The sequence below is a fragment of the Chelmon rostratus genome, chromosome 3 (assembly GCF_017976325.1).
Source record: "Chelmon rostratus isolate fCheRos1 chromosome 3, fCheRos1.pri, whole genome shotgun sequence".
NCBI lineage: Eukaryota > Metazoa > Chordata > Actinopteri > Chaetodontiformes > Chaetodontidae > Chelmon > Chelmon rostratus.
This window is the reverse complement of record NC_055660.1, coordinates 14,963,160-15,035,248: the sequence shown is the minus strand read 5'-3', so window position 1 is coordinate 15,035,248 and position 72,089 is coordinate 14,963,160. Positions and strand designations below refer to the sequence as shown.

The 72,089-nt window shown below is 44.4% G+C and overlaps 1 protein-coding gene across 1 annotated transcript; it reads left to right on the top strand.

Annotated features, from left to right (window-relative positions):
* Nucleotides 1–35,449: 35,449 nt before the first annotated feature.
* Nucleotides 35,450–71,684, top strand: pcdh7a (protocadherin 7a). The gene is made up of 5 exons (XM_041933814.1): nucleotides 35,450–36,873; nucleotides 38,559–39,735; nucleotides 44,665–45,447; nucleotides 69,268–69,469; nucleotides 71,065–71,684. The coding sequence occupies exons 1-5, from the start codon at nucleotides 35,450–35,452 to the stop codon at nucleotides 71,601–71,603; spliced, it is 4,125 nt and encodes a 1,374-aa protein (XP_041789748.1). The 3' UTR covers nucleotides 71,604–71,684.
* The last annotated feature ends 405 nt before the right edge of the window (nucleotides 71,685–72,089 follow it).

Sequence of the window (72,089 nt, the reverse complement as noted above, 5' to 3'; positions counted from 1 at the left end):
TAAGACTCCACTTTGACAGATCCAGACAAAACCCAAGACCGGCCCCACCAAAAATACACCAGTCTTTGGAAAGTCTTATTGGAGCAGCTCCCAGACTACACTACTGTGCCAGGAAGTTATTGATGGTGCGGTGGTAAAGATTCATAAGTTAGTGTAGGCAGAGTTTCCTCAGCCTCCTTATGAAGGAGAGTCCCCACCCTGCACGCCTCTTTTCTAACCGGCCCTGGAAGCGATGCTGGCCTCGGCATCACCAGAGCTCAATACAGCAGCGTGGAGCTCATTTTTCATCTGGACGTGTTAAAATTTCAAGGGTTAATTTCAGTAACATGCAGCTCTTTGAAATCAGGCCACAACATAGCATGCAACGAGCTTTGCTTAATCTGAGATGCACTATCTCAAAGACATGACATCCAATCCCTGCTGCAATCTGGCCGTTATGTTTACAACACATTATGAAACGGGAAAATCATTAAGCCCTGGAAGGTAGTTGCTACAGTGGGGAAGAAATGTGAGCATTGTTTTCTGCCAATAAACAATACCTGAGCCAGTGTTAAGCTATTTGAGCTGAGGGGTGTGGAATCAAGATGAGCACATACTGCAGTGTGAAACTTACCCAAACAGATCTATTATAAGCCGTATTGATCCGTACCCAAAGACGGACACCTCAGAGCAGTATGGTGTGTTTCAGCAATGCAGTCTGAAAATGGAATTCCCCATGAGAAGTTAAATGTAGCTACGCCAGCAAAATGTTTCCACCAGCTTATTTGCTACTGATGGCAAAACCTCTCTTTCTACTGTGTGATACTGTGCTGTGCAGTTAAGGTAGAATAAAACAGTGATTCCCCTGTCGCATCTCCTCTTCCGCTGTGTCCATTTAATGAAACAAGTGAACCAAGGTCATGTTATCTTCCACAGCAAAAGCGTGAATGAATGGTTGCAGTAGAAGGTAGAATTAGTACACAAATACAACATAGTTTCAACCCGGGAGCAGCCACAATACAAGCATGCACTAATAGATTTGAACTGGTACCACACGATCAAAAGCAGGTGAAACCACCGTTAGGAGTTCTCAGGGTTTATCATTAGCACATACTGAGAGAGGGAAGAATAGCAGGCATTCGTGTAATCCCACCCAAGTGTTTTAGAGCAGATTCGGAGATTCAAACCAATATCTTACAGCCTTGGTATTTCAACACAGCCAATAATGTGGAAAGCCTCCAATTTGACGTGTGATGATAGGCCATTGCTTAATGCCCTGACATTTAAAGGAGGGAAAACGAAACTATAAAATGATACCTGTGCACTTGATAGATATTAAAGAAAAACATTCTAAAAGCCAAAGGCCAAAAGCACACCCATCAGAATCGCTCAGATCCACACAAACCTCACTCGGATCTATCTGAATTTGCTTTAGACTGCTTGTCCCTAGTTTTCGACATCATTACATTGTTTCAAACAGCAACACTATAAATGGGACCAAGTTCTTTTTTTTTTAAGTTGTGTTTGCTGTCAACAGCTGGCAGCAAGCAACTTGGCCCCAAGCTGTTTCCTACCAACTCAATTCCAATAAAACTCTGAAGCCAAATGCAGTTTTTGACTGATTAACACTGCACAGGATACCTTTAACTGGCTGGACTACCATAATAACCTCAGTTTCCACTGCAACTTCAATATGGAAAACATAGTTTTCTTCAAAATGTATTTTATCTAACAATAATGAGATAACAATTTCATTCGTATGACATAATCTTGGCATAGTTGTGTCATTATTACACTATGCTATGTCACTAGCACGAGAGCCGGGCGTTACATTCGCAAGAAACCTGTTTTTCACCTTTTTCACGTCACCAGATTTGATTATGCAAACACGCAGTTAATTGCTGGCTTGTTGTCCAAGTCAAGCGCATTTCCTCCCCGCATGCCCTCTTTTTTCTGAGCTCTCTACAGTGAAGACAGAGTTCCTCGCAAGCTGCAAGCTGTTCCGTCTTTTCTCTGCATCTCCCCCAAGGCTGCCAGCTGTTGTTCCCTAATCCAGGCTGCCTTTTTTACAGTAAGACCAGAGAAAGGTAAAATTCATTTGATAATGCCTCCGAATGGCTTGTTACCTCGTGCCTTTTAAGTAGGGGTGATCGAGGAAGTGCAAAGACAACCCTTACAACCCATATTTACGTTTATTCTTAGGTGACACCTGTACACGGCCATAGTAATTATGACGGAAGCAAAGTGAAGTGACGTGACACAGTATAAAAAGCAAGAAAGTCCCCACCTGAGTGAAAGTGGGGTGGATGGAAGGGTCAAACAAACGCAGTTTCTCCCAGGAGATGGAACACATGTCAGCACTGACTTATTTTAATGTACTTAAGCTACGTCACATACTGCAGTTGCTTAGGTATGACAGGGTGTTGTACTTGTATTTAGCGTTCACATCGTCCTGTGGACGATGTTTTGGGTCTCATCCAGAGGCCAGGTTTCACAGGGGATGATTCCCTGCACGCTGTGACCACTGGTCTTACAACTTTTTCTGCTTTCCAAACGGCAAACATGTCTCCAGTAGCCGTGGCTGGCGTCCGATTGCCACACAATGTGATGTGAAATGCCACCTGCAGCGGTTGCCGGTGACACCTGTGGAGCTGCGTGAATGCCATCATCTTGGGCTTTGTCTGCTTCTTTTTTCCCCCTTTTTTTTTTAACCCATTCAATTTCTCCAATGCTTTTTCAAACCTCTCTGGCTCTGGTGCACAAAGATATGAGCCAAACAATTCCATACTGAACAATGGCAAATATTCCACTACCACTTACGCTGCTGCCAGCCATTGCAACTCTGCAAATAGCACTGTCAGCACAGCAACTTTCAATCTTTTTTTTTTTTTTTTTAACAAATTGTGACTTTATTTTCACTCTCCTGCCATCAGCATCAGACGGAATTTGGTATTTGAAACCTGCAAAATCTTTGTCTCCGCTATTCCTCACCTACATGTGTACTTCTAAATCAGGACAGAAACATGAGGCCCGTCTCTCCTTGTAACAGCTGAGTGTGACAACCTCTTCCTTTCAAAATCTTTAATAAACCACGAAGTCTGAGCCATCTGCTGTAACTCTTAGAAACCTGTTGTCATCAGTTTCTTGCTTTAAGTAAATTATTCACTCAAAGCATATTTTGTTTCATTTTATGAACCAAGAGACCTCTTTGCTGTTCTTTTGTATGCAGCTGGTGGGGCATACTTTACGTGTCTAAGGGTACTCCTTATTGATTTCACATTTGTTTGCCCTAGTGTATGCCTGTTAAAAATCCCCCTCTCTTTTTCCTTTGAAAGGATTTATTTATCTCATTTAAGCATAGGGCACTTGAGACTGCCAGTTGAGAAGGGGCTGCTTGATGTGCATGCACAGTGTGCTTGTAGATGAAGGTGAAAGACTTAGAAAGAAGTCACATGATGGTAGCCTGTTATAGTCTCTCTCTCTCTCTCTCTCTCTCCCTCACCGTGCCTCCATGTCATAGACTTGCTGAGTAGGGATTCTATAATGAGAGAACGGTGACGTTGAGAGGAAGAAAAAGAGAAAACTAAGCAGAGTGGGCTGTGGGGGCGGTGGGTTACAGAAGGGGGGATGGGTGGAGGGGGCAGGGAAGGAGAAAAGGAGGAGAAAAGGAGGAGAGAGGAGGAGCGGAGTCAGGAGATCAGGATGTAGAGAGAAAATTCTCGGTCAAGGTCTTTCCTAATGAACGAATTATCATGCAAAGGTCTCACTCTCCACGTCCTCCCCCCAGCCCTTCCTCCTTTCTTTCCTCCCTCTCTTTCATTGTCACTCATTCTCTCTGTCCCTCCTTTCTTTCCTTTCTCATCTTCCTCTCTCTTTTCTGTCTCTCTGCTTCACTGACTTGACCTTGGTTCCCACCTCACTCAAATCCCTTGCTTGTTGCCGCCCTCCCTACTTCTATAACCTTGTTTATTTTCTGCCGCATTCCTGTTTTCTTTATCTCTGTTGCTTCTCCTCCTTTCCCCTGTTTGCCCCACCCCACCCCACCCCCCTCCTCGTTTTCAGAGTTCCTCTAGGCCTTAGGCAGTAGTCTGCTGCTCTAAAACCTCTCTATCAGCACATCCCTGCTATAGTCGGGTCTGACAGTCACTTTCACTGCAGAATTGCCTGATTTACCACACGCACAAACACACACACAGACACACTCTCTCTCTTACACACACACACTCTTTTGTGTATGGTGCTAACATAGTGTAACCAGAACAGTCAGCAAGTGTGCGCGGCTGTGCGTGTGAGTATCTTCTGCATCACTAATAACAACATTAGATCTCTGTGCATGAGCGCTTAATTTTAAATGTGAACGTATGTGCAAATATGACTATGTGTGAGTGTACACGTGTGTGTGTGTGTGTGTGTGTGTTCATCTAGGGTGTGTCGGCTCCCCCACTTTCTTTCCTCCACCTCTCTTGCTCGCTCTTCATTTCTGTATTAGCCCACCAGCAATGTAAAGGTCACACGTTGCAGCGGCGTTTGACTCCGCAGTCTGTTAAATAATAACGTTGCTATTTACTGTTCTCAACCCCGGCCTGACGTCTAGCGTTGCCCCGGGGCTACATCATCTCCACAGCATCGCTTCAGTGGCGGCACTGCATCGTGTCAGTGTGCACTGGGCAGGCACATGCTCTGGTACATGTTCTGAACTTGCTCAGCCTCCCCCCCTCCCCAGTTAGAAAGGAAATGATGAGGTAGCATCTGGGGCAAGAAAAAAGGGAAATGTAAAAGAGAACAGTAGGAGAGAAGGAAGAAAGAAATTACACTGACGTAAACATGTTCATTTCTGATATCAAATTGAGGATAAACAAGTCAAAAACAAAATCTGCCTCCTGACTTTATTTTCCCTGCATAGAGAGTTTGAGTACTGTCAAGAGAATATTGACTGGCTTTGTTATAGACTGCCGCTGTCTTTTATTTATAGTTCTCCTAGTGGCCCCAACAGCAACCTCCAACCACCAGCACAGATGACAGCTGCGTCCTCTGTTTCAGTCACATCTGAAGAGTTGAATTTCAAGTTTGAGTTCATTCAAAGTTTGAGTTAGATTTCATTTACATCCACTATTTGAAAAGAAGACAAAATGATGAAAACAGCGGCTGACTAAATCAATCATTTTTGCAAATACTGCTATAAAGGTAGGTCATGTTCGGCTGACTGGCGGTTAGGTTGACTGTGTTTGTTACCATATATATGCCTTATATCTTTGCCAACGCAGCATGTCTTTGCTTGGCACTTGTTCTTGTGATTTTCTTCATGCAATCGGGGAACAAAGTCGGGCACTTTGAGCCTATTAGTTCTCTGATATTGCCTCAATACCTTACAGCTGTCAAGTTAACTGAGGAGATGGAGGAGTGGCTAATTGCCGCTCAACCATTGTGACCCACCTGTGCGGCATTGTTTGCACTTATGATTAAGCCAAGTCAGATTAAATTAGTTCTTTAATCTATTTTCATCAAGTGTTTTGGTTGTTTTATCTGTGCCCTGTGGGGTCATTATTATAAACGGATAAATGACAGTAAAATATTGATTAAATAGGTTACATTTTTTTGAGATGTGGCTTATTGGACCTCGAAGTGTACAAGGAGGAGGAGGTTTAGCACATGTATCAAGGACACACTGTCAGGACACATGTTGCAGAATATCTGATGAGTGGGTCTGCTTATCCACTGCTGACAGTTGCATATTGTGTGACATGTTTTCCAACTAGAAAAGCACAAATCCCTGCATATATTTCAGATGTATGTGACCTTTATCCATCTATATATTATCAACTCCAGAATGACCATTTGCTTCTGAATGACTTGCAGTGCAAACTTTTGATTCCTATTAAGGTTTAAAACTGCTTCACTAAATACATAAACCTGACATATAAAAAGCTTTTGTTATTCTGACAGATTTTGTTTACCTTACAGCATGTTTGCTCCCTGCATTTATTGTGAACTGCTTCTCTTTCAATGACTGACTCTTTCACAGCCACTGCAGATGTTCCGAGGCTTCATTTAATGAGCCTCAGACAGAATTTAAAAAAATAATTTAGCTGTAATTAATCACACTGTGTGAGCTCAACTCAGGCATTCTCTATGCCTATTGAAAGGACATCAGTACCCTCTAATTCTCCTTCTTAAGGTCACGGCTAAACAACCAGTCCTTTAGCCACTCCATATTGTGAAATATAAAAGTTTTTTCTTACAGACAGTGAATCGACCTTAAAAGTGTTTCTGAGATCATGGCAGTCCTGTCAGGATGGTAAGACTGCAAATAGGATTCGATCTTGGCTAAGCCTCTAAAAACAAGCGGGCTGTGCCACTCACACACGAATCCAACAATGCGTTGGCTAAGTTAGTCTTTCAGTATGTGCTACATTTCATCCACTCCGTATACTCCCTAAGGTTGCATTAAATCACTGTTTGTTCTGCCGAGTATAAATTGACGGTCTAAAATTAGACATAGATATTACGCTTTTATATCTCAACACTTAAGACACATAAAACATGGTTATTTGAAAAGCCTTCGGACATTAAATGAATGCAGTATCTAATTGAAATAGAGATTAACTGACATCAACCACAGCAAAATTACTTTTTACCTTGGTGTTCTTTTCCCGTTTGTTGCAGATGTTTGAAAAACATGGAAGTTGCTTTAAATGACACAATAAAGTTAAGTGATGAAATGAGTTACTGCAACACAGGGAGAACCACAATGTAAATACAGTGAGTGCTAAACTGTCCCAATCCAGTCCCAGCCTCTAGGCTCATCATTTGCCAGTCAAGAAGAGGTATTTTATCTTTGTTTGAATAGAGCTCTCTTGTTTCCCTCGCCTCTGCTTCCGTTCATCTCAGCCCCGGTTCAACATGTGTCGTGTCTATGTTATCTTAAGTGCCTTTTCTCCCTGGGGCTTACGAAAAGGAAGACAGAGAGAGATTGAACCTTTTCCCCTCTAGCCAGGAAGAAAAAGGGGAATATATCAAGGTAAGAGTACTGCGTGTGTGAGGCAGAGAGATCATCTGTGTCAGTGTCAGTCTATCCGCATGAGAGTGTGTCAGTATCAACACACTGTATGTGGTTGTGTGTTTGCATGCATGCATATGTACACCTACCTGTGCATGAGTGTATCTATGGGAGTGTGTGTCCGTGCCTTATGCTCCCTGGCCCAGATGGGAGGGGGCGAAAAGGGAGATTTATTCCACCTACCTATGCCCCCCTCTCTCCTTTTAATGATCATTATGAATGATTTATGCTCTGCTGCCATGTGCATGTATGTGTCTGCATGTCACAATGAGAAGATAATGTGCATGTGAGTGTGAGCTGCAGACGAACTGAGTCACCATTGGACAGACTGTGTGTGTGTGTGTGTGTGTGTGTAGGAGCGAATTACTCATGTTGTAGGGACATAAATCTGTTTACATGGTCACACTGAGGGGACTCGCCTTACTTATGGGGACAAAACCAAGTCTCCATAACATATATCGTGAAATTTAAGGATTTAGACTTTAAGTTAAGGTTAGGGTTAAGCAAGTAGTGATTACTCTCCAGGAAATGAATGTAAGTCTATCTAAGGTCCCCAGAAGTGCGGGAAACACAACTGTGTGTGTGTGTGCATGCTCTTGAATGCGCACCCGCTCACCTCTCACTGTCCTTGGCTAATTCTGCATTCATGGAAGACACTTTTTTCGGTAAATATTGTTCGGGAGCATTTGGTATGTGGGTCTCTGTGAGTGTTACTGTGAGGCCTTTGGGATTTGGTGGAGCTGTAAAAGACAGAAGGATTATTGTGTTTGTAAAGAAACAGAGAAATAAGGATCAAGAGACACACAGACAGAGCTAGTGAGAGAGAGAATAGAAATAGAAGAGAGGAAGGGGAAAAAATGCGAATTAGAGTGTATGTTTAGTTGGGTCGAGTGTGTGGCCGCTGCGTTCATGCCCGGGTGCACGCACGGGAACCAATATGTGTCCGTGCATGTACAGACTATATCTCTGTGCATTGTTTCCTTTGATCGAGCCTTTCATCCGTAACTCAGCGGCAGTTGTAATTGGTCTCTGATGGGACTGACCCACTGAGTACTGACTGAGTGAAACAGGTTTTGGATGGCTTCCTTAAATATTTCAGCTCAGCCAAACGTGAGGTCTCCCTGCTCTCGCCTCGGGCTCAGCCAACACCGCCACTTAGCCGGCGGCCGTCGCCTCATACAGAGAGCAGAAGAAAGAAAGAGAGCTTAATGAGGTAAAGAGCACGCCAGGTGTGGGTGACCGGTTAATACATGTGCATAGTCCTCACACAGACCTCTGAGAGTGTGAATGTGATGGTGACACCCATCCGCGGAAACCAGCATATGTGACGAGTTGTCATTAAACCGTTGTCGAGCGACTGGCTGCATCTGCAGGTCTCCAATTTATTTCAAATGGAGTTTCCCATTTACTACAATGAACCATTGCTTCGTTTTTGCATCTTCTGTCTGCACCTTGTTAAACGGACATTTTTTCTGCACTCCAGGAGTGGAGAATTCTGTGTTATACCAAATATTTGTCTTGCTTCAATGCCTTACCAGTACCCCCTCTCCCCCCACCGCCTCATTCCGCCTCTTTTTCTTTCTTGTGCCTCACTTTCTCTCTCTAACTTACTTCCTGTCTGGCTGTCACTCTTCCTCTTTCAGTCACTTTTCCCCCTCTGTCTACCCACTCACTCTCACATTTCTCTGTCCCCATCTTCCCCTGTGTGTGTGTGTCTGTGTGTGTGTGTGTGTGTGTGTGTGTGTGTGTCATTTTCTCTTCCTTTCTCCCTCTCTCTCCATCCTATTCTGCGCCTTCCACAGATCTGAGGCAGAGTGAAAAAGATAATTCCCTGGTTCTCTGCAGAGAGACAGCAAGTAAAAATAGAGAAGGTTACCTTTCATGTTCAATTTTAAAGGAATGTTTGAGATTTCCCCGAGATGATTAAATAGGAACGCTCCTGACAAGGTCACACACATTTACTCGTATAGACACAAGCGCGGAGAAACACACGCAGAGAGCTTGGTCAAAACACCTTCGGGATGTGCCGCTGCTTTTCAAACACAGAACTGCAAAGCGAAAACTGGAGGAAACAAGAGGAAAACATTCATGCCTGCGTGAAAAACCACAGCAGATCCAGGACAGCGTGCATGTGTTTGCGCTGCAGATGCAACTCCAGCAGGATTGATTGACTCGTTTCTTTATTGCTCTGGCATTTATCACCTTTCATATTCGCTGTGAGAACGCACACTTAAATGATTTGTATCCATGTTTGTGCGCGCGCGTGCTTGCATCTCTGTTTTGCATACGTCTGTAACATTTATTCGCACATTTGCGTGTGTGTGTGTGTGTTTACACCCTTATTAAGGTTTAACTTTTAGCTTTAAGCTGCATTGCATCCCCGGAGACCAATTATCTGACAGGGTTAAGGAAACTCTCTGGTGCCAGAGAAGGGAGATTGTGGGGTTTCTGACAGCACTCCAGCATGTTTCCTCGGGCATGCGGAGTGTGGTAGTGCGTGCCCGGTGAATGCATGCCTTACGTGCACACGTGTGTATTATTTATCATCAGAATCCCTATTAGCTTACACATTAGTGACGAACATGGCTTCCTGGTGTGTTGCTCTCATCGTGTTTACTGCCCTAAAAACTCGAACAACATCACATGAAGAACCCGCAGCGTGTGTTATGTCGTGTGTGTGTGTGTGTGTGTGTGTGTGTGCGGGTGTTGGTGTCATATACTGAAAACTGCTGTCACTCATGGTGTTAAGGTATTCTGGATGGATCCCAGCCACTTGGTAACTATAGCAGAGACTGACAGAGGTGCTTTGGGACAAAGTGGAGTTGGCGTTTTGAATGAGTTATCCTGAATTCAGACTGCGTCCGTCTCCAGAGGCATGGATGAATGGCCTGATTCTCTCTCCACCTCCCTTTTTCTCTCTGACTTTCCAGCTCTCTCTCTCCCTCTCTCCTTCTCTTTCAAACTTTCAACACCCTCCTCTCTCCCCAAATCCTTACATTGTGTCTCTTTTTTATATATCTCTCCCTTCAGTAGCCTCCCACTTTGGCTGTCCCCCTCTCCCATCTTCTCTCCTCTCCCTCAGCCTCTTTTACTCCTTCATCTCTCTTTGCCATCATGCACAAGTCTCTCCATTCTCCCATTTCCCCTCTCAACTATTTGAAAGTTGTTTTTTTTTGCCCAACAATGGGCTGCACTCAGTGAGCTCCAACCCTGTTTCCATAGTGAGAGGGGGTCCACTTGTGCTCTTCCCAACTTTCACCCGTGACAGTTTTCCTTTACACCAGGCCCCTCTGTCTTTCTTCATTCTCTGCTATTCCTGCTGCCTCCTTTCTCCCTCTCCTATAGGTGTGTTCAGACTGAGGCAAATATCTGCCTTGCGTTGTTTGCACAAATACGACCACTGGAGTGTTTCTGCAGTCCATATTTGTTCCACAAACAGCCAGGGTATGAACTGGTCGGACATTAGCTATAGAGAGCTAGCCACATGGTCTGATCACATTTGAACTGAAGACTGAAGTTATGTGTGTGTACCTGACCCTCCAGACTAAAACTCAGACCTCACCATTTCTTTCTGTTATTTCCCTCCAGGTATCTCATCTTTCCTCTTGACATTTTCTCAAGCGCCGTCATAAAACTCGGAATAAGAATAATTTTTGCTCAAAGTGAAACAGTTCAACTCTTGTGGAAATGTTTTTATCGGAGTTTGCATCAGCCGTGGTGAATAAGCATCTGTATCAGCAAAAAAGTTTTTACACTTGGCTGAGGTGAAACAATAATAATAATAAATAATGATGTGTGTGAAGCATGTGACCTAAACTCCTGAAACCTCGAAAAATGAAAAACTATCAGATCTGTGTGGAACAATAAGGAGACTGTAACGTTACTCAAATGAATACATGAAACTGGCAAAAATGCCATATCTCCATTGTATTTTGTGCATTGTTTTTGACTAGTGCTAATTTAATTACATCATCCGCTTACGCCCTCGTTTTTTTGCTGTGGTTCGCACGTAAAGAAGCTAGCAGCTCCTTCTTCTTCTTTTGCCGAGGCTTCGCTATTTTAGTGCCAGGGCTCGCCTCCCTACACACAAATGTTTCATCAAAACAAGTTCCCTCTCGACAATATTTTGCGAGGGCACCGTCGCTGCATCCTGGGTTTTGTATCACCCATGACGATTGTAATTGGGTTAAAGACCTAATAACAAAGCTGGAGCGTCTTTTTGTTTTTTTTTTTATATTCCAGAGCGATGATGAGTACAGCCAAACCTTTCTCCAGTGCTGACAGCGATGTGGAGATGGCTTTTTTCTTTTTTTGGCTATACAAGACTAAACAAAATCTTTAACAAACTCAAAATCATTAAATGAGCAAATATTTCTGTTTCAGTCACAAGTTTTTGCAGTAAAATATATAATTACCCTCCTCAACCCTGCAACAGCAGGCCAAAGCTGAATTATCCGAGAATATGGACACTCTCAATAACTTTGTTATTGTAACAGGCGCTGTCCTCTCACACTGATCTAGTTAGGATGACAAATGACAGGACTTCTTGCTTGCTCTGGGTGGAACCATGCCCATTCTGTTGATTTTTATCAAGTAAGAGAAGGTCTGGCTATGCAAGACTAAACAAACTCATGCATAATGGTAACGTAGCCATTGACTTTACATGTATATGTGGTCGTCTCTAAAATTCACATTGTCTGAACACACCTTAAAGCTGTCAGTATGCTTCGAATAAAGTTCTTTTCCAATCTTCAAATGGCATCTGAAACCTCCTCCCCTACAATTTCCAAGTTTCCAAATCTAGCGAGCACGCCCACTTCACACTGCGATTGCTGTGCTGTGAGGTGAGAAAGTGTGCGATTTGAACTTCTTTCTCACGCTTTGTTTTTCATTCTTCACACAATTACTTCCTTTGCTTTTGGTGTGAACGACCAAGTGCAACACAGTGACTACCTCTGAGGAGATTACTGCATGGAAGTGTGCGCTGTTGCTCCAATTTGAACGGTTATCTCATCTGCCCTCGCTCTGTGTGATGGCAGGTCTTTTGCCCCACCTTTGAGCGGAGCCATTCACAACAGCTACGCTAAAATTTATTAACGTGGTCGGAAGACACTTTGTACAAGCTGGTTAGTTTCAAGCACACCCCAGCCTCTCTATATTCCTCAGTGCTGCTGCTGTTTCTTCTTCCCACTCTCCTCCCTCTGTGTCAGCACTCCCTCTCCTCTCGCTTTTTTCTCACCTCTCCCTCTGCCTTCACCTAAACGACCCCCAAGAGTCCCACTTCACCCTCCCCCCTCTCTCCCCTCCATCTCCCTCGATCCTTTAAGTCTCTTCTCATCTCTCTTCACTCCTCTTCCATACTTTTTGCCCTCCTCCTGTATCTTCCTCCCTCCTTTATTCCTCTCCTCCCAAAAGTCCCATGGATAAAGACGATTCACTCTGTAGTTTTGGCCAGAGACAAGGATTAGCAAGAAATAAAAAAATAAAAAGGTCTGCCCAAGTGACTCACACGCATCTGCAGAGACACATGCACAGAAGCAGCCGGATGCAGACATACAGGAAAGCATGCATTACACATGCAAGCTGTATACAAACAAAGCCCATACGTGCACGGACATGCCTTTTCTTTAAACTCTCAGAGGAGTGGAAGGGTTCGCACGACAGGACACACACAATCGCAAACCCGTCACAAGTTCACACTTGGTCTATAATTAGAACATTGGTCAATGTAAAGCTCTGCAGCGTCAGCAGCTTGGAGAGAGAGACACACGCCGAGGCAGAGGTAGTGCAGAGAGACAGGCACAGGAGGAGGCTGTTACGAAGTTTCCATTATGTGATTCCTCTGTTTTCCATCAGTAATTCCCTCTCTGATAGTAGAAAACAGAGACGGCGAGATCACATTAGGCCGCTATCGTGTGACCTCTCTGGTTTCATTTAGACTTTGTCCCTTTACTACAAGAAGCAAAGAGGGAGCTACTGTATCTGCTACATTATTGTCTTTATGTGTCATTGAAATCACTGAAGACTCCCAAGGGCAAAGCTCTTTGTACAGCCCATTTTTATGGTGGATAAGAGTATCCAGTGGCACAATATGGTTGTTGTGTGGAGCAGATGTAATCCACCTTGATATACTTGATAGAGTATATAGTGTTTGTATGAATATATATATAAAGTGTTGCAGGGAGGAAAGCTTTATTGTCTGTTTGTGTGTACTCTTTTATCCTTGGCACTTATTATTTGCTCTAGCTGCTATTTCTCCTGATGTTCTGCAGACAAGAAACATGTTTATATATATATATATATATTATTGTGTTCAATTAATGTTGAATACTGGAGTGTTTCCAGCTAACCACCACCTATAATGCCACAGCTCTTTCCACTCATTGACTTTTTGTCCTTTCTTGTCTTTTTTCTGCAGCAAAAGTTAATGTTGCACCAGAGGAGGTTGAAGGGCCCTTCCCTTCTATTAGACAAATTGCTTTATAACTGAGCTGCTACAGCGAGAAATGGAGGAAAAGGGTTTATTCAAAAATAAATACAATTCCCTCGGGGAGAAAGACATTTGGATAAGGATGGTGGGATGTAATGAAAAAGTACCAGACTAAGCAGTATAATATTTCATGGATAAGGACAAAGGTTTTCATAGAAAAATAAACTCAGTAAAAATCATTAAATGAGCAAATATTTCTGTTTCAGTCACAAGTCTTTGCAGTAAAATATATAATTACCCTCCTCAACCTCCTGCAATAGGCAGGTCAAAGCTGAATTATCCGAGAATTAAGACATTCTCATCCCGTGATTTGTTATTGTAACAGGCACTGTCCTCTCACACTGATCTAGTTAGGATGACAAATGACAGGACTTCTTGCTCTGTCTGGGTGGAACCATGCCCATTGTGTTGATTTTTATCAAGTGAAAGGACACAACGTGACAAAGGCAAAGTGTGTGCAGGTCCAAAACAACGCTCTAGCACCAAACAACATGACACCTGATCTCCCAAAGCACCTGCTCCAAACCTATGGTGAAAGAGCTCAAACATGATCCGTCAAAACTCTGCCAAAACCAATGAGCTTCAAGCTTCACCTGCATTTACAGAGGTATGTCACACAGGTAAGACAGCACTGTACTCGTCCATGTATGTGTACTGTGTTACATGACATTTTTCTGACAAATGAAATATGGGATCACAAAATCAACCAAACTCAGGAAACTTGTAGCAATGTTTCCATCTGTCCTAACTTAGTTAAGTGAAAAATGGATGCGCCAGGGTTAAATGTTTAAGTGTCAATCTATATGTCATCTGTGACTATTTTTCTCACTTTTGACCAGGATGAGAAGCTGAAACACTGTCTCAGCATTTCAGCCAGAAACTCTGTCTGGCAGAGGCACAAGCTCTGAGTGGGTACATGATCTATAATTTATCTCTACTTATGAGCAGACGGTCTGTCAGAGTGTGTTGTGTGTTTGTGCATATGTTTTTTTTCCTGTGCATGCGCGTGTGTGTAGGTTGGTGGATGTGGGTGTTAACGGCGTGTTCAAGATTTTTTACACGTTTCTGCCTATACAAAGTCTAAAAATGACATTTTAAATCATCAGTCACACTGTGTCCTTGGAAAGACATCTTTAGCATCGTTTTTTGACATTACTTTCTCAATATGTACTCTGTTGCCAGCGGTTTTAAGGTGGTCATGGCAACGTTGTTACCATGGCTTTGGTAGATATCATAGAGACAGAGGAAGATAGACCTGAAGTGGGAAGCGTTGTGTGGCGTAGTCCTTTGGAGCAGCAGACCTGAGAATCGTGACGCATTATTGTTTAATGTTGAGAGGATTGTCCTTGGTGTTGTTTTTCTTTCAATAGGATAAAAAGCACAAAAATGTGAAGCTCTTGCAACAACGTGTGAATTAAAGTAACGACAGGCAGGTGCAAACATTTAGGCTTATAATCCTCCCAAGAACGCAGGTATTATCGTTATACTGCGAACATTTGACACCAGCTTGCCTTTTAATTTCTTCAAACAAAGAGAAACAGACATCATGAGAGACGGCTCTCAGCCTGTTATCTTACAGTGCAAGTGTTCGCGCACATTCGCATTTGTGCGTGTGTGTCTGCATCTGCATCACATTTGTAGATGAGTGTATTCACTTGGGTGTGTACATGCGCCGCTGCCTGTGTGCTGTAGACACAGAGGATGAGGGAGAGAGAGACGAAAAGACCTTTGATGTAGAAATAGTGGGACAGAAGCTGTATTGATTATCAATAGTATGCTAACATGTCCAGAGGGCCTCCAAGAACACAGAGTCTCAGTAAAATTGCCCTCTGCACGCTGAGATAAACAAGCCCACGCAGTTCTTAAAGCCTTCTATGCAAAAAATAAAAACATGTTTTAATTATTCATTTTATCACTTATTTATCATATTGATGCATCAATAAAAAAAACAGTAACACAGTAATAAAAGCAGATACAATAAGCAGCATGTAAGGTTTTGGGTTTATTTTTCATAGCTCTGATTCACTTTCTTTTTACACTTCCTTGTTATCCATGCTGTTCAGTCACCCCTTTCTATGTCTCCACCCAGGCCACGGCCCTTATGACACAAAGACGCTCGCGTGCACAGACACACACGCATGCACACACGCACGTACGCACACTGGCATGCACACACACACACACACAAAGTCCTGAACTCATGATGCATTGCCACTCGTCCCATACACACAAAATACATGTGTGCACAAACAATTCCATGCACTTGCTCAACAGCAACTATCAAACCCAACCGCTCACACGTATACAAACACACACACATACAAATGCACACACACAAACACACACACGCACTCAACACATAGGCACAATGCTATAGGGCTATTCATCTGTCTGAAGCAGTGGCTTATGAAAGGTCAGCCTTTGAGTTATGACAGAATCTCCTGGCCACAACAATCCAAGCGTGGGTGGCAGAGCAGTGACTCTGTGAGGGTGTGTGTCTTTTTGGTAATGTCCGTTTGTGTGTGGGTGGGTGTGTGTGTGTGTGTGAGGGAGAGAGAGAAAGTACGGGGGCAGACCTGTAATAAGTGTGTGGTGCTGTCGCAGGGCAGGAAAGGTGGAGAAGGAAGAAAATGAGCACCGAGCTGGAGAAGTGGGTCTACAGAAACAGTTTACCTCGGTGCGCGTGATTGAAAAGGACAGCTTAGAGAAAAGACAAATAGAGTGGAGGGCTGGAGAATTGAATATGAGACAGAGAGAAACAGCTTATGAGGGACAAAGCTGTGGCAGAGATGGAAGAGGAGAGACGAGAGAGGTCAGCAGAGTGAAAGAATGCCGGACGAGTGCCAGGATAGAGGATGGACTGGCACAAGGGGCTGGGGCTAAATGAGAGATTGGGAATTATAAAGTGTGTGTCAATACATGTATGTCAATCTATGTGAGTGTTTATGCAAATCCACACATGTAAGAGTGTATGTGTGTGTGTGCGTGCGTGTGTGTGTTTGTGTGTCTTGGCAGCAGTGGAGGGGCAGATGCTGCCTACGCTCCAGGCCTACTGCTTTACGGCCTTCTGCGGAAATGTTGCTGTGCCAACCTTAGCTCTCATCCGCAGCCAATCACACGCCTGGGCCCATGGTGGAGCAGAGTTAATGCATCCACACACAGACACACATATATACATACACCAGCAGGAGCGTGTGCACGCTCGCAGGAGCGCGTGCACGGAAATTCCATAATGAGAGACAAGGGTAATAAATGGAAAGTGTGTGTGAGTGGTGATTCTGTTCATTAAGGTGCAGGGAACGGTGTGTGCCTGTAATCAGCGGGAGGCTTTTAGAGTGTGCGCACACACACGCACACAAACAGGCACACACACACACAGACCAACCAGAAGGGCTGCCTAAGGAGACATTTAAGGATGCTCTATGACAGGCAATATAAAGCCATTCCAACCTCTGAACTTTTCGGACTTGTAGCAGCGTTGTACGAGGAGAACTGCATGTGAAATTGACCAGCTCGACATCTCTCGCACTCCAAGGCTGTTCTAAAAATCCTGTCCCCTCTCATTTGCTGGAGAGGTCGGACACAAACCTACACCACTCCCGTTCAATATGAGGCTGTCTCTTGACTGCCGCCGCTGCCTCGCTCTCCTTACAGAACTCCATTACAAATTGGACAGGGGGTGCTGTCACGCAACGGGCCATGACAGACTTTCACGTCATGTGTTTCACAAATCCCAAAGAAAGAACAATCATTAATTGTTGCATTAAATAACTATGACCACAAGAAACATAAAATATATTTTATCATCACATTTTGTTTTCACATACTTCTCAAGTAAAAGGCAAGGTTTGAAAAAAATCAAGGAAGTATTTTAAGAAACAATGGCTGAGAGGTGAAAACCAGCGAGAGTGAAGCCAGAGATTGAAAGTAATGTAAAAGGAAAAAAGGGGTGGTGGAATAGCTCAGAGGGAGGGATGGAGAGGGCATCGGATGAGAGAGGCAGGAAGATGCCGCGGAAGAAAGGAAAGCGGGGAAGCGGCGAGGAAGAAAAGATAAAGCCAGAGCAACCGAGGGACACAGAACAGAGGGATGCAGATGAAAAACTCGGGAGAAAGGAAGAAAGAGAGTGAAACAGAAGGAGAGGTTGAAGGTTGAGAGGTAGACAGACAGATCACAACCGAGCTGAGACTAGCCGACAGCTGTGAGAGCAGAATTTGATACTGCGGCACAGACACACAAACACGGAGCGTGCGCGCGAGCACATATGCAGAAGCAGACAGGCGTGTGTGTGTGTGTGTGTGTGTGTGTGTGTGTGTGTGTGTGTGTGTGTGTGTGTGTGCGCGCGCCCACAAACGCAGGCTCGTGGGGGCACATACACATGCTCACACTATCCAAAAGAGCCACATTACACATGAAATATTAATGGTGCAAAGCAATCAGCAAAAATGGAGATGGGGGAGACAGAGGGAAGAGGAGAGGGGGAGACAGAGAGGGGAGGGGGGTAAGAAAGAGAGACGGATGAAAGCAATATGTCTATATTACCAGTGTGACATGTGGATCATCAGCAAAATGATATGCATTTTGAATCATCACTTTTACCAGGAGCACGACCAAGCCACAGAAACAACTTATTTTCTTCCTCTGTGGTGTTGTATTTATACCATTGAGCAACAAAGCAAGGTCATCTCGAGTGCTAAATGCCCTAATGCAGATCCACTCTGGCAATTATATATATGTGTGTGTGTGTGTGTGTGTGTGTGTGTGTGTGCGTGTGTTTATCTGTATTTAATGCTGTGTTAGAAATGCAAAGCTTAATTCAGCTTCTCAAGCATGGGCGCCTTGTGTGAGTCTCAATAAATCATTAATGAATAATTTTCACAGGTGAGAGAGTGTGTGCGAGAAAATGCTGAAAACAAAATTGGGTGAGAACATACTGTCTTCCCTTGCTAACTGCTAATGTTTTCAAAGAAGACTGCATATGTTGGATGTGTGTGTATTAGTGTGTGTGTGTGTGTGTGTCTTTCCTTGTTGTCCTGTGAGTGCGCGCATCTGAGTGCTAATTCCAGGTGATAAAGCACAAACAGTCAGGTGTGTTTGTTCTCTTAAGCACCTTTCTGCCCCTTAAAAGCTCCAGGTAATAACACCATCCATCACCACCTTGCACGGACATGTGTGCGTGTGATGTGTGCGTGTGCACACGTTTGACAGAAAGGTCAAAAACAGGAGGAGTTTGCAGAGACACGGGAGGTATCGCATCACCGCAGGAGTTTAATCAGTAGGAAAAAATATGCCAGCGTGTATACACACACACACACACACACACACACACACACACACACACTTACGCAGACGCTGAGCAACACACACACACACAGACACAAGCGTGCAGGACATGAACATCAGCCGAGTACATGCATTAGTGCACAGCAGTAGCTCCTTACTAATGAAGAGGGGAAACATTGTAGAACGGCATGTCTAGGCAGGTGTGAGGAGAAATAAACAAATAATGAGATCAACACTGCCAAGATTACAGCACATTCATTACAGCACTTAATCTGTTCCCCTCAACCACTGACTCACTTCTTCTTCTCTTTATCAGACAAGATCATCTCTTTCTGGCATGTGACTTTCTTCTGCAGGCGCCATCTTTTTCTTCAGTTTCAAACCGTTTGCTACTGCTGTGATATTGTGAAATAATATTAAACTTATAGTTTAATCTACAAGATTCATGTACACATGCAAAATTTGTCTTTCTTTTTTTGTGACACACATTTTTTATTAACATTTAACCACTTTTCTTGCCTAAACCTACAGGCAGGACACAAACATTGGATTTTGATGTCACAGTCCTGCTCTTTGCATCCTGGCCACCATGCTGCAGCTGTTGCACAGTTCATGAATGTAGTGCATTAGTCACTCAGAGAAATGTGGCGCAAGCACAAAAGATACTTCAATTTGAAATACGTTAGTTTGAAAGTCGTGCTTCGTATCAAGGGGAAAAAACAGAAAATGCACGTCCATGTACACAAATTTTGTGACTACTTCACAAACTTTTGTGATACTGTGTTGAGCGTCATTGACTGCTGTGTCACATGTTATGCATTTGTGACAAATGATGTCCAAGTGCAAAAAAAAAATCAGTCACTCGGGCTGAGTTATGAAATGTGACACCAAAGCATCATCTCGCGACAGCCGCACTAAATACCATCTGGCTGGCTGAGAGTGGAGTAACTTTTTTTCACAAGTATTTGGCAAACCGAAATCAAAATCAAAAGCATCTTCAACCGTCTCGAGGCCAAATGTATCAACTGTTTTCAGAAGAGGAAGCAGGAATTTTTATCATTATTTACACTCTTCAACGTTTCTGCTGCTCAGTCAGTTTCTTTTCTCAAAACACTGTATAAAATTAATTTATGCTACTTGACAATCACACTTCATGACATGTCGTTTGGTCTACACCAGGGGTCGGCAACTCGCGGCTCCGGAGCCGCATGTGGCTCTTTCATCCCTCTGATGCGGCTCCCGAAAATAATTAATGAGCATTTAACTAAAAAGTATTTTATTTTGATGACAGTTTACGATCCTGCGTAAAGATGCAGGTGACGGCGCACAGCGCTGATGTGCAGACGCTCTGCGCCGAGGTTCAGGAGCAGAAATCACATTAACCACGTCTGATTAATATTTTAATTGCCTATTATTGAGCATATATTCATATTTTTTCATTGTTCAGTGAAATAGTATATTATACTATTAGTTATTATTCAGGTTGACAGCTGACTGCACGCGTCAGTAAAAGACTGACGGCACGCAGAGAGTGGACGGTATCTTTACCTTGCTGCCGGTGGAGAATTTAAGTTTGGTGTTTTTTTCATAAATGCAAGAAGGACTCCAATAGACATTGAGAATTTTACTTGAAAGTACCTTCAACCCAACGTCTTTTTGTCGGACTTCAAAATGTTATTGTTGCACGCAGAAATGTCATTTTGTTTTCTCTGCAGTCGTTCAGCTATTTCATAAATGCAGCACATTATCGTTTGTTTGTACATAGTATAAAGGCAAAAAAACATTATATGCAGCGTTATTTTATTTGACACGTCAAAGGGGTTTTGTGGCTCCCAGTGTTTACTGTGGGAAACAGGTCCAAATAGCTCTTTGAGTAGTAAAGGTTGCCGACCCCTGGTCTACACGGTGCCAGAATTTCATAGTTTAACTACAAGTTGGTTCCATGACCGGGATCATATTCGCACAGATGTCAATATACAGTATAACACTTGCAGCCAAGTGTAAACAGCTTCCTCCTGCCTCAAGAGATTGTGGCTTAACTCTGATTTCAGCTGTCGGGGTGGGCGGATCAATCAACAAAGTATTGATACTAATGACAGGAAGTCTTGTTTTGGGTATTGATCCTAGCGTCTATCGATACAAAAATAGAATAAAATGAAAGTTAGATCACATCCCGGGAACATGAGTATTTATCTTAGCGCTGCAATATATTTATATCTGTAGCAGTTGTGTGCATGTTTGCAGTGGTCACCTCGTTAGTTCACACAATTTACAATTAAAACCTGGCTTGTGTCTAAACATGTATGTGATTAAGTCACTACCAGAGAATAGTAACAAGAAACATCTCAAGTTTATCAGGCAGTAATTAAAATTAATAGTACATTCACCTCATAAATCACAACAAAACTCTCTCAGATAGCACATTAGCTGTTTTTAATAAAGAAAAATATCCATATATCGATTCTGTGACATTCCCACCATTCTGCTGCAAAGGAGATCTGCTCCAAAACATTTAGATCCTGCTGATTCTTTAATAGTCTTTTTCTTGTTACTTCTAAGCTGGTATTACTTGCAGGCCATTCTGCGGCCATCCTGAATGTTTCTGACTCAAAGACATCCTTGCATCTTGAACAATGCAAATGAAGCTCTGACAGCCGTAGAAGGGGGAGGGAACCTGTTATGACAAATAAAGGTGAAGCGTGGAAAGTAAAAATTTGTTCTGGTCCTGCCTTTTATTTGCCGACGGCCTGTAACTTTTTGACAGCTAGTGCTGTAGCAGTAAATTTCCAGTGGGGTAAGCCTGTGCTGTCTGTGCCAGCATGCTTGTTATTCTGATGATGGAGGGGAAGGAGGAAAAGCTTCCTGATCTTCATTAAGAATGACTCAGCTCCTTTTTCAGTCTGTCAGCATTTCCAAAGCTGATGACGTTCCAGGGGCGCTGCTGGGAGAGCTATTCAAGACAGGAATTGAGAGTTTAAGACTAAGGCTGCCACTGCTTGAATTAAACTGTTATTGGCAAGTGTGAGAGACATTGTATATTTTGTGTGTGTGTGTGTGTGTGTGTGTGTGTGTGTGTGTGTGTGTTACAGGGGGCGAGGAGGGACAGTACAGGCAAAGTCAGAGACTAAGAACTTGTCATAAGCGCATTATATTAATATTCTTAAACCCATTTAAAAAATAAGTCGGAGTTGAGACATAATTCAACACTTCCTTCTTATATAAATACCAATGTAAAAATGACTACTCAAAGTTGTTTTTCAAAAAAAAAGAGAATTTGTTGATGTTTCCACATCAATAAAATCACACTTGTAAGATTAAGCAAACGAAATCTGGGTGAAAATTGTAGATCAAAGACCGTACTTTGATTCTTAAATGTTTATTTTACATCGACTTTTCTCTTGACTTACCACGAGTATGAGCTGCAGGAGGAGCTTGTTTACTGTAAACTGTGATGATCAGTGGCTTCTTGCAGCAGGAAACACAGCTTTTGGATGTGTGGGACATAATATCTGGGTGGAAACTAAACGAGAATGTGGGTATTTCTTCAATTAAAAAAAAAACTGTTGAAAAAAGCATGGCAAGAAAACGTTCACTGGATTGAAGCTAGGGATTCAAAACTATGTTCCAAGGCCTTATACTACCGACTTATTCACACAGATTTTGACTGGTGGTTACTTGGAGGTTAACTATGTAATTAATAGTTCACTCATTTCTTTGCAGTTTCTTTGACTGAGCAGGTGTTTAAAACTACTGCAAATAATCAGAGAGCATAGAACTGCAGGAATATATGAAACCCTGGCATTGACTGGATTATTACAATTATGCTGACAGTTTTGCTCTGCATTATGGATGCCTTTTTTTGGCTTTCCACTGCAGCAAAGCTATCTGAATTGTGATGCATTGACAAAGCCAATGGCCACTGTGGTGGTTTAAGAGGGCTTTTTTCTATTTATTTTTTTAAAAGAGACATAAGAGCTGTAACACACTGTATATGCAGGCTTGAGTATTAAGAGCGAGAGGTTTGTTAAACCTATCTCAGTCTCTTGTCAGAAAAAAAAAGCTGAAAAAAGAATGGGAGACATCTTTATCGACAGCATAAGAGGGGGTTAGGATGGAAGCCTTGAGAGGGATTCAGAGAGATGAAGGATCACTAGGAAATAAAGCAGTAACTGACAATGGTTGCTCTGTTGACTGCTCTGTCAAGATCTGCTCTTAAGCCTTTCTTCCAGATCTGACAGGATGGAAGTAAAAATTAGTAATAGAAGAGAGAATGTGTGTGTTAGTGACAGTATGACAGAGAGCGACAGGAAAAGGAAACAAGGATAACACATGTGCAACTCTGTATGTTGTTGATCCACATTCAGCACAAGTTTGTTTTGTATGCATGTGAGATGACTAGAATTTCCACTTCCTGCATCACGACTTTGTGTGCGTGTGTGTGTGTGTGTGTGTGTGTGTGTGTGTGTGTGCGTGCGTGCGTGTGTGTGGGTGGATGGATGTGTGTGTGCGCGTCCGTGCATGCGGAGGTGAGAATGGCTGAGTGAGAGAGGAAAGTCGAGCCAACTCTCTCTATCTCACTTCTGAGATTTATCCTCTACAAGGTGACAGTCTCTCTCCCAGGTCCATTAAGCAGCATCCAGTGCACGTATGATGCAATGAATCAGCATCAGAATATATACAGCAGTGAATTAAACAATGTGGTTGATGGGATTTCTAACATGTTTCTCAAAACACAGACGTGAAATATCCCTGTTCTAAATAAAAGAGTTAATTTGGAAACTTTTTGTAGAAGGATTTGGCACTTCTAAATGCACCAAGGATCCGCTCCAGCACTGTTATGGCCCTGTATAAAGATCTGAAAAATCATTTTTCTGAAGAACTAACCAATGAAGAAGCCCAAATTTCTGTCTCACTGAACTCAAAAGCCAGAGGAAATCATTCAGCCCTTTAGGAAGAAATAAGCAATATGATAAAGTCACAGTGGTGTTTGACCTTAACAGTAAATATTTTTCTTTTTCTGTCATTGTCGCTTTCTATGAAGAGCCTGCCGACAAGAATTTCCAAAACTACTAATACTAATAGGACTGGTTTTGATCATGAAAGCGTGCATCTGTTTATAGTACAATAAACTAAAAATGCAGAAGTTACTGTGGCAATATATAAGTTTACTGCGAGCAGCACAGCTGGAATATGAAATATTTTTTACACCTTGATTTGATAGCCGACAGTATACAGATGACAGGAAATGAGAGAGGAGGGAGATTGGGAATGACAAAAGTCCAAACTCAAACCAGATAGATCACATTTCATGCTCGACACCTAAACTGGTGATTGGGCAGCACCTGAGAAACGTATTATGTAAATGCAATGGGGGGTGGACAGAGCTCGTTTGGTCCCCCCTTGGAGAACCTCTGGCCATACTAAATTATTGAACACATATATCACACTAACCTCTGTGATGGCTGGAACTGCTTCTCTCTGGCGAGGTGTCTGATGTCAGATGGTAGTGATGATGATGATGATGGTGATGCTACTCGCAGCTGGTTTTCCAGGTCTGGGTCTGTCAATCTTGAGCAGAACTGAGTCTTAGCAAGAGTCAGTTTTGAAAAGAGCTGCTCACAGTCGTAGCTCTTTGCTTTGCAGCTCAACGATTTCATGTTGTAGGTTGTCAGAAACATCAGCTGGTTCCACATTAGCAAACAAACAAAGCAATGCAGTGTGAAATGATTTCACATTTGAAAGCAGAGAGCTGAGAAGCAGGCTGGAGCTTGAGGTTCAGCTCTAAGAGGTGCTTGGTAATGTCCACCACGAAGGCCAAAGCACACAGGCTGCCACTTTGGAACAGTTCTACTTTGTCCAGCATTAGCAGCCTCGCAGTATCAACGTGAATCTCCTTCATAAATTCTCCTTCTGAATGAGGTTTCAGCTTCTTAGCTATTAGCTCGCTCACCACAAAACTTGCCTGCTAGCGAAAGCTGCGCGCTGGGCCTCCAAACTCCACCGAAGAGTGCTAACTTTGTCCAAACTCCTAGCTTATCCGGTAGAGCATGTTTTTAGCTGTAACGATGCTCGAGATTAGCCTTTTTCATCCGTGCAAGCTCATCTCCACAAACCAACCTAGACACACTGGTTTGTCATTATTTTCTCTTACAACAAGAAAATAATGGTTTGACCATTTCTCTTGGAAAGCGCGACACTCTGGATCTACCTTACGTTTTGTTGACAGGCGCCATGATGCTGTGACGGGAGGTTAACCGCTGCGTGAGTGTGGCGTTCATGGACCGCTCGGAATATGCGAAGTCTACTGTTTCATGTTATTAGGCTATCTTAATCACTCAAAAAAAAAATCAAAATAATTGCTTGTTTGTATTTCTGAATTTCCTCGCGGGCCGGATCAAACAGGCAAGAGACCAGAGGTTCCTCCTGAACAACAGTTAAACTATTATTCTGCCTGTAGAATCTGGAAGTCAGTTCTCTTTTTATGTCACTACAAATGGTTTCTGTCCTAATTATTCTACAGAGATTGCCAATTGTTTTTAATTTTTTAATGGTTTCACATAAATCCTCAGTTGATAAAGACAACGTGACAGCCAATTTCCACAGAGGTTAAAAATTCATTTTTACAGTCGTTTCCAGTTTGTTTCTATGAACAGAAACAATCTTTTATAGATATTAATACAGGCTAGGTTTCTTCAGGTTCTTCACTTACCAGTGCACCTAAGTGCAAATAACTATATATAATATTAGGCCACTTAACCATGAATCAGATACCTTACCAGCCTAGAGGTGAAGTTGACAGTGATGAGAAAACTGTGCAGATACCACAGGATAAGGTAAAGGCACTGCCTGTCCCACCTGACCTGGATATTTCCCTGTGGGGATTGGAGTGTATGTCTACTAGTGCTGAAAATAAATCCCAAAGGGAAACTTCTCATAAACATTCACAGAAACTGTAGATCTGTTCTTTGGCCCGGTGCAGATTGTTTCTGATTTGTCCACTGGGAAAAAATATATACTATAGTATCACTCAAAAAACTGTTCTCCACAAACATCAAAGGTAAAGCAATGCGCACATATGTGTTGTTACCAACTAGAAAACCACTGCACATGTCCACAGGGGTAAAACCACAGTGAAAAGATCAGAATAAAAATTGGAAAAACAGCACTGTTCTGCTCTACCAGGCTGTTTGAACAGTGCCCTAAGTTCATTTGCTATCAGCTCAGTGGTAATCTTATGCTACCCTGTGTATTTTGCTGTATTATTGACTAGGCGACCTCCTACTTACAGGAAAAAAGAGTCTAAGAGTGCGTTTGGTCACTTGTGTTGCACTTTTAACCTATTCAACCTTACAGATCTAAGTAAAAATAAACCACAACGTTTAAGGCACAACTTTACTTTACTAATTTTTAATGACAAAGTTATTTTAAATAGAAAAGAAAGTTAACAAAAAATAATTCCCCTTCCTCCCTCTTGGTGGTGACTTTAAACAGGTACCTACAAACAGGTTTACTGTAAACCCACTGAAAACGACAGCTTCAACTGCCACCTTTAAACGTCAGCAACACTAAGAAAGTCTCAAATATTCAAGTATCCAAACAACTCAAGTACTTTAAAGTAAAATAAGTATTGTAAATTCTCAAATGTTTCCAGTCACCAAATACTTCAAACATTAGTAAATATACAGGAAACCTGTATCAAAATACACTTTGCAAATTTCTCCTTGGAGATAAATAAAGTATCTATCTATCTATCTATCTATCTTTAAACACGTACCTATTCATTCAATAATAATGATGATGATAACAATAAGAGCCCTTTAAAATATCTGGCACATACTTAAGTAAACAAAACCAAAAAGCCAGCCATTCAAATATAACAGCCCTCTGTTGCAAACCTGATCATGGCTCAGTTACGTTGGACCACAAATATGATGATGTGAAGAGCCAACAGAACTGCACAACTTGCTTAACAACAGTTCGGCTGTTCCGCACTCCTTTGCCGATGTCCCAAAAGGCACTAGCTGAGTGTTCGTGCGGCAGTTTCTATTAAAACTCCAGTCTGAAAAACACTGCTGTTCAAACTCAAAATAGCAGCAAGTGCAACTCAAAACTCTTCGAAGCTTCCTATCCAGACTATTTAACTGCAACAAGGGACCTCTCTGCACACTAGCCCCTCCATGCTTTTCTCCACACTCGCACCGAGGGATGGCAACAAGCGAATACCTCTCACACACCTGTATCCCCGTCCTTTGTTGTTCCCACACCCCAGCCAATCATTAAGAAGCTCGATGTTGCCTCTTGACTGACCAATCAGAAGTACAGAGTAAACACATTCTACGTCCTAATTCATGATGCAGGACTAAAATTAGCAGGCTAGTTTTGACGTCACCACGTGTAAACCCATTTACCTTCAAACTAATTAGGCTAAGCTGCAATCAGAGTCTTCAGTAAATTATATTACACTCATTCTAAACAGTTAAAGACCATGTCAAATCACAGCATTACATGTAAATAAGTATAAACATGGAAAATAAGGAAAATATCCTTAGGGATGGTAATAAAATTTACCCAGGGGATAATAGAATCATGGTTGGAATCTTAATTTAGTAGACGGATATGCCTGCACATGCAGCATCAACAGGGGTAGAAGCCTAACAAAAGTGATGTTTGGTGAATATACTGTAGCTACATACAGTGGCACATATGGGGACATTTGCACAGGAGGGTTGAGCTTGTCAGCAGTTTGTATATAACAGCAAATGTAAAGTGGATGCAGCAGTACGAGATAAAGCTCAGTTTAAATGCTTAGGGGAAGGATAGGATCGAAAACAGGATAGAAAGGAAACAGGATAGAACCATACAGGATAGGATTTAAAAGGGCAGGACTGGAGATAGGAAACGATATGGTATGAAAGCTAAAGATGATCCCTGGGGGTAAATTTAGATATCAAAGAAGCAAAAGACAAAATGTTAAGATGTAATCAAGGATACACAAATTATGTAGAACAATATATACATGCTTAAGCATACTGGTAATGAAAGTACACCATTATTATGGCACCTATACACATTGTTTACCAGCATGCACATAATTAGACAAAATCCTAAAGACACACATTTTAATGAAGTGACAAAATGCTGCAACGGCTGGCTGTTTTTGCTTGCACAGCAATTAGGAGTATTTGTTGACGCCCCATACTTTGAATTTGTCATATCCCTGTCGGTTAGTTTCAGCTTGTGACTGCTGTTCCTCTTTGTCACTGCAGTTTGTCTGTGTTGGCATATGCTGTCACGATTTTGGAGACTCTTCCCCCGGACCTATTAAATATTTTAGCAGTTTTTTGACTGATACTCCTGCAGTTGTAGCGCAAATGATTTGGCCTCTTTAGAGCTCTGTTACAGTAGTTGTTTCATGTTGCTTTGAAAAAACATCAAACTACTGATGACTGGGCCTCATTTCTAATTGGCATTCCACCTACTACGGCCCACCTCTGCAGCAGTGTTTGCATTTGTGATTAAGTTACTCCAGAGTCCAATTTATAAATTGAATGAAGTGCTTACATTATTTTCATCATTTTGTACCTGGAGTACACATGTGTGACCAGAGATTTATAAGTTTAAAAAAGGTATAAACATTTGAACTGGAATAATGGGAACTTGCAGAAATATCATAGACCAAATGTGTGGGAAGAAAAAGGAAGGGCCACAATGGCGCTGAAGGTATGATAACTTATATCACCTTGATGGAGGGGATGGGGGTCGAACAGGATTGATCCAATCTTTGGTCCTCATCCTACTCTCTCAGACTACCTCGAGACAATCTGGACTCAGGCCTACAACAGAGCTGGCGTTCTTGACCGGCTTATTGAGCAATTTAGCTATGCCAACCTTGAAGTTGCCTCTTTAGCACATCATAAAGAAGCATGCACCGGTTATGAGTGTCCGTTGTTAAGGTATTGTACACAGTGAAGGACAAGAGCCTGCTGCCTACTCTGTATCTGTACATCTGACCTCCTTCCATATTGTATATGATAATAAATTGCTGCAGTCAAGTGGTCGGTACAAATACTGTAGATATTATGTCTGTCATTTATTCATTTTTAACAGTGGGGGATGGCTCAAATCCTAACCCAACTAAATAACAACCCTTACACTAGCCCTGTAGTAAGAACTACATAGACTGTAGTCTGTAGTCATGTCTCTCCTACAATGTTTTGTTACACAGGTGGCTTGGTCTGGTGGTGTACTTGGAGTTGCACAGATTCTGATGAGTGATCATAGAAACATTATTGGAATATTATAGGGGTACTGCAGGCAGCAGCGTGTCTCCATGAATCTTTCCGTCTTTTGCCACTACACATTGCTACTTGTCACTTTGATCATGAAAGTGATATAATAGAGAAAATAAGATACAATACAGTATAGACTTGAGTATTGATAGGATACAGTTCAGGGAATATTATAGATCCAAGACGAAACTGACAGAAGGACAGTATTGGGAGAAAAAGCTGCAATTAGAAATCTGTTTGCTTCTTCAGCACCACGGACAGCTCCATGGATTTATCAATACAGAGCACTGTTAGGCGACTGACACGTCAGAGCTGTGGCTGGGGCCATAGATTCTAACTTACACAAACCTCAGTCAGATAAAGGATCAATGAGTACGGCAGACAAGACTAACATATTCAACTAAACGACCCCTCTGCCCCGGCACTCTCTCTGCTGCTAGGGGATGAAGAGGGGAGATGACAGGTTAACAAGGAGGAGGCATTTTGGTCATTTTGCTAACAAGGAGGATGGCATCCACCCTTAAGTTGTCTAACCCAAACGACTGCCTTTATTCCAGTTCTCACATCCTGCTCCTGCAACTGCAACCCCTTTTATTTTCTTCTTTTCCTCGAGACAGACTAACCGGAGACTTTGCCCCCACCCTCTGAGCTCCATCACCACCTAACCCCAAACTAATTGTAAGCTCTTCATATCCTCTTTGGTGGCACAGCCATAACCAACACACAGATTCAGTAGTCCTGTGTGGAGCTAAACCAACAGTTCACTTTTGCAGGCTATATTTCCTTGACACAAAGCTCACAAAGTGTATTCTACACTTTGCCTTTTGTACAACAGAGTATTCACAGGCTCTCTACTTTAGCTTCAGTTGTGGTTGACAGGGGATATTGTGGAAGTTGGAGCTGCCTGTTCATGTGCTGTTGGTATGCAGACTTCCCACCATATCCCAGATGAGACCACTAAGTGTTGTGTTACTTGCAACCTCACCAAAAGAGGATTCCTTGGAGGTGCACACAGTCATTTGGGGAAAGGGAGGGAAAGAGCGCCTATCGCTGGGGTTCACCAGTGGTGATTGTCAGGGTATTGGATTTGGCTTTTCCCAGCCGCTTTTGTTCTCCACTATCAGAAAGTTCCTGATCCCATGACAGGTGGAGGCAGGCATGGTGAGTCGGGAGAGCTCAGTGTGAAGCAGTTCATGGATCAAAGGAGTGAACGCTGAGCTAAAGTCCACCACCAGGCAGGATCTCTCCATATATCCTTGGGCTTGTATCTGCTGGTCTGCGTAGGAGGAGAATTCAGTAGTGGTCTGTGATGTGATCCAGGTGAGTCAACATTAGACTGTTAAATGGGTTTATAACCGCTGAGGTCACAGTGACAGGCTTGTAGTCATTAAGGCCTTTGATGCAGAGTTTTCCGTGGATAGGACTACTACAGTTGAGAGCGATTATAATTAGAGGTTCCATCATTACTGTTCTTGCTCTAACAACCAAATGTGCCACAAGTACACTACAATTAGTGTTGTGTGACGAGGCAGCCCCTTAAATCTAAGAGCAGGAAATCATGTGCATGCCGGCGCTGAAAAGACAGAGATCAATAAACACTTGCGCTCCTTTTGTGGAAAGTGTGAAACTGAAGAAAAAGTTAAATATCAAGGAAATGGTAGATAAAGAGGCCCCAACAGTCTGTGGACTGTGAAAACTGCAGGTGAGTGAACTTTAGAAGAGCTGGTCAGGTTCAGCGGAGATGGGGGTCTGTAGCCAAGTCAGTGAGAAAATACAAGTCAGTGAAATGGATTATAAAAGCCTTTCGCTCATGCCCCCACCACACTATTTCTCAGTGTTTCCACTGTTTTCTGTCACACACCTCTAACGCTGACAGTCCTGAATTCACTTGAGAACGCCAATATTTTGAAAGATATTGTTAATAGGAATGGTATGTTTATGTTTGCTTGAAACCTCTAGCTTCAGTCATGTTGATCCAACCTGTTGGGATCAGGTTCAGTTCTCGTCCCTCCTTTTCTGGTGCTTTGTTTCCCTTCCCCTGTGTCCCCTGTCTGTCTCTCCCCTTGTCTGTGAGTGAGGGTGTGTGTGTGTGTGCTACTGCAGGGCGTGGCAGGCAGGTGTGCTCACTCTGTTTGCCCCGCCCCCTCCTGTCCTGATCTCACCTGCTGCTAATCATGCAATCAAGACCAACCTGCCGCCACAGTTTTTAAGCACCAGCACTGCATCCAGTATCAGTCCAATTGTCTGTTAATCAACGTGGTAACAACTGAGCTCCTCTAACTGTTGTTGTGTTTTTGCTCATGTTTTTGCGTCTGCTTGTCTGCTATCATGACTCCCATCTTTTTCTGTGCCTCAGGTCCATACCCTCCGTCTGCTCCAGCTGCGCCCTGCAAGTTTGTCTATCGTGAGTTATCTGGATTTGGACTCATTATCTGCCTGTTTGCTCTCGGCCCATCCACCTGCAATAGTGCTGGATCATCTGGACCTGAACCTTAACACAAATGGAATGCCCCTCAACTCACATTTTTAAGAAAAAAAAAGCATATCTATGCCTGTTCAAAAAACATTTTCATATTTGTCACCAATCCCATTAAAAACACAGAAACCAACCATGAATTCATCCTGCGAACAAGTATCACCTCTATGGCAAAAGCCTTATCTGTTTGAATCCTCTGTGCTATGTCCATTGTTGCACAAAAACTATTAAACACACATCAGTGAGTCACACTGATGCATTAAGTAACATGTTCTTCTAGTATGATGAGCATGGATAGTGTATAATAATAATGAGAAAATAGTTTGCCAAAAGTGCCTTTTTAGGATTTTTATTCAGCCTCTTTTTTTATATTGCAACTACATATTTGTTACCTGTTTTCAGATTTATAGATTTATACCGAATGCCACAGACAGGGGATGCCAGGATGGCCTTGTGCGGTGCTGGTCATGGGATTCATTGGCAATAAGATAAATATACAGCCTTATCCTTTAAGTTAAAACACAACTTGACTGACATGAATGTTGGGATTCAACCCATGAACTGGAAACTGATGGCAACATAACTTGTCTGGTTGCTGAATGACTTGCCTCAGCTGTGACAGTTATTTTCTTCCTATCTGCAGTTTGAATTGAGAGTGTGCTGAAATCTACCAGCTGGAAGTTGCTCCAGAAGAGGGCTTGTCTGAGCTGTTCTGATTTGTGTTGTGGCCATCGCTCCACTAACCCAACAAAGAGGCTATAAGTCAATGCATGGATGGATGTATAGTTCCATATGCATAACTGCATTATCTAAGGCCTATGCCTTTAAAGACCTTGCACAGAAGCACAAAATGTCTTCAGGATATATGGCAAACTTAATCATGATACTTCGCTTGAACAGCAGTAGCGGTTGCCAAATGCTATGAAATATGTATGTCAAGATTGTCTTCATTTTCTGCACAGTTATCCATGCAGACCATGTGGCGGAGCTGTGATCCTCTTTTGTGATGGCAAACAGTAGATTAGGCCTTTAGGCTGTAAGGGATGTCAACTCAGGTTATGTTTCTCCAGCCTTTAACTACAACACACACCACTGCCTGCACACACACACACAGAGACAGACACACCACTTTTCATTCAATATGCAAATTGAAACTGCAGTTCATTTGCTGATGAAAGAGGATTCATGCTCAATTATATATTAATGGGTTGGATATAACAGCATGCTCAGGCCAACAGATTTTTATGAGATGATTTTTTTTGTTCATTAGGTCAAATCTGACTCAAATTTCCTAAATCAGCTGAAGTAAAAGTGATCTGACCTGAGCCGGTGAAGCCAGGCTACGCGCAGACACACACATGCGCGCACACCTCTTCCTCTCTGAAACTTTCTTTCCCTTCCCCTCCTCTGCGAATTCGCATGCATGCTTGCAAGCGCACAGGCACCACAGGGCGAATCCCGCGATTGATTTCCAGGGGAATGGAAGCGCGCGTAGGTCGAACGACAGAGGGCGTGGGTGCGCTCGGAGCGGACGCGTGCCGATGCCTCTGGAATGCTAAGCGTAAAGGCGCATAAACACACACTCACAAGCAAGTTCCTCCTGGCGCAGCCGAGGGAGGGAGAGGGAGAGAAAAAGTCAGCGAAAGAGCGAGAGGGGGGGAGTCATGTGGAAAACAAGAAAAAGAGAGAGAAAAGATGTGTGACCTCTCCCTGCAGTTTACTCTGTCAGCCATAAGCTGTTCACTAATAGCTGGTGCAAAGCACTCTCTCTCTCTCAACATTATGTTGGGGAACTCCCTACTTTTTATATCATTTGGTCCTACAGCGGCCTGCCTGGCTTGGAAATTAGAAATGCAGGAGGGGGGGGATAACAGAGCGGCAGGATGGAAGCCCGGTAGTGTTCAATAGCAGCAGACCGCTGCTGCATTGCGCTCCTCACCGAGCAGGTCGGTCGGCCGAGAGACAACATCCTCACAGCGCCGCGTGCATGTGTGAGCTGGAGGATGCTGTCGACAGACAAACAGGAGGAAGCACGTCTGAGTATTTTAAGTACACTAGAATATATCCATAACCTTACTTGTGTGTACTCCAAGAGGAAAACACATGTATGATATATGCTGCTTTCTTTGATTTATTTATTTATTTGCTCTTTAGAATATTGGTTGCAGTGTGAGCATAGGTAATGAGTCTGCCATTAGACCATTAGACAGTGTGCAGTGTGCACCACTCTATAAATTCCTGTGAATGAATAACACAGCAATTTCCAGATACGTTAGAGAGTGTGTGACAATCTCTGTCTCTTTCAGAAAAGGATGAATGAAGCCTTCTACTCTTGCCCCGGCAAAATAGCTGCACCAGCAGAAATATGACTGGGGCTGACTTGTATTAAAGCCAGATCACTCTCTTTTCTGTGCGTCTCTCTTTGTCCTTTGTATGAATGTGTGAATAAAGATATTTTCCCACCAGGAGCTGTCAGCAGCCGGGACAGCAAGCCATTTAATCTCGCTATATGACAGGAGGAGGTGAGGTCTGTCCCTGGTAACCGACACATACACACATACACACATACGCACACGCACACGCACAGACACACACACACACACACAAGGCGACCCAACACCGCCTCTGCTGCCTCTCCCGTTACAGCTCAGCGATCGAGTTACGCGGCCGGGGAAAATGTTGCAGTAGCGAGGAGAGAGAGGGAGAGAGGGAGAGAGAGAGACTGCAGCATCGCTTGAGACCGGCAGCAGCAGCAGTCCCAAGCAGTGCAGGTGAGAGGGAAAAAAAGCCAGAGGAGGAGGAGGAGGAGGCGCATGTGGAGGAGAGAGAGCGAGAGAGAAAGAGAGAGAGAGAATGCGGGACTCTTGGAAAAAGACGCATCTACACTCGGTCCATCACCGAGACATCCATCCCGGACACGGGCTGCACAGGATTACGCTAAACTGACGATGGTGTTGGGACCTCCTTTCTAGCCACCACCAAGAGAGGCTCCAATACTCTGTTTTATGACCCATAAAATAATATTACATTACGAGAAACTCGCTCTGAAAAGCACTCTTGTCTCCTCATAACTTGCGTGAAGGAATCCGACGGCTTGGCACGTTGCTCCACTGCGGGGGAAAAAAAGAGGAAGAAAACCGCAGCTGGATGAGAAGGTAAGAAAAGATCCAGCAGCAGCATCCTAAAGACTTCTTCCAAACTGATTTTTATTCCTCTTCAGAGGATGTGAGTTCATTTTTCCTCGGCGTCCGGAGAGACGAGCAGTGTTTTTTTTTTTCTCCTCTCCCTCTCTCTCCTTTTGTGTGCTGCTGCATTGCAGTTTCTAACTGGAAAAACGCGAGAAAAGCTCGCTGTCCCACGTGTGACTGGAATAAAACAAAAAAGAACTTACAAACGGCGTAATGAACTGATAAGCGTCCTGGTGCGACAACGGGATAGCTCTCCGGCTGACGGAAAAGAAAGGAGTGAGGAAGAGTGAAGTGGATTAATCGGAGGGCTGATGAATTAGTTTTGTCTTTTTTTTTTTTTTTTTGTTCGCGGCAGGATGGATTTTCTCATATTTCTGTGGCCTGAACAGCCCAGCAAGACAGCCAAATTAAGATTGCAGAAGTTGAAAAAGCGCTGCCGAGTGTAGGAGGAGAATAAAAGGAAGGAGCCTGCGCCGGTGAAGTGAACTACAGTGAGAGCGCGGAAGCTCCTCTCCGGACCTCAGGCGGCAGTCCGCAGAGAGCGATAGGGAGAAGGTAAGAGAGGATAAATCAGACACCCACGCTGCGAGGTGCACCGGAGACCACGAAACGCCAGTAAAGAGGAGGCAAGCCGCGGCTCAGAGGCAGACAGAGCGGGAGGGAGAGAGGCGAGAGGAAGAAGGAGCCATGCAGAGGCTTGGTGCAGTGCACTCCTCCGCGGCGCAGGCTCTCAGCCTCGTGGTCTTAGTGCTGCAGCTGCTGACTCAGCTACCGGGTGCCAACTCAGCCCTCCGGTACCGGGTGGCGGAGGAGGGCCCACCTGACGTCAAGATAGGCAACGTGGCCGCCGACCTGGGCCTCACGGCAGGTACGGGCAGCGGGGACGTCACCTTCGCCCTGGAGAGCGGCTCAGAGTACTTCAAGATTGACAACGTGACAGGTGAGCTGACGACAGGCCCGCGGCGCATCGACAGAGAGAAGCTCCCGCAGTGCCAGATGATATTCGATGAAAACGAGTGCTTCTTGGACTTTGAGGTGTCGGTGATAGGGCCGCTGCAGAGCTGGGTGGACCTGTTCGAAGGCCGCGTGGTCATCACAGACATCAATGACAACACACCTTCCTTCCCCTCACCTGTGCTCCAGCTCTCAGTGGAGGAGAATCGCCCAATAGGAACCCTTTACCTGCTGCCCACAGCAACAGACAGGGATTTTGGGCGAAATGGCATTGACCGCTATGAGCTGATTCAGGACGGTGCAGCTGGGTCAAGTTCAACAAGACGCATGGCAGGAGGAAGCCCCATTGCTAGAGCGGATGGACTTGGGGACCGGAGGGGTAGAAGTGGAGATAATGGAGCAGGAGCCAGGAGCACTGTGTTTGAACTACAGGTTGCAGATATACCAGATGGTGAAAAACAACCACAGCTCATTGTGAAAGGAACACTGGATCGTGAGCTCAAAGACTCCTACGAGCTCATACTCAGGGTTCGAGATGGAGGGAACCCACCACGTTCATCCCAGGCCCTGCTTCGTGTTTCCATCACTGATGTGAATGACAACAGCCCACAGTTCGAGAGGTCCACGTATGAGGCAGAAATGGCAGAAAATGCTCCCCCAGGTACACCTGTCCTCCAGGTCAGAGCTTCTGACCGTGACATCGGAGTCAACGGGCAGGTGGAGTATGTCTTTGGGGCCGCCACTGAGTCTGTCAGGCGACTCCTGCGGTTGGACGAGGCAACTGGATGGCTGAGTGTTCTGCACAGGATTGACAGGGAAGAAGTGGCTCAGCTGAGGTTCACAGTAACGGCCAGAGACCGAGGTCAGCCACCCCGCACTGACCGCACCACTGTCGTCCTGGCAGTCCGGGATGAAAATGACAACGTCCCAGTTGTAGAGATCCGAAAGATCGGGCGCATCCCCGTTCGGGATGGAGCAGCATTGGTACCAGAGAATGTTCTGGTGGACACACCAGTAGCTCTGGTGCAGGTGTCAGACCGAGACCAGGGGGAGAATGGGGCTGTGACGTGCACAGTTGTGGGAGACGTCCCATTCACATTGAAGCCAGCTGGTGAAACAGCACTCCCACCTCTACCTGCAGACGACGCCTTTGACAGGTGAGCCAAACCAAAGGTAACCCCTCACAGTGACAGAAATCTTCACTGATGACTAAAGGAAGGAACTAACTGCTTAGTAATAAGCAGTTCCTAATAACTAGATACTGCAGTACTGAACCAGTATCTAATAATCAGCTCATTTGTGTAGGATGAGGCACTACTTTTCTCGAAGGAACATAAAACTGGCAAGTAATGGTAAGGTAATCATGAAGTAATGATACATTTTAAATGATAGCTCAGTATGATGCACCACTTTACCTGAGGGCAGACACAAACATTAACTAATATGTGCATAATAAGCTAATAATATTTGGATATGTTCCATTAAGCAACTGATACATTTACCAGGAGAAAATTAAATTAAAACTGGTTATTCATTAAGAAAATTGCCATAATTATATGACACTGGTTCATTAACATGCCAGTTGGCAGTTCTTGAGTATGTTATAGTTATCTACCATACGGCCTTTGATTCAGAGTTACATTAATTTGAGGATAATTCCAGACTCACGATTTGGTAACTTCCCAGGTATGTATATACATCTTGTGTAGTGTTATCAAATCTAAAACTTAACACCATTCACAGTCAAAGAGTCTTTGTATCTGGGGCTGGTGCTGATTCTATCCTATATGTTTTCTGATCTTTACATCCATACCTTCATGCAAGTCTCACCCACACTACAGCCTGGGGAGACACAGCTACAATTTCTATTTTCCACAGAGAATTCAGACAACGGTGGCTCAAGTGTTGTTGCATGTTGATTTAATTTAAGCTTGGTTCAAGTAGTGCCACTCATTCACTGAGGCTACAGAGTAGTTAGAATGTTCATTCAATATTCAGTAAAGTCAAGGGTTTTAGACTTTATTGTAATATTATTCTAGCGGTGCAGGCTGCAAATGTCAATGCTCTTAAGTCAATTGTAAAGATATTTCCTGAAGCTATTGAATGGGGGGAGTGAGGGACAGACAGAAAGCCAGCTTAGGATATTACTGCTACTATTTCTGACACCTGTACATTAAGGTTGGTTGTTGTATTGAATGTAGGGTTGCTTGAGACTAAAGCGTTTCTCTAAGTAACAATTACGAGAGGAATTCAGCCAGTAGATTAGTTGATTTAATGAAACAGTCACAGTTTCTGCAGTGTTGTTGTCTCTCTGCAGATGACTGCAGTCTCACAGGAAGATCTTTCAAAATCTGGTGTGTTTTAAATGTCGTACATATCAAAATATAAAAGCCGAAATGATTAGTTGATTAATCGTTCAGTCGACTGACAGAAAATTAATTGGCAGCTATTTTCACGATTGATTCGTCGTTTCAGTCAGTTTTCAAGCAATTACTCCAAACATTGTCTGGTCCTAGCTTTTCAAACGTGAGGATTTGCTGCTTTCCTTTGTTTCAGATCATTGTAATCTAGATCTTTTTGGTCTGATCTGCTGGTTGGACAACACAAGACATTTGACGATGTCACCATGGCCCTTTTAGCGTATAACAGAACATTTTCCATAAAAAGACCAGCACAAAGACGACTGACAAAATCATTTTCAGTCAACCAACACAATGGTAACTGATTAGAGGGAGCAGCATTAGTATTTCTATATACATTTTTTTTACTACTTTCGAGACGAGGCCTGTATTATTTCCATGAAGGGTAGCAACTCATGAAATTTCTTTTCTTACATTCACAGGAATAAGAAAAAATACTTCTTGCACACTTCGGCCTTGCTGGACTATGAGACCACAAAAGAGTACAGTGTGACCATCGTGGCAGTGGATTCTGGCAGCCCCAGTCTGTCCAGCAACAGCTCCCTGATGGTGCGAGTGGTAGATATCAATGACCATGCCCCAGCCTTTGCCCAGAACGTTGTGGAGGTCCACTTTGCTGAGAACAACTCGCCTGGTGAAAGGGTAGTCACTGTGGTCGCCACCGACGCTGACAGCGGCAAGAACGCAGAGATTGCGTACTCCCTGGACCTTGCTGCAAATGGGCCATTTTACATAGATGCAGATAATGGAGATATCCGTGCCACCGGGGTTCTGGACCGTGAGCAGCGAGAGAGGTATGAACTCCGGGTTATCGCCAAGGACAAGGGCACACCATCTCTGCAAGGCTCTGCGACTGTTGTCGTTCAGGTGACCGACCGCAACGACAATGCCCCAAAGTTTGTTCAGGAAATCTTTACATTCTACGTGAAAGAGAACCTGCTTGCCAACAGCCCAGTCGGCATGGTCACCGTGACTGATGCTGACGAAGGCGAGAATGCAGAACTCAGTCTGTTTGTAGAGATGGATGGAGTTGATGAGAAGAAGACGGGAGAGAAGACAGAAGGAGAAGATGGTAAGAAAGAGCAAGAAGAGGTGTTTTCCATCGAGAACAACACAGGAACTATCTTCTCTTCAGCATCGTTTGACCGTGAAAAGCTTTCTACCTACACCTTCCGTGTCAGGGCTGTGGATGGAGGGGAGCCGCGCAAAACCGCCACCGCTACTGTCTCGCTCTTTGTGACGGATGAAAACGACAACGCCCCCTCAATCACCTCTCCAGCCAATGAGTCCTACACCCTCCTTCCGCCTGCCAGCAGTGCCCGCACCATTGTCCGGACTGTAACGGCCATAGACTCAGACACCGGCCCGAATGCAGACCTCCGCTATGCACTTGTGGGGGGAAATCCCTTCAGACTGTTTGAGATTGGCCACACCAATGGAGTGATCACCCTTGCAGAACCTCTGGAGCGACGCCATAGAGGTCTGCATCGCCTGGTGGTCCGGGTCAATGATAGTGGGGCCCCCTCGCTGTGTGCCACTGCCCTGGTCCATGTCTTCATCAATGAGAGCTTGGCCAACGCCACCGTGGTGGATGCACAGGTAATCTTCATATAGAGAGATATACTGATACATATGCCTATGTATGCACTGTCCTGTTTTGTTGTGTGCCGGCCTCCATTGTTCCACAGAGTTGGCAGTGATAACCGATAATGACAGCGGCGATGTACTGCTTTGATCCATTCAAATAATGGCCACTCTGATGACACATTACAATGGAAAAGGGTGGTAATGACAACTGATTGTAGCTTTTAAAACTAAACTGGTAAGGAGACTATTTTCTTGATAGAATGAGATAAATGCACAATTCCTACCGTCTGCATGGTGTTGCAATTTCCTGCCTATTTTTGAGGAAATAATTGTGCCTATATTTGTCCCAGATGAAGAACCCAATTTATCTTTTGAGGGCTATTGGCAGTGCCAGCTTCTTTGTAGTTTGGATGTTCTTTGTCCAGCATACATTCTTATAATGACTGTGTGGTTAAAATAACTGTTATTACTGAAGTGGCTGTTCTTTTATGGTACATTGAACTCAGAGCTTAGAGCATTAGGTGTGTGTGTGTGTGTGTGTGTGTGTGAGGGAGAGACAGAGCATTAGGGGTGAGTGTGTTGAAGAGAACGATGGGCCTGTCCCAGTTTTGGCCTTGTAACACAGAGTAGGTTGAAGTATGTTCATTTGAATAGAAGTTGTACTTTAGCAGTGTCTCTCCACTATAGGCCTGAATATTGATGAGGCTTAGGAGTTTTCATTGTGTCGCGCTGCACATTCAGAGCAGAGCAGAAGCGGTCCGACTTTGAGGAAAGTAACTGAAAACCACTACAAGTTCTAAATGAATAATGTTTACAGGTGCGAAAAATATGAACTTGCGCACTAATACATCCGTGATTATTGAGGAAATCAGCATGGTGTCCTGCAGGACCTCATAGCAAGATTACAGTTTGCTTGAAAGATCCATAGTGAGGGTGAAGAGGTAATTGACTAGACTCAAAGACATTACAGAGATACCAGAAATAACCACAACAGCATGAGTTCAAATTTAGATTACACTGTGCTGGTGGAAATCTGTCTCTCCTCTGCTGTCATTGTATTAATCAAGTTAACTTCCCAATATGCCTTAAAAAACTTAAACAAAGTCATAAATGTTGGCAGGTAATAATTACTAAAACTTGCGCTCTGGTGTGGGCAAAGAAATTTGTATTGGCTAATAATTAAATCTGCTCAGTGGCCTTGCGGTTGCAGTGTTTGATCTGAGACGAAGAGCTTGTGGTTTTAACCCCCACACTTGAAACGCCCTCTCATATTTGCTCCGAGGAAAAGGTCTTCAGCTGTCAGGTCCGTGCATGCAACGTGACGTTAACAGCGTAACCCAAAACTAACTCTGAGAGGGAAACAACATTCAGGCAGACAAGAGGCACAAAGCTCCAAAAATGTGTCAAAGCACCGATTTCGCTGAGACCCCCAAACACCATCCTCAAATACTTTGAAAGGCCCCTTTTTTTTTAATCAAAACACAAACCTGTTTCAACCACCGAATGTGATCTCCGAGGGCACACCTTACAATGCAGATGTTTGCGGCATTTTGTGGTGAAATGGGAGCACTTGTGGAATGTCTATGATTTCTAAGGGAGTAATGTGTACTGCAGCTGATTTCTCCTTTTCAATCATGTTTCTATATATCTCTCTTTAAGACTGTCACATAGCAACTGCTTTGTGTGCGCCCTTTGAGTTCTCGCTATTCTTGTTCTGAACGCCACTTAAAAGCTGAATCTTTTGTTTTAGCCAGAGAAAAGCACATCCTGTATAATCATAGCCTGACTCACCTCATGCGGAGACAAGTTGGCGTCCGAAAAAATGGCACTTTTTTTTTTTTTAAGCAGAGACAAACAACAGGAGCACAGATAGAAGGTGTAGTGTTTGAGCTCCAGCCAGTAAGTAGAACACCTCATGAATGTTACACTGTCAATTAAGAGTAGAATGAAAAGTACAAATTGAACAATCAAGGGGGTGAGGATTAGAACAGAACAGTTGGTAAGCGGTGGAACAATGGTGTTGACAGGTGGAATTAACTGCAATGTGCCTAAATGACCAGGGCCATTGAATGGAACAATAGAGTATAATATGACCAAGCTGGTATGAAAAGCCGTCTTTGATTACAATATGCATAGTTTAGTTTGATTGTAGGGAGGAACTTGGCGGAGTAATTGAGTAGAAGTCATTGAAGAGAGAATACCTCCATCTCGTAATGAAGTCAAACTGTGTGGTGGATGGATGCCAGATGTAATTAGGGAAGGAAAACGGCTGCTACTGCTGCAGCACCGCGGCAGAAAATGACTCCAGTCTTTTCTATCCAACAGTACTGGGTGGACCACATGTTGTGTAATTAGCTACAATATGATGCTGCAGAGTCTGAGCTAGAGGAAGAAGGAATTAGAAGAAGTTGTGATATTTTAGACAGGGTTGTCATTTGGGAGACTTCAAGATGCTTTGCGCATCAGAAGTGCATTGTACTGTGAATCTGATTAAGGCCCTTAGTGATAGTATTTTCACATTCATAATTTGTGTTTCATCTCAGATCAAGATTTTTTTTTGTTTTATCTTTGAAATGCGGGATATTTCCACGTCTTTCTATTAATATAATGAATAGCTAACAGTTACCAAACTGCAGCTCTCTGTTCTTATGCAGAGCTGTGAATTCATTGAGTTATCGGGAGCCCTCTTAAGCTTGGGTCAATAGAGTGGTCAGGGGAGAACTCCTGGTCTTGGTCGCAGCATCGGCCTCTGCAGTGACATGCAGATAATAGAATCCTCTGAGAGTCCAACAGATAGATGGTGGTGTTAAGCCAAGCCGGGACAAAGCTCATGCAGCAGAAAGGAAGATTCCACTGGGAGCTTGAGATGCGTCAGAGGGATGCACTCGAAAACGGCAGTAGAGGTGGCTATACTGCACACACCTGCACATGGCCGCCTATACGTCGCTCACACTCAGTGGGGTGTCTCCTCTTCTCACATGCGCACACACGCTCGGCTCGACAAGCGTCTCCAGTCCCAAACGCGCACAAACCTGGCTCTCGCACGCTGTCACATAGTACATGCACATATGGCACTGCATCACTATTTTCTTTTCTTCCCTGTGTTGCACGCACAATACAGCAGACAGTGCAGGGATGCACTAAGCCAGTGAAATGCCCAGCAGAATGAGAATGGAAAGGAATACTGCAGGCAGAAGAAGAACAATGGGGCTGAGGGGAGAGCGGAGCCTGGCGGAGAGGCCCTCTGCAGTGGAAGCAGAATAATGGAAGAGAACCAACACAACTCACTCAAAAACAATGAAACTTAAAACAGAGATAGTTGATGATGAAACAGTGAAATATAATACGGTCCCGTTCTTAGCTTGGGGGTGGTGAGAAGTGTATAACAGCTCTCTATATGAGTAAGCCCGATATGCCTTGGATAATGTAATAAGCAAGCAACACAGTGCAGCTCTATGAGCAGCGCTCTCTGCAGCATTACCAATACTCCAGGTTATACTGTACTTATTTTATTTGGTTATTGTAAACCACAGGGGCTCAAATTGAACTCCTCTCTCTCACCTTCACTCTCCGTCTGTCTCCCGTTCAATCCGGCAAGCCTTATTACCCACCATTCTTAAGGCGGCAGGGATTACATGAATATATAATTTCCAGCCTTGACAGGCCAAAGGAATTGTCATATGAGCTCCGAGACGAGGTGTCAGTGCTGCAGAATGAGTTTTCTCACTAACGGACAGCTTACAGTCTGTGTGGGCTCATGTAGGTGTATGCATAGGTTTAAGTGTGTCTGTGTGTGTGTGTGTGTGTGTTTAGGTATTTTGTCATGTCTTTGCATAATGACTCTCCCAACATAGTTGCTATGTATTGATTAGAGATATTCAGATTCATGACCCTGCCCCATATTACCAGCAGGGCTCTGCAGACCAGACCTCCACAGCCTCATTGTCTCCCGTAGAGCAAGGCTCCATAACCAGTAATGGCTGTGTTTGTGCTTCAGCACAGTCCACTTTCTTCTAATGATCCTTTTATTAGTGCACAAGCTCAGAGGGTGCACATGTTTGTGTGTGTGTGTGTGTGTGTGCCCTCAGCCTTGTATATGTGTTCGCAAGTTCACAATGGAATCTTTGCAGTTTGTCTCCTCTATGTTAAACCCAAATACAAAATATTTTAGAAGTGTAATGTATATTGATCAGACTGGATTAGCATGCATTTGCCTTGCATCGAGGAAAAACTATTATGCTTAACAGAACAACACACTCAAGAATCTTAAGTAGGCAAAAAGACAACATCTCTGAAAATGACTCCATAGAGCACACTTATTTACAGTAGCCTTCTATGTGTCTGTCCATCCAATTCTCAGTGCAAAAAAAAAAATTGTGATAGCAAATCCTTAACAAATCCACGCCTACGCCATCATTTACAATAGGGACATTGTTCATTGATGAGACAGTAGATGTGTTTGTGTTCTGGGGATGTAGTCATAGCACGTCTCTTGCCTTTATTGCACATTTATTGACTGTTTCTCCTGCTCTTCCTCATCTAACTGTCCCTGACCTAAATGTCTAAAGTTTCCTTTTATTCTTTTAATCAGCTTTAAACAGCATAATCCGAGGCATTTCCTGTGCCCGTGCAGATGATGCGAGATCACAAGTGGAGAATTACAGGCACAACTTGAAATGCTGCAACTGGGAAGCAAGAGCAATTATATATTTAGCGACACTGTATGTGTCTGGGAATAATGGAGGAGCTCCCCCACTAAAATGCACAGATGAGTTTAATTAAGTTGAAGATGCTGTTTGATGTTTCTCTGTGGCTCACACCCACTGTCATCTTTTACTGTTGCTGTTTTCGACTTTTTTTCTCATTGATGGCTTCTTTCTTTTTCTTGCTTTTCCTCCTTTACTCTGCATCCTCTCTGCTCCACTCTCGCTCTCACCCCAGGTGGCCCGAAGCCTGATGGCTCCGCTGTCGCTGGACATCGCAGGGGACCCAGACAGCGAGCGTGCATTAGGGAAACAGCGCCTCAGTGTAGCTATTGGTGTCCTGGCGGGAGCCGCGGCGGTCATCCTAGTTATCCTCCTTGTAGTCACAGCTCGACAGTGCGGCGCTCAGGGAAAGAATGGCTATGAGGCCGGTAAGAAGGAGCCAGAGGAAGACTTCTTCAGTCCTCCGGGGGCTCAGCCACAGGCCGGCCGCGGCAGGGGGTCAGATCGTGGACGCAAACCTCGACGGGACAAACGTAACGGAAGTGGCGGTAGTGCAGCTGCAGGAGGTGGGAAGTCCGACAGGTCACTCTACAGCGGCATTGTCACAGTCAACGGGCTGCGCCGGCATGCAAATGATGACGATGAGGAGGATTTGAGCAGTGCGAGCGAGCGCCTGGCAGCCCGCTACTGTGTTGTTGACGGTGACCCCGGCAGCCCGCGGATGGGCGGCGGCAGGAGACACCAGTCAAGCCCAGATCTGGCCAGGCACTACAAATCCAGCTCACCTCTCCCCGCGGTGAATCTGCAGCCCCACTCCCCTCCAGCTGAGGGGAAGAAGCACCAGGCAGTCCAGGACCTGCCTCCCTCCAACACCTTTGTGGGCAGTGGGGCTTGTGTCGGGAGTGCCGGCTCCAGCAGCAGCAGCAGTGGGGGGAGTGGCAATGCAGATGCCATGTCCCTGGGATCTGACCAGTGCTCAGAGTATGGCTGCCAGACTGGGAACAAGTACAACAAACAGGTAGGAGCTCTGGGAAGGGGCTGGGATGAGATAGTCTCTGTGGATCCCCAGTTTTTGTTTGCTCTGTCCCCTCTCTATGTAAATCTTAACACTCTCAGTCAGCCCTTTTTTGACTCTGTGTCCGCTCTCTGGCTCCAGATATCCGTCTCCTCCCCCTCGTCCCCAGCTTCATCTCCTCTTATTCGCACATCTGCTGACACACCACGCCGTACACCCCGCCGCTAACGTCTAAACACCTTTTTATCTCCACAAATAGCTGTCAGTGTGTGCGCACACGCTTGTGTGTCTGTGTCAGCAAGCCTAAGCCTGTGAGCGTGAGCCTGTGTGACGGTACCCTGCTGTCAGAGTGCGTGTGTGCTCCGTGTCAAACATCGGCCCTCTGTTTAGCACGATCTAACACGGGGGACATGAGCCAACCCCCCACTGTAGCCCAACAGTATGTGAATGTGCATTTGTGTATACATACATGACTGCGTGTGTGCATGCGTGTGTGAACGCGTGTGTGTGAGACCGTGTGTATGAACCCCTGAGGAGTTCAGTTGGAGTAAAGACGGAGAGGGAGTGGGCGAATAGTTGATTCCAACAGGGTAATTGGTCATTTTGTGTTTCTGTTTTGCTTATCAGGCTGTTATCTTTTCTCCATTTAGCATATATGTTTATTCCGTAAACAATATCGGTTGCATAGATAATGGATGCACAGGCTTTGGTGTTTGCTCTGGAAGTTGCAGTTAAAAGCCGAAGCCCTGCTGACAAATAATACCGCATAGAGACGGTCACTCACCCCTCTGCCCACGCACCAACACTAACACAAACTCGCACAGGCTCCATCTATCATCGCAGACACACTGACACAGCAGGGTCTCCCCTGTCCATGGGGAGCGCTCCCAAGAGTGATGTTTGAGTGACAGCTAACCCCTCTTAAAGGGGTGGTGTCTCATTTCCTTGACAGAGAGCTCTACATTTATCCTCCCCGTGGTGAAAAAGTGCTGATGTGGTCATTAAAAGGGAAGGAGAGGAGCTTCTTAGGCTAATCAATTCATACACGGGCTCTCTGATCCCGCTCAACGTACGCTCACACACACACGCAGGGACGCGCACGCATCCGCGTACGCACACACACTCCAGAGGTTAATCCATTACGGAGTCAATCCTCTTAATCTGCCGTTCCCAGGGAAAGAAAATGCTTACTGGGAGAGTTTGGCGTTCATGCTTACGTGTACTCAAAACATGCCAGCACATATACGGGGACGAACCGACACACAAACTGACAGCGGAATGAATTATTGATCGTATGAGGTAATTAACTCCTCTGCTGCAGTGCAGTCTGCTCCCCCCACCAACCCAGACCACCCCCAAAATATCCAACAGTCAGTGGTTTCATACACAGCTCTGTGTGTGTGTGTGTGTCTGTGCAAGAGTTTGGGTGCTTGTGCATGACTGTGTTCGCGCACGTGTCAGAATTTGTTAACTCGAACAGTTTGGCGCCATGAGCAGGTTTGTGTTGGTGGGTGCCACTGTGCTTGAGGGACTGCTTATTTCATGAAGGCATATGCATTTTATATGTGAGTGCAAGTGAGAGATAGACTCAGGGAGTAAGAGGTGGTGAGTATGTGCCAAATGTAGGAACTGGGACGCTGACAGAATTTGGAATAGCATTAGATCAGGAGTGGGAGAGAATTATGGGAGGTTAGGAGGGGAGGAAGATGGAGTAAACGAGATGGGGGGGGCTTTGAATTTCAAAGCTACTTTACTGGGTCAGTGAAAACTCTAAAAACTGTTCATCTGAAGTCAGCACATCATCAGACCAACTAGGGTGCTCCAAATAGGAAAAAACGAATGCAAAAAAAAGGCAAGTAATAAAAACTGGGCGTCATGGACGAAGAGCAAGATTGCATCAAAGAGGCAACAAAATGGTAAAACAGCTCAGTCCAATGTGGGTGGATCTTTTTTAAAGAGAGAGAAAGAAGAGAGGGAAAAGGGAAGAATATCCATATCAATGGGCTTGAATAGATACAAAAATGAACAAGAGAAGGATTGAGAGGTAGAGGTTAGCTGAAAGGGAGAGAGAGGGGCAGTGTTAGAGGAAAGGCAGTGCGAGCCAGTTAAAAGAAAGGAGGAGCGGTAGAAAGGGAGAATGGGATAAGAGTGTGTTTTGTATTTTGGTTAGGGGTGGATATCATCTGAGATATTTCGGCATCAGTGCTTTTTTTATCCCTGAGTTTCAGCACAGATAACAAAATGACACAATCTTAGATATCTCACTTTGTTCCACTCCAAAAAACTTACATCTTACATCAAAAGTAAGCAAAATTGTGATTTAAAGCAGTAAATATTTGCTAAAAGCATTAGACGAGACATTTGAGACCAACTTTTGGTACTTTGGTAGTTTTTGATAATCAGTGCCACGGACACATTTGGGTTGGAACCTGAAAAGTATGGAGGTGGGATACCTGGGATGGAGAGAGTGTAAAGGAGGAGGTTGGAGAACGTTTTTTCAAGTGAGGAGAGGCAGGGAGAGTGAGTGTGTGTGTGTGTGTGTGTGTGTGTGTGAGAGAGAGAGAGAGAGAGAGAGAGAGAGAGAGAGGTCCAGTTTGGGTGGCAGCCAGAGAGTGAGAGTGGACTGCTGAGATGTGGGTCATCAGGATACCCGTTGGCATCAGGACACATTAATGATCACAGCAGTCACATGGCACTGCAGTCAATATGGGCAAAGTGGCCTCGTTCTCCCCTCTAACCACCGCCACACACACATAACACACACTCAACCACAAAACAGTTTTTCCGGTCTGTCCTCAGTCGACCACAGCAAAGTGGTTGTCTGAACTCACTGAAACATTCTGGTTTCCCTTTTCTCTGGCTTTTACTTTTCTTTTTATCGCCTTGTGTAAGTTGTCTCGATGAGCCCTTCGCGCTGTCCTTTTCTTTCGTCTTACCTCTCCTTTTGACTCTCACCCTTTGTTCCTCTCTGTCGCTCTCCCGCTTTCTTTGCCATATGCGCGGCCATAAATCTAAACACCCCGCCACTGCTACCTTTGCGTCTCCCGTGCACCACACTGACCTCTGAGAATGAATCGACTCAGCGGTTTCACTTGTGCGACTTCTTCTTTTACTGTAGTGAGCACTTTCTCTCTCTCCGGACCCAGCGTGTGTGTGCGTGTGTGTGTGTGCGTGTGTGTGCGTGTGTGTGTGTGTGTGTGTGTGTATGTGGGGAGGGGTTGGCTGGGTGAGAGTGCGGTGCCACAAAGGCTGAATCGAACCAGACACACACCTACACACAAACACACACACACACACACACACACACAACTCTAATCAATGCACCGTTTACAAGGCCAAGACTGCAGCAGAAACAGGTGGGTTGACAGGGCAGTTTTTTGTGCATCGCATAGTTTCACAGTGTTTGGCGAAGGTCAGCGCCGGGCTGTCACGACACGGGGTGCCACGCTGTTTTGACACAGCAAGGACAGGCTATAGAGACGAGTTTGTGGCAAACGGGACTCAACCAGCCGGTCCTGTCCATCTAATTGGACTGTATGGACAGGCGCTGGCAGAGAGATTAGGTCTACTGGATTATAAAATTGAAAAGCAGCTTTTCATTTCAATGAAATCCTTCCAGGATTAAATATGATGAGCGTCTGTCACAGACTCACACTCACCCCTCCATGCGCTCAGACACGCCACACGAGCACATCCACACGTACACTTCCAGTGATAACATGCAGCATGCATTCAGGTCATAGGGGTGATGGCACTGTCAACCAGAAACAAACAGAAACACACACACACACTCTCCCCTCCCTCTTTCTCTCAGGTACACACACTGTAACCGACCCGTGACCCCTGTCATGATGATACCAACGCTCTGATGTATTTATTAAAGCCACCGCGAGTTCGTGCCGCGCAGCCGGCCATATGCTCACGGGGTGAGGAGGTGGTGAGGTGAGGAGGTGGGGGTAAGCGAGAGGTGAGAGGGACTAGGTAACCAAAGCGGGGATCACCCAACGATCCAGACTGAAAACTGATCTACTGACCCGGAGACAAAGAGCGAGGGGAGGAGGTGAGTCAGTGGGCATCGGAGGGGAAACCTGAGCCGGGCAGAAAAAAGAGAGAGAGAGAGGGAGGTAGATGATGAGAGGGGATGAAGAAAGGTTCAAACATTGCTGGACAATGGAGGCAGATGTGTGTTTGTGTTAGATGCTCAGGTTGTGGAGGTGGAACACATGCTCACCCTGTAAACATTGATTTTCCGCTTGACCAGGATCATATGGATACCTTACAAATATGCAGTGTTTAAAGGTGCTTTCACACCTGCAGTTCAGGCCCACTGGTCCAGACCAAAGAACAACAAAGAAAAACATTAAACACCGGGGCTTTGTTGCTCTTGTCTATTTTCTGTTCAACTTCATAATCATAATTAACTAATAATACAACAAACATTAAATCCCTCTGACTGACTTTCATTTCTTTTGACTGTTTAGTCGACCTGTCATCCTGTGCTACGAGGACCCACCGCAGTAAAGCAAAGCAAGATTTATTCCAGTTGTATTCGACTTTATTCATCCTCCCCGGTGGTCACAAAGAGCTCTTCAAAGTAATAGCTGGTTGTGAGCATTATTAGTTAACACCGCCACCTCATCTGTCATTCTGTTAATCATGAATGATTCAGTTTTTAATTACAAAAAGGGAAAAACTCACACATTCCTGCTGCTGTGATCACCAAACAGATCTCTGATAACCATGTAGGAGATGGACAATGTAATATTTGCTGTGATCAGCAGACAAACATGTACTGTTTATTTGTTTCGTTAAGATTTTTAATTTGCCAAATTCACATTTGTGTCATTAAGGAAAGCTCTAATCTTTGCTTTTCTGTGTTGTTCACTTCAACAGCTGATTCAGTTTTTTGTTCCACGCTGGAGTTCGAATGACGACATTCATACCAGCCTAAAGAAAGCAAACCAAACAGAGACAAACTTTTTTTTAAAAATCGCATCTGACGCTCCTCCTCAGCGAATTGACTTTACTCAGTTGTCATGGAGATTGAACATGCTCATCGTATGACGTAAGAATGGAACTTCAGGTCAGGTTATACAATTTTTCATTTGAAGAGCACCAAATATGTTACGACGTGAAAGCATCCGAACACGATATCTACACACTAGACGCGTTTTAGCCAAATCTTGAAGCAACAATTTTGTTTTTTACGTGTGACCTGCACTGATTGTGCGCCGGGCTGCGAGCGCTGTCAGAAACCCCCTGTGAATGCACAGCAGTGCTGCAGCTGAGCGCATCCAGTGTGACGAAAAGCGACGGAGGTCTGCAGCTACTGTCGCTGTGCGGCCAGGGTCCAGCCGTCCTCGGCCGGATGAAGACGAGACCTCCAGAGTGACGTTTCTGTTAAGCTAAAGCCGAGGGGAGGCATGTTGTGGCGAGGGCTGCTCTTCATTTGAGGAGTCGGGCAATGAAAGCCAGTGGAACGTCCTCAGAAATTTCTTAAATCAAAAGCGTGCGTGCGTGTGTGCGGGCACGCTCCCGTGTGTGTGTGAGCTCAGGACAGCAGGACAAAGGCAGAATGACAAAGCGAGTGGGAGAATCAGAGGGAGTGAGATTGTGCGAGGCAGAGGGAGAGAAATTGTCTGTTTCCTCACACATCAAGGTCACCCAGAGCTGAAATGTGATTGGAAGTCCCCTGTCTGTCTTGGCTGTTTACCACGCGAGATAATACAGACAGGCTGCTCAGCTGATAATGTTACTGTGTTAACAACTCCTCCCTTCAGCTTTTGTTTCAAGCTCTCTGTGAAATGGCAGGAATGCGGGAATGTCATTCCCACACACACACGCACACACACATACACACACGCACACACACGCAGACAAGCTGAGGCAGGGACGCGCACAGCAGACGCCGTCAGACGTGTGATTCTAACACACACCGACGTGCCCACTGAAACACGCTCTTGTGTGTACATAATAGCACATAATTACACACCCTCCCAGATCCTTATGCATATACGCTTTTCACCGCGAGCAGGCTGATAAGAATATGATGACACACGAGCGGAGAGGAAAGTTTTCCGGCTCTTACATCAGTTTCTCCTTCCATTCCCTCTGGATTGAATCACATGCGCAAGCCCGGGCACACTCTGTCTCCTAGAATCACACACATCTGTAGAGCCTTACAAACACACTCTCTCTTAACTCCCTGACACACACACACACTTGAACACACACAAAGACCTACATAGCAAGCCCCTCGCAGAGATGCTTCCTTTTATTTGCCTCTTGAAGACGTTGCTCTGTATTGAGCAGCTCTGCATTCAGCTCATCTGCCTTACAGCATTACCTTAATGGCTGTCTGTGGGTTGAGCAATTTTACCCAATATTGCTAAACAAAAGCGCTCTTTCTCGCACTAGACAGGGATTCTAGACAGCTTAGTAGCCCTTTGACTGGTTTTATCCACCTACACAAAAGAATCTTCAGTGCATTAAGTGGTATTGAGTTGAGCTGAATTAAATTGACTTGAATGGATTTTGAATTGGACTGAATTGGACTGAGCCCAACTCAGCTCAATTACATACATAATTCAAATTGTATGGAATCAAGTCGGACCGAGCCGGCTCAAACTGAATCAAACTGGAGTGAAGTGAACTGAAGTGATTTAAATTAGTTTACCTCGCGAGTGGATGCTGCAGGTGTCAGCGCAGAGGGCAGAATGTGAGTGACTTCTTATATCAGGTGGGCCGACATGATATTGTTAGTGTCAGTCTGTGTAAGACGTGTGAAAATAATACGTTTTGTACGTGTCGCCTCAGTTTTATAAGCTTGTACATTTCGGTCTGTAGCTGTAAACTCTGAAAGTTTATATATTCAGGTCTGCGCTTGCGGGCTTAATTTTTTAAGTGTGGGCATTTAAGCTTCTGTCTGTAAACTCTGAGCTTGTGCTGGATGGCTTCAAGCTTAATCTGACAAACTGTGCAATAATAAAATTATTCAAGTGCTCTGTCCACCTCTAATGGGTTCTGCATGCTCGAAGCGAACTGGGTCATGCAATGTTTCCTTCGACCGTGTCTTGAGGCCAAATTATTTATATCTTGCTGCATCACACTGTCTCTCCAATCCATCTCCAATAACTCTTTTTAAATCTATGCAGTGAACCTTGAAAATGACAATAAGATCAAACCCTGCTGTGCTCTAACACTCCCAACCATGTGGCCAATCAGTGCGCACAGTGATTGTAAGATTGTCTTTCGAATGCTGCAAAAAGCCCTTTGTTTTTAATGATTGGTCAGGTCTTTTACCTGGTTGTGTGACATCTTTAGATAGACACAGCTAATAACAGCTGTCTCACTGCCACATGATTGGCCGATGTAGGCAGCCAATTGCATTGGTGGTTTAGGACCTCCAAGCAAACTGTTAAGTGTCCCCCACTCTGTGTTTGTGGACCCTCTGTTCTCTGTAGAAAGAACTGGACCAAACTTCACCACCTAGTAAACCTGTCAGAAGTCTGTGAGCACGCAGACGGACACCTGCACATGATTTATTCATCTCACATTATGTAAAATTAATCTTGAAGCCATGGAAGTGCATGCAGAAATTTGAAAAAAGAGCATACAGATGGAAACCCAATGATCAGACTTAGAAATTAAGGCCACAAACAAAGACCTGCATGCACAAACTTGCAAAGCAGAGAGACAGGTACAAACTTAAAAAACTAAAATAACAAGAGCAGCACTTCACTTCCAAACCATGATGAATGACTGACTAGTCCATAGGCCAGTCGCCTGCACCGTCTGCCTCTGAACTCATCGCTCTGTAACTCATCCAATAAAAAGTGTCTCTTTCCAACCCGCCATCCCCAATCCAATGTCTGTCTGCCCCCCCAACCACACACACACACACACACACACACACACACACACACCCTCCTCCGTCTGTCTTCCCTCTGATTGATCTCTCTGTTCTCCCTAAGTGGTTTCATCTCTTTTCATCACTCTCCATCTGGATCCATCTTTTCAAAACCTGTTTTTTCTAATGGTTCCAAACTTTTTTTTAATAACACTTAATAGTTTCTTTAAATTTTACAAATGGCTCTTAACAACCCGCTCCATTTCCCTCTCCCTCCTCTTTTCTGCCTCCCTTTTAGACTATAGTTAGAGTCAGCTTTAATCTTTGCTTTTCATTTTTTCTGATTGGATAAAATTAAGCATGCTACCAAGGAATGAGCCTAAGGTGTGAATATCTGCACTGTGCAATATGGTTTATGCATTTATGCTACTGGCAAATCAGAACACATTTCTCGCCGGATATCTGCTTATTAGATCTTGCGTGAGTGTGAAAGACTGGCCCTGGTAGCGCTGTAGTCCAAAGCCAATGTTTTTGCCCCGGGCTAAGTGTAGCCATCTGTTTTAGAATTGTTGGTGGAAGATAGATAAATCGGAAGATCAAGATGGAGATAGAGGAAGAGAAAGGGGGAGGAACAGAAAATGCGTGGAAGAGGAGAAAAGAAATTCCTGGTCAGCACCCATGGCTCAGAAAAAAGGGGATGGTGGTGGTGGGGGAGGAGTGTTTGGGGTTTATGAGAGCTGGGCAGGGAGATGAAGAGAAATACGGCGACTGGGAAAAAAGGCGAAGCCCCAGTGAGTGGTTGGGGGAGATGCGGAGGTACAAAATGAGAATGTGTTCTTAGGTATCGCCTAGGGGTGAAAAGCTGATAGAGAGAGTGTAGAGAAGGAGGAGATGGGTTAAAAAAGATAGAAATGAGGTATATGGGTCCAGGGTTAGGAGAAGACAGGAGAGGAGGGGAGGGGAGGGAGCTTCACTGCGAGTAAAGCCAGCTCAGGCTCTTCGGGCTATTTTGGTGTGTGTGTGTGTGTGTGTGTGCGTGTGTGTGTGTGTGTGCATGAGAGAGAGAGAGAGAGAAAGAGCTTTCTACCTGCCCTATCAAAGAAGTTACATAAATCTGAGTGGGCAGGCCTCTGCCTGCAGCGATGCTCCATATTATACCATTGACCCGAGCCTCTCTCAATGTATGTGTGCATGTACTATGAGTGTGTGTGTGTGTGTGTGTTTTGATCCTTGTTCAGCCGCACTCGCTTGTTCATGTCAGAAATAGACCAGATAAGAGACGCCCACCTATACATGCACACACACACACTCACACAGAGACAGGTAGAGTTGAACTACAAGGACTAGCCGGTCAAGCCTTTAGAGAGAAATCCCCCAGGCGCCTTCAAACAGATGCATTAAAATAGTTTGACCTGACTGACACACTCTTACACGGACTGTATAATCACACACTCACACCACTCTCCTATTCACTCTCTCCTGTGGAGATCACAATTTTTTTATACCCCTCTAGATACAGACACACCCAAAACAAACTGAAGTTTGAACAACTGCCCTGCACTTTGAATGAATGGCTCGCTTCTAATCAAGTGCAGTAATTGCAAAGCATTACAATAGGTTCTTAATGGGTCAGCACTGCACAGGTACAAGTCAGACATGCATTATTTAAGAGGTTCTGTTCTCCTGTTTCACAAATACAGATATTATGAAGGCGGCAACTAACAGCTCTTGAGAGACAAGTGGAAAGAAACCAGCAAAAACAAAACAACACTCTTATTGAACATCACTCAGATCCGCAGACATGCACACATGCACACACACACACACAAAAAAAATTTAATCAAAGTCATGCAAATCTATATACCAATTAGGGCCCCAAACAGGTTTCCATGGGGATGAAATGGCAACCTCTAATTGGCTGGATAAAAGAATGCTCGCATCTGAGCCAACAACCTGAGATGGCTTGGAAAATATACACGCCACAGAGGGCACACATGCATACACACACACACACACACACACAAACGCAGAGGCGCACACAGTGTAAGTGGGGATCACTGGCAATTTATGCATGGTTGGGGGAGTCACACACAGTATCACCGGTAAGATGAGAAGCGCGGATAGAGTGTGTTGACACAGGTATGGTGTATTGTCAGGTGCGGCGCATGCACACACTCATTGAGCGGTCAGTCCCTTTTAAAAGCGTGAATAAAGCTTTGGTCGCGGTGTCGTGTTAACATGAAAGCTTTCACGGCTGTTAAAAAGAGCAGGCTTTGATTAGAATTAAGTGCGCGAGAGTGTTTCTTAATGCCGGCCTTTGCTGACGACGGCCCTTTTAAATCCAGCGGAGCCGTTGCAGGGAGCCTTCCATCAAAAATATGTTGAATCGACGATTTCACCTCAACATGCTCTCCGTGGGTTTTTCTTTTTTTCCCCTCTTTTTTTTTTTTTTTCCTCTGAGTTCTCTAAAAGGCAGAAGTCAAGCGTGCTGCTTGGCCACATTTTAAGTAGATCTCAACCACAAAGCAGCAGCAGCAGCAGCAGTGTAGTTTCAGGGGTGATCAAACGCTGAATTGAAAAATATTGACTAAACTACTAATTGAATATCAAAGAGGCTGGTGTCACTTTCATGTGCGTGACTTTTACAAAGCAGTGTTACTCGCACATGGCGTGATCATTATGAATGGTTTAATAATTCATTCCCTACTCCCATATGGGACATTATGGAGAATGTGAGTCTAAGGAAAACCAATTTACAGGCAGCACATCCTAACTTGCAGAGACATTATCCGCTGCACTTGCATTTACAAAGTGCTTGATTCAAAGTTTGAGCTTTTAAGCACATACACTTAAGTCATGTAAATATTCTTAACATGAGGTATGGTGAGGTACTAGGTTTACTCTTTGGAGATACAGTTGTCATGCAGCAATGCTATGCACGAGCAGCAGTTACGAGCTGGAATGATTATTTCATGCATCGATTACTTGCTCAAGAGAATCTCAATCGGTTAAGTGTTAAGCAAAATGCACAAAATTCACAAACTGTATGTGAATGTGAATATTTTCTTTTTGTCTTTTATGATAATAAACAGAATATCTGATGGTTGGACAGGACGAGCAATTTGGCATCGTCAACTTTGCCTTGGGAATAATCTGACTGGCATTTTGACTGTTTTAGTACATTTTAATGATTTAATGATCTGCACATACATCAATAATGGAAAGAATCCATATTTTTTAACTGGTATGACCCTGAATCCCTTTGCAAAACTCACATAAAATATAGACAGGAAGATTATAAACATGCTTTTATTTCTTAAATCCTTATAAATGGCCCACTATAACGCTGGGAATTGAAGTAGATACATTAATATGCTGGTAAGAGAATATACCCTTACCCATTATAGCTAATTAGTCCAGTATATCCCCGTAGTTTTAGTATGCAACAAACATTATGTTTTCAGCTGCAGCTTAACTATTTTACTGCAGTAGCTGTGGAATAATTTGCATTTTTAAACATTTTTTTTTTTTTAATGCCAGGAGTCGCATAATAATCAGGCTGACTCCTCAGCAAAGGCTCAGCTCTCTGAAACTCTGCTGGATGACTTCACTGAAGTCATTTCTTAACCCTAATGCTGAACCATAATTTTCAAAGGGGATTTCAAAAATGGAGCCAGTGTACGTATATGCTTGAAGTGTGATGTGAGGTTATCGATGGGAATGGGTTGGATTCTCCTCTGCTTTCTCATTAACTCTCCTCCTTCCTTCTTCTTCCGCTCAATGGCCCGGCTCTGCACTCGGTCTCTGGTGTATCGAACAGCACGCACACACACACAGTCACACACACACACATACGCACACTGGCATGCAAGAAGTCTGTTTGCATACCAAAAGCATACTTCACAGCTCAAAGAAAATGAAAGCCATATTAATTATACTGTCTTGCGTTCGCACACGCACGCACGCACACACGCGCGCGTGCACACACACACACAGAAGAAGAGAGAGAGAGAGGGAGGGAGCGGTTGTTTTATGTTTCTCTTCTGCGTCAAAGGAGACAGAGTGTGAGAATGATTGAGTCTCTCTGCGTCAGGGAGAGAGGGAATGAGAAATAGCGCAGAGGGAGAGAAAGAGTGCACTGTCTTCCCTCTTTAATGTGGGTGTGTGTCTGCGTATGTGTGTGTGTGTGTGTGTGCGTGCGTGCTGTCTACCCAGTATAACGCCCCCTCTGTGTCCCCGAGTCACTCACACACACTGAGACTATTGACAAGACATTGGGCGAGGCGCCCCAAGACATTTCTGTGACACTGTGTCTGTCACGGGGGTGATAGGGCTGAGATGGGGTTCACACACACTCAGACATATCCAATACTCATATGCAGATAATGCAGTATTACCATTTTAGGTCATACTCATATGTAGGTGGATGAATTAATGCAGTCTTCTCCTGGAGTGCAGAGCATGCGTGTGCGTGTGTGTGTGTGCGTGTGCGTGCGCACACTTCCAGCGTACCTTATGGCTCACGTGTGTGCTCGTGCCTGTGTACGTGTGGCAAGGCCTATGCGGTGTACGTGTTTGTTTGTGTCTGACAGCACATTAGGCAAAGCTATCTTTAACCTTGTAAAATGACTGACACTGATTCTAAACTGACAGGATGGATTTCAGTTTGTCGTGGCGTTCCACCGTGTCAGCCTCTGTCAGCTCAGCCCGTCCGCCCAATTTTACAAAAGACAGGAGCGCCACAAAGGAGGCAGAGTGTGTGCGGGAGAGAGAGAGAGGACGGAGACGACAAGAAAATGAGAGCGATATAGAGCGAGCTGAGGTCAGATATGATAAATAAAAGAGCTTCGAAAGTGCAGGCAAAAGCGCTGTTGTTGTGAAGAAAAGAAGAATGGGATACAGAAAGAGGAGAGAGCGTGCAGGATGTGGGGAGAGAGAAAATATGGGGGAGGAAACGGAGGTGGAGGTAGAGGTGGGGTGGGGTGTATAAGAGGGATAGAGACCTTGCTCTTGTATCCGGATGTCTCCGAGGTCCTTTATTGACTCTGTCTATTGTTCACAGCAGCACTCCTAATCACTCTCAACAGGGAGGTTGTGTTTCTGTGTGTGCGTGCGCGCCTGTCCACCAGCCTTGTGTGTGTCAGGCTACATATCTTCAGCCTCATCCTCACTTTTACTCTTTCATACACTGGCACCCACAGTGAAGCTATTGTTCACTCTCCTCTGGTCACCCTTAATGGACAATAGCAGTGGGTGGGAAAAGCCTGTTCCTAACACGCATACTATTAGCCTGATGGTCCACACTTACACACACACACACACACACACACACACACACACACACACACACACACAAAATGGGCAGTAAATGGCATCTAAATAGCAGGCATACATATGTATGGTCTCCCTTACTCACGAGCGGACACAGAAGGCCAGTTGTACGCCACCATCCTGTTTGCATCTTACTTAACAATGACTGCTGTCATGGATGTTATAAGAGATGACTGTTTTAGAGACTAGCGGTGGACAGCGATGAACATCACGTGCATGCACACACGCACAAACACACCAACAAAGGAGCTAATCTGAATCATGGGGCATTTGTCCGGTAAGCCTCGCTGTACGTCTCACTCTATGAGCTTTTGTTTCGGTTTTTGTTCTCCCCCCTATAGACAGCCACGGCCACACAAAAGGATAAACATTTCAAAGGCCCAATGCTGTGAATAGAGTCACTGATTTTCAGTGTGTGTCTGCAGGGTGGAGAGCCCAGATGGAGACAGGGAGAAGGGAGAAAGCTCAATGCCAGAGTGGACAGCTTGATGGTAACAAAGCTGTGGTGGATGGTGATGCGGTAGAGCCGCATGCGGAGAAGCACACTCTCTCTCTCTCTGCCTCTACACACACAAATGCAGCATACCTACAAACAAAATACACACACCCACACACTTATAGTAACTAGTTGGGGCATCGCTAATGAGCAGTGGCCGCAGGGTTTGGCTTTAATTGCTCCCAGTAAGAAAGAGTGATTTATGGCCGGCAAGCTTACGGAAATTACACACATACATCGCACGCTGCAAAAACTGTTTGTCGGGACAGGCGTGCCAGGAGGCAGCGTGGCTGGTAGTTCCTCCCATGGCCACCGGGGGGCCAGCATCAGACTGCAGCAGTGTGAAGAGGAGTGTAGCGAGAGAGAGAGAGGGACCGCATAGTGCCGATCAGATGACCTCGCTGCTGCAGTTAATGTTCTCTGGTGCTCAGACACAAGGCTAAGGCTCTCCCTCGTACCGCGGGGCTGCTGTACAACAAGCTATTGTGGTGGTAGGGGTGGTGTTGTCGGAGGTGTGTGTGTGAGTGTGTGAGTGTGTATGCAGGAGGGGACAGATGGGGGTAGAGGAGGAAGGAGAAAGAGGGAGCACGACACAGAGGAGGTATATGTTTCTAAAGCAGTGTTCGATTTCTGTCATCCTTCCTTCCGTTCTTTCTTTCTTTCTTGATTTCTTTTGTTCTTTCTTTCTTTCTTTCCTCTCCTCTTTGTCTTCCACTCCATCTCCTCTCTTTGTCCCACTCCCTTGCCCCCTTCCTCTCATCCCCCCTCCCCGCTTGATTTTGCCCTCTCTTCTTTTTTCCTCCTGCCGCACTTGCCCCCCTTTCCCTTTACCTCATGCCCCCTTTCCCTCCCTCTTCTCCCTCCCTGTCTCTCTCTCGCTCCCTCTCTTCTTTCTCTCTCTGCAGTGCAGCACAGTGATTATCATTCCTCTCACAGAGTCAGGCCTGATAGTCAGATACTGCTGAGCACCCTTCTACATCACCTGCTTCTAGAGGGAGAAATGGAAAGAGAGAGAGGCTGAGACAGAGGAAAGAGAGAGGGGGGGGGGCAGAATAAGAAGGATGGAAGGGGAAAGAAGAGAGGAAAAGCAGTGAAAGGGGAAATGAGAGAAGGGCGAGTGAACGAAGGGTGAGAGGAAGCAGAGAAATATGGGAGGGGAAAGGAGAAGCATGAAGAAGCAAGGATTGCTTTTACTGCAGAGGTGGTCCCACTGCAACATACACACTGCATAGTTGGAAATGTGTGAGTGTGTGTGTGTGTGCGCGCACCTGCAAGTGTAAGTGTCAGTAAGCAGGTGTGCCTAATGTGTGGATTTCGGGTATCTGCATGGAGGCCGTGTGAGTGTGTGTGCGTGTGTTGTGGTAACAAGGCGCCTTGGCTCGTCAACATCTAGGAGTCAGACAGCTGAAGAAATGCCGCTCATATTGCTTCATCCCTCCCTGAGCTGAGTCTCAACCTGCTCCAAACCATTTTCTGCATTCTGGAAATACCACAACAGCCCGCCGTCTCGCCCCTAAACGGCATTCTTTGTCTCTTCATTTCCACTTCAGGCTGTCTGTGGTCAGTTATGCATGTCTGTCCTTTTCTTCTTTCGACATCTTACCCTGCCACACATGTTGATTAGCAGCACTTTTGCTCCTTTCCTCGTCTTTCTTTTTTTGCTCATTTGCCCATGTCTGCAGTCGTTCTTTTCATTATCTGTCACCTTAGCTCTCCCGCTTGGTCTTTACCTGTCTGCTTGACCTAATGGGTGCACTGTGTAAACAGGACGTCTGCTCTTTACAGCATAGCCTCGGGACACTGCATTCCAACACTGCACACGTCACCGCGTTGCGGCACAAGGTCTTGAGAACAGTTTTAGATCAGTTCTATATTTAAATAACCAGTGTAAATATATCATCGTCAAATGAATTGTTAACACATCTGTCCTGTTCACACAGCCCCTGCGAGATGCTTTCTGTCAGCATATTTCACTGTTACTCCTCCTCGCTGCCTTTGATGCATAACTTAACAGTCGACAGCGAAGGCTTTCAAAAGATTTTCTAGCAAACGTTTTTGGGATTTGTGAGCAAATGTAACCTAAGAAAAGGAAGATTTGACCAGTTGACTCAGTCGCTTAGTCAAAGTTTGCTTAAGTTTCATTAATTGGCCCCATTGGCACTGTGATAAAACACAGCAGAAAAGTGATAAAGAGAAAAAAGTGTTGAAGATGAGATAAAAACACTCAAGATATTCATGTGATATTTCACCACTGAAGTTCACACTTAAGGTGCTTGTAAAAAAAAAAAAAACATCCTGCTGAAATAATAGAATGAGACATCTGGGGTGGATATGAGAATGCAACACTGAATTACAGTAAATGCAAGAGATGAAACATGTCTTTGTTTGAGGCGCACACACGTTTCACTTTGAGCTTATGAATTAGTGAGAGAGAGTGAGCATGTGCCTCCATACATGGCAGTTTATTCATGCAAAGTGGACGCGTTCCTGCTGTAAAACCGCTCAATAACTTCGATAGAAAAAAACTAAGGTCAATACAAACTCATTATTTTCCAATAATATTTGAAGACTAATAAACTCGCAGTTACTGAGTTCACTTATTCATTCCGACGCTCCCCCCGCTCTCTCTAGTACGAGCGCGTGCAGTGTTTGCGGGCTGCATTAGGACGACATGATTTCTAAACGGAGTCAAAACAAAAGAGCAGAGGCAAAGGTCATTTTGACTGATCAGCATTCCAGATATGAAGTCTGGACTATACCCATGTGGTGTCAACAGAAGCATATTAGTTTTCAGTGCGTGTTGTGGTAGCAGAGAGCAGCATCACCTTACATAACGTGCACAGTTATAGCAGCGATGCGCAAAAGACTGACATTTTGTCAGCTCGATTATTTTTAGGTTCTAAATAAGATATCATGTTCAGCGAACAGGATGAGGTGACATAATATGATGATAGTGATAGGAGACTGTTACACTGATCTTGCGTGGAATATCAGATATCTTGATTGTCCAGTTTCCTGAGCGCCATGTCAAAATATTCTGCGAACACCTATTAAATAATGTTTTTTGCCAGCTAGTACAAAAAGTAAAAAAAAAAAAATAAGCCACTTACTTAAATAATCACTATAAAAAAATGTTTGGATTGAATTAACACATGTCCAAAGGTTGAAATCATGTGAAGGACAACTGGCAGGGATATTAACATGCAAAGCTACACCCCTCAGTCAACTTTCGGAAAATTTCAGGTGTCGGGAGGAAGTGATTACGAATAGGCTGTCAGGTGTCCGCTTGATTGGCATTTTGCTCATGAAACTGTCCGACCTCTGCCGGTTTCACCACCACAAAACCGCTGAGGAGAGAAAGCTACCTAGCTACCTTTTTAGAGCGCAGCAACAACTGCAAAGGTGCAGTGGCACGGAGGAAAGTGCAAGCGCGATGTTGGGTATAGGAAGATGAGAACATAATCCATCACTTGTGATGCCGGCCAACATGCGATCAGACCAGCTAACGGCGCCATAACTGATGAACATTTGTGAAATGTTGGAAAATATCATCCCCCATTCTGAGTCAGTAACACGTACGTACGAGTTCCTTCTGCCACAGTCTGCTCCGTTCTCACAAGCAAGCAGGCAAGAAAAAGAACACTATCGAACAGCCTGTAGCATTTAACTTGGCTACATCCACTCAGGAGCAAAGAGCTGCCATACACTGTCAGTTAATTTTGATAGTAAAAAAACAATGTTGGTATCAGCATTAAATAAGCTAAAACTCCAATTATATTTTGGTGCAGGAAATGAATTATCATAAGTTTACTTGGCCTGTGCTGAGTATGCTGAATGGCGGCTCTAATGTATATGTTATATATATATATATAAATATATAAAGTTTGGTCTGTGCACTGTTCTATGAGCTATGGAATATGCATGACATCCTCACTCTGCATGCAACATGACTCGGATGCTGCGAGTGGATGAATAAATGTGTGTCCTTAGTGGGATTCTGACCTCCAATCTGGGCACTGTTGTAACGAAAAAACTTGTTATGCACGAAAGAGGAACTAAACAATAAAATGTATACGCAGCAAACTAGTAAATAATGGAATCAGCCATTACACCGTGGCTCTCCCACCGCACCTAGATGATGTCAAACATAAATCAGACTGAGCTGAGAGCCAAAGGGAATGTGGCTCCGGTCCTACAGCCATATTTGTAGTTTTGGTTTATGCATAAGCAATATCCTGTCAATTCATTATGCAGACCAGTGTGCAGCGGGGCGCGGGCAAACAAAAACACATCCAAATGTGCTCACTCACGTACGGGCAGATGTGCAGATGTTGCACATACGCACGCAAACGCACATGTGTTGAATATGCAGACGCATGTAACAAGAAGAGAGGGAGACTGTTAATTAACTAGAGCTCGTTAATTCTCTTTGAACCGACAGCAAGGAGGTTTACACACTAATTACCTTGATGACTGAGCCAACCTGTGCGTGCGCACGCACACACATACATGCACCTCCTCACACTTCAAACGCACACACACACACACACGCCTGTATTCTCACAGGCTGACATAACACATCTTGCAGGCTTTGAAAGTCTCACACTCATGCACAGCAGTAAAACACAAACATAAAGGTGTGAAGTCTCACTCATACACATAAGCATATGCACGCACACACATGCACAGCAACGCGCTTTTGCCCTGAAATGAAAGCTATATTAGGAACTTTTTTTTTTTTTTTCCCCGCAGTTCCTTCAGAGCTGCAGATGGTTAAGTTTATTCGGAGTTCAGGCCCATCATGCCTCTGTTTGATTCACACCGATGTGCCAGAAATAGCTCCACAATAACTCCCATACTGTGTCAACATGCTCATATATGGTCACAGTTGCATTACATGCGCGCAAACACACCCACTCGAACACACTCACCGGGCCGTGCAGATGAGTGAAGCTCCCATGTCAGTATTGAACTGTAATGGCCCGTGTCAGATTAAGGGGAAGGTTTTTTATGTCCTCCGTCAAACTCAATTAATATTCCATCAGCCACGAATTCATAGGCCACACTGGACCATAGCCAATTCATCCGGATGTGTGTGTGTGTGTGTGTGTGTGTGTGTGTGTGTGTTCAAAAGTGTGTCTGTCTGCGTTTTTGTGTGTGTGTGTGTGTGTGCATGAAAGTGTCTTGGCATTCAGTAGATATTTGGGATATGTCGTAATCAGTCTTTATTGCATTGGAAGTCATGCACACAAACACACGCAAACATGTTTCATGCTTTGTGAGTCAGGCTGGAAAACATCAAAGGGGTACAGAGAGTGTTTTTCTGGGTTTTTTTTAGAGAGAGAAAGGTAGAAGCTGGCAAAGCAAACAAGAAATAAGAAGAGACAGATTTAAGGTACAGTATGAGCAATGACAATGGAAAATCTTTCAAAAGACCGTATTGACAGGAAATGTTAGAATGGGTTTTAGAAGTGAGAGAGTATGAAGCCAAATTTGGGGGGAAAAAGTGAGCAAACAATGATAAGGAGTCAGAGGGGCAGGGGCAGAATGTGTAGAGTGTACACTTAGCAGAAATTAATGGGGAAAAGATGCCAAAAAATGAGATTTGGCAAAAGAAAAGAAGAGAGGTGTGTCAATGAGCAGAATACTTCGAGATAGCAAAGACAGGAGAAGAGAAAAAGAGGGGGAAAGGGGGTTAGGGAGCAAAGAGGAGTTATGGGTCAATAAAGCCTGCTGTGGGGAAGAGGAGAGGGACTCATAACGAGGTCAAGGACACATCATCGATCGCCACATCATAAAGCTGACTGGCAAGAGAAGAAGGGAGGGAGGGTCGAACAAAGTGAGAGGGAGGAACAGAGAAAGGAGGGAGAGTTACGGAGCTGATTGCAGGATCGGCCAAAAGAAGGAAGGATAGAGGAGAGGAATAGAAAATAAAATTATCAGGATGAAAAAATGAAAGGGGGCCGCTCTGGCCAGAGAGAGGGTTAGGAGGAAATTGAATTAGATGGAATCATGGCTGAACAGATGAATTCAGCAAGAGAACACACACGCACACAACACACACACACACACACACACACACACGGAGCAACCAGCACCAGCCCTCCAATAGTAGTAGCTCACTCCTCATCCGTCAATCAAGTCCCGCCCTGTGGCGCGAGCTGGATTTCTACATTCATACAGTAATCCCAGCCCCAGTTAGTCTAATGTGTTCCCATTATACTTGAGTTGAGTTAAGCAGACATTCATGGTCCCCACAGGATCAATCTTAGCCTACTTGCTTTGATGATCCTACAACTTTTTGTCGAACGCCACCATGAGGTTGACGTTTTTGGCTTAGAGTGAAATATCTTGACAACATATTGGATGGATACTCATGAAATTAGGCTCAGACGTCCGTGCGCCCCTCAGGATGAATCACTAATCAAACTAAAGACAGTATTTAATACAAGACAGACCTCCAGACCACGGAGGTCCACGGACTGGAGGTCAAGGAGAGTTTTTAGAAGCTGCTTGAAATCGTCCAAAGATTCAGCAAAGTGATCGATGGCGGAAGATGCATGATTATACCTCTAACCCTAACCTGCTAACCCTACCCTGAGCATGTTAGCATTGTCTTTGTGAGCATGTTAGCACGCCGATGTTAGCATTTAACGCAAAACAAGGCTGTGGACAAGCAGGCCTACAGCCTCACAGAGCTGCCTACGCGCCCTCCTCAGACTCTTCTAACCATCTGGATGAAGGAGTAGTCCCTCTGTTGCACAGCTATCATCCAGCAATCATCTTTGTTTGGATAAGGAGGCACAACTTTAAAAACTATTCTGGAAACAGCCTTAGAGTGGCCGTGAGGCTTGTTAAACGGCCTTCTGGCCTTTTCAAAGATCAACGGTTATATATATATTTTTTTAAATCCGATCCGTAGCTCTGCACGTCAAATGTAATGGCGATACATGAGAGGTACAAACTAGGGCTAACAATAATCCACAACTCCACTGTAATCTCATTTTCCTCCAGTTTTATATTACTTCTCTGAACAGCAGGCTGGAGAGGAAATGTGTGTAGAGACATTATGTCCCTTGTTTTCTTGTGATCAGAAATGATTATCATTTTACAACATTATCACCATGAAGTAAGGATTCTGTGATCATGAAAAAAACACGTTTGGCAGCCTGTTAAGTCAGTAAATAGAGGAATTATTTGTGATGCTGACATCACTGATCACACATTTAGATTTTTTCCTCGTCGCCAGAAAACAAATCCGATCCTCTGGCTCTTTATACGCGGCCTGTATACTTTTTCACCCACTTTTTCGTCTCTGTGCTGTTGCCCCTAGTGTGAAGGAGTGGAAAAGAGGTTGGACTGCTTCATCTGAGCTAATGCTCTAAAAATACATTGCTCTCTCTGTGGAGAGTTAAGATGAAGCCACCGAGATTCCAAGAACTGGAAGACTCTTAATATCTCTTCCTCAGTCTTGCTTGTGCTCAACATCCCTCCTGTCTGAGTTACTTTCTCTCACCTCGCATTGTTAAGGAATGGCAAAAGAAACAAGCACTGCGTTAATTTCCCACTTCCGCTTAATAAATTTATCTGTGTTCCTGTCTCCCCTTGTCTTGCACGTGCACAAAGTGAAACGTTCAAATGCTCCTTTTCCTTTGGGCGTGTGGAAGAAGAGGAAGAATGGCTTCAGTTTGGGCTTTCATGCCGGCTGTCCATCGGTTTCCCTCCAGATTATCGTGGGCCGACGTTCCGAGCTGAGGTTTTTTCTGCCCTAATCTGCATCTTCCATGTATTCCCTCACTTCCCCTCTATATGGTGTGTGTTTCAAAGCACATCCGAATTGAAAGGGTTGTAATTTTTCGAGCAGATAAATGAGTATGAGAGGAGATAGGAGGGGTGTTGTATAGAAATGGGCTTCCTGGTGCAGAGCGATCCCTCCAGGCCAGACGGAGTCATTTAACTCTCTCTGATATTCTCTCAGCGTGGACTTATTACAGTCTTTTTTCTCTCTCTCCCTCTCTCCAAAGTGAAAACTGGTCGACTAACTAGACTGGAGTGATTTGTGTGTTGAAACAGCAGCAGGTGTGATGCTCAGTTTGAGTGAATGATGTGCGTCGTTACTGAATCTGCACCGCTTCCACTGCAGGATTGGGGGATTTGTCACTGGTGGTGGATGGCCTGTTTTTGTGTGCTGACAGTGATGGGTGCAGCGTACAAATAGAGGGCGTACTTCCATGTTTTTTATGCTTCCATGCTGGTGATAGCTGTGACCGGAGGCGTTGTGTTTTCAGGTTGTCCATCCATCCCGTTCTTGTGAATGCGATATCTCATTGCAATGTCATATTGAGGGAATTTCTTTAAATTAGGCATAAACGTTCACATGGACTCTATGATGAATTGATCAGATTTTGGTCGTCAGAGGTCAAAGGTCGCTGTTTTGACTGGTTTTGACCCTAACTCAAATAGACATATGCTGATAGTGATCTTCACTGTGACATCGTAATGTTCTGCAGAAACACTTTTCTGGCTGTTATTCAACACCATAACTCAGAACAGAAGGGAAGATTGTGACTGTTTTTCACATTGGGTCAGATACTGAACTGGTGACACTAATTTTGGGTCTCCACCTTGAAACTGTGCAGATTGTAAAGATCTTCTGTGCTGCCGGGTTAAAGATGTGAGTCCACCCTGAGCTCATTGGTTTTGCTGATATTGAGCTTCAGGTTATTGTCGGTGCACCATGTGATGAAGCTCTCTATCAGTCTTGTGTGCTCCTCTGTGAAAATAGTCTCTAAGTGAAGACAGCGTGTTTCTCACTGGGAATTATTCACTGGAATCATACGTGTTAATAGAGTGATAACTTCAATTCCACCAAAAAATACACTTCAAAGTCTTCACGACGTGTGTTATCTGAGTCTGGACTGACATGGATGTGAACTGCAACTTGACTGGTTGGCAGAGGCAAACTAAGTCTAGTTTCATTCAGATCCCAGTTAACTTCAGTATAGTGGTTGGGAGGTTTGCTCGGGCCGATGTGGAAGAATGAAAATGAAAAGAAAGCCATTTGAAAATCACACAGTATCACCAGAACAAGAAAATCAGAACAAACCACACATAAACATCAGAAAATGAATTGAATTATTTTTCAAGATAAACAATAAAACGTTTAAACTGAAAACAAAGAGCTGTCTAAAAACCATCAGAGTTGAAAAGATGAGGCAGATGATGGTCTATATTTTTGCTATTGTTAATAAATACAATAAAAAGACCAACAAGGCATTAATCCATCTCTCAGTAGTTCACAACTTTCCTACCCTGTCTGTGGTACTCAGCCCAAAGCCCAATCTTTCCTTCTGAAGATGTCAATCTTTAAAAGCAGGTCACAAAAATAGAATTGTTTTCTTTTCTTTTCTTGAATGGGTTGAAAAGTTTCCTAAAACAGCTGGGTGCTGTAGTTTTTAGCAAACTTAATTCACACAGGAGTAAAAAGCGTTTTTGTTGGGGACTATTTTCAGTTGCGGATGAACACACATTTATTCATCTGATGTATAGATATACATAACCATCCTGAACGCATGGCGGGATGGTGTAGTTCATGTTATTTGTTATAAAAGAACACGTCAACCACTGCAGCAGCGTGGCTCACTGATGTCTGCTTAAGGGCCAACAGTGGAGCTGTATCAGGCTTTGGATGCACAGACAAGACGTGCTAATAAAATCAATCCATTGCTGCTTTTGTTTTTCAGCAGCATCTAACAGTGACAAAAATCTACCAGCAGATATATCGTTACCACCGAGTAAATGTTTTCAAGAGGACTCTGTGTCACCCCGCTGCTCCTGGTGGGCTCCCTTCCACATGAAAAATAAGTGTCTGCAGGCAGGCCAGAGGTTTGTAAACATCAGCCATGACCAGCAGCATTAATCTAAACCGGGATTAAGAGCCAACTGAAAACTTTGAAAGACGCAGTGATTGGTTGACGGCTATTACCCTGCATTGTAGCAGCTAAGCTCATAATCAAGACGAACACGATAAGATAATCTCAATATGTCTTTGCAGACCCCTGCCCACCAGCCTAATCCCCAGATTTAGAATCTCAGATTAGGAATCCTGGATGATTAATCCCATATTGTGTGTGTATGTTCCCCGCAGGGGACCCTTCGCCGGGTGACCTTCTCAGTAGTCAGCCAGCCCCAGGACGGCGGTTGCTATGACAGTGGCCTGGAGGACTCGGAGACGCCGAGCAGCAAGAGTTCATCGGGGCCGCGACTGGGAGCCCTGCCGCTGCCCGAGGAAGGCTACGAGCGGACCACACCGGAGGGCAGCGTGGGGGAAGAGGAGCACGTGGAGAATGGTCAGAGCAACCAAACACACACACACACACACACACACACACACACACACGAATCCTACAGCAACCACTCAATAACTTTCAGTAAACTCGTTCAGAATTGCGGTCAACAGGGTCCCAGATACATTTACTTCCTCTCAAGGCCACATGTGCTGCATTCTCTGAATGGCTTGGACATGTTTTGATTATACACACAATCTCAATCACGTATACACCTAAACAGGAACTCTGAAACCTTGACTTGCGGCCAAGGTCTCAGGCGGGAATGTGTTTTCAAGAATAGAGCAATTGTCCCGTGCGTGCATGCGTGCGTGTGTTATGTGAGGAGCTTTTTAAGAAAAACTAATGTGTAACAGTTTATTAGCATGTCCAAGTCTTCCCTTTCTCCAACGAAATTGTGTTCTTTTTGTTGTAGTGGATCTTTGTCAAGGATGTAGAGAGGCAAAAAAAAAAGCTTTTTCCCCTCTTTGCTCTGCATACGAGAACAACAGAAGCAACACACCAAGGTCGCTCTGACCTTGGTGACTCACCGTACCGCCAGGGTTAAATGCCGCCTTTTCACCGACATGTGAAATCTCGAGGACTGTGTGGAGTTCGATTCGTTTTTTTTTTTTTTGTCACGGTCAGTTGGAGAGAGGACAGAGAATTCATTGTGCTGGTTATAATTACACTGTGTAATTCCGTGCTTGTTTGGTTACACATGAATTTCCTGCTGCTGCTGCTGCTGCACGTAGGCGACAGAACTGGAATTAGTCCTCAGAATGCAACAGATATTTCATTTCATATTTCATTCGACTAAATCGGAATTTGGAAAAACAAACAGCGGATGAATGCATTGTTTTCGCGCGCTCATTAGATGTGTTTGGAACGTGTTGCATTAACTGTAAGTATCTGAAACATGACACCTGCGCAGCCTCTCTAATTGGCAGGAAAGTCACATTTACCTCATCTGTTATCATTATGAGTCCTGTCTGCATACAACATGATGTCAGTATTGATTCATAGATTACTGGTTTGCATTGTTAATAACCATAACCTTTGACGCTTGACCCTGTAGGACGTCAGCGTTCAGTCTCTGGTGGCCTCACTAACCTTTTGAACCAGCACTCATGGAATGTAATAGGGGCAACGTGATTTAATCTTTTGTTTGCATGTATAGAAATATATATTTGTCATTTAAATTTCTGATAATTAGCTCCTGTTTGGCCTCCCTAATTGTTTGTTTTGACCTCACCTTTCACCTTTCAAGTAATGGTGAGCAAAGCTGGCACTTTTTGAAACATTCTTTTGAAGCCAGCGATTTCCGTTATGCTGTCTCAGCACTTTTCTTGCCTTTCTTGCTTCCTTCAAACGATTTCTCCTCCCTTGTAACCTTTGTCCTCTGTTTTTTTAAAGCATTTTCATTCTCCTGTCTTCCTCAGCCAGTGTTCAGCTAATCTCCTCTGTTGTAGTCTATTCATCTGCTTTCTTTTCTTATTTAATTGTCCCCTTTTGGGATGTCCTGGTTCTTGAAACCATCAAATGAAGACAAAGATTCCAGCAGAAATGACTTTTTTTACCCTCTTCTTTTCTCTTTTTTGTCTCCTTCCTGTGTCCAGATGCCAGACAGCTACCAGACGTGGCTCTGACAGGAAAGTGCACCAGGGAGTGTGACGAGTTTGGCCACTCTGACACTTGTTGGATGCCCGTCCGCCCGTCGCCCCGCCAGCGTCAGCGCCACGGCAGCGACCCCCCACGGCTCTCCACCTTCGCCCCGGGAGACGACAACAACAACCTCCGCGGTAACGACCACGAGAGTGACAGCGAGAGCGCTGGCAGCGCAGGGAGCTCGGAACCCGGACTGGTTGTCGGCGTGGAAGGTCAGAGATTACCCTTAGCCAACGGGGATCCTCTCGGCACCCTGGGTAGAGGAGACCGCAACAGGAACGTGGGCGATCACAACCGCAACCTCCTCAACCGCAAGATGACTTCGGCCTCCTATGACACGTTCAGCAGCGCAGGATTCGGGAGGCGCCAGCCAGAGGAGGAGGGAGGAGAAGGCCAGAACCCACCTGAGGTCATACCACTGACGCGGACAGGGGGGGACTACAAGACCACGTCCTGCCTCACGCTGTCACGCCGTGAGGTCTACCTGTGACAGCCCTGCACTGGAGCAGTCATCACCACTCCCTTTTCTGAAAAAGAGGGAGGGTTAAAACTTAACTGGCAAGTCATCAGTTTGGAAGGCCTTTTAAACCTGTGAAGATGTGAAAATGTCAGAAAAGGTGTTTCCCAAAAGCTGTAATATCAAATTGGAACTTTTGGATTGACTAATATTTATAGGCACTTAAACTTAAGCAAGTGATGGATCAAGCCCTCGGGGAGCTCTGACCAGGAGTACTTTCTAAAAAAAGTCTTTTTTAACTACTCGTGAAAGTTGCCCACAGGCAAAGATCCCATTATGTCTATGTGGAGGAGGACAACTTCATCTCTTCTTTTTACCTGAATCCGATGCATGCCTGACCCTCTTCCACAGAGGGATCTGTGTGAAGAAGAGAGAGACTGAGACTGAGTAAATCCTGATGCTATAAATACTGTGATGCATAAAAAAAACTTTAACTGAAGCTACAGCAAGCAAGATTTG

Coding starts and splice junctions, on each gene's coding strand:
- pcdh7a (XM_041933814.1), top strand. CDS start 35,450: ATGCAGAGGCTTGGTGCAGTGCACTCCTCCGCGGCGCAGGCTCTCAGC. Junction 39,736..44,664: donor CCACCGTGGTGGATGCACAG/GTAATCTTCATA, acceptor CTCTCACCCCAG/GTGGCCCGAAGCCTGATGGC. Junction 69,470..71,064: donor AGAGGAGCACGTGGAGAATG/GTCAGAGCAACC, acceptor TCCTGTGTCCAG/ATGCCAGACAGCTACCAGAC.